Source organism: Pongo pygmaeus, chromosome 4, assembly GCF_028885625.2.
Source record: "Pongo pygmaeus isolate AG05252 chromosome 4, NHGRI_mPonPyg2-v2.0_pri, whole genome shotgun sequence".
Classification (NCBI taxonomy): Eukaryota; Metazoa; Chordata; class Mammalia; order Primates; family Hominidae; genus Pongo; species Pongo pygmaeus.
Window position 1 is genome coordinate 167,878,016 of NC_072377.2, and position 72,089 is coordinate 167,950,104.

Genomic DNA, 72,089 nt, shown 5'->3' on the forward strand with positions numbered 1-72,089 from the left:
GTTTTTTAATGAATTCATCCACTTTATTTATTTAGATTGAGGAGACTTCATGAACATTTAAAATAATTATTAATAAAAATTTACTATTGCTACTTTAGTGTTTTTGTATATCTTGTAGTTCTTTTGTCACTCTCTCTCTCTTGCTTTTTTCCTTTGTGCTTTGTTGATTTTTTGTATTGATGTATTTTGATTCCTATTAGTGTATATTCTATAGATATTTTCTTTGTGATTACCATAGGGCTTATAGAAAATATCTTACAGTTATAACAGTTCTATTTTAAGGTTATAGCATCTTAAATTCAATTGCATACAAAAACCCTACACTGTTACTCTCCCTCATGACACCTTATGTTATTGATGTCACAATGCACTTTTATTTGTATTGTGTATCCATCAACATTTTTGATATAGTGTTTTAATACTTTTGTCTTTTAACTATAACACTAGAATTAAAAGTGATTTACACACCACTATTACAGTAATATAGTATCCTGTATTTGTGTATATATTTAGCTTACCACGTTTCTTATTTTTTATGCTGTTTTATTGCTCTTTAGTATCTTTTTGTTTTGGCTTTAAAAAGAAGTTTCTTTAACATTTTTCCCCTACCCCCCACCACCCTGTCTTCCTGTAACCTTTAACGTTTCTTGTAGGGCAGTTCTAGTAGTGATGAACTTTATTAGCTTTTATTTGCATGAGAAGTCTCTCTTTCTTCATTTTTAAGGGAGAGCATTGCTGAGGATAGTATTCTTGTTGGCAGTTTTCTTGTCTTGGTTTGATTTCTTTTCTTTCAGCATTCAGAATGCATCATTTCATGGCCTTTTGGTCTGCAAGGTTTCTGCTGAACAACTAGCTGATAGTTTTCATGGGGATTCCCTTATATGTGAAAAAAACGATTTTCTCTTGCTGTTTTCAAAATTATTTTTGTCTTCAACATTTGACAATTTGATTACAATCGATTCCACTGTGGACTTTTTTGGGTTATTTGGGATCCTATAGGCTTTCTGGATGTGTGTATTCATTTCCTTCCTCAGAATTGGGAAGTTTGGGGTCATTATTTCTTTCAATATGCTGTCTGGTCATTTCTTTCTCTGTTCCTTCTGCAGTCTTATATGGTGTATTTGGTAAGCTGAATGTTGTTCATAAGTTCCTTGAATTTCTTTACTCTTTTTTATTCTTTTATTTCTCCTCTGAATAATTTCTAATGACTTGTCTTTAAGTTTGCTAATCTTTTCTTCTGCTTCATCTAGTCTGCTTTTGAATTACTCTAGTGATTTCTTTGTTTAGTTAATTGTGTTGTTTATCATGATTTCTGCTTAGTATTTTTTTAAGTTTTCTATTTGTTGAAATTCTAATTTTATTCATGCATTGTCCTCCTGACCTTAGTGACCATCTTTATGATGGTTATTTTTAATTCTCTATCTGCTACATCATATATCTCCATTTCACTAAGGTCAGTTTCTAGAAATTTATATTTGTCCTTTGTTTGGAACATACTTCTTTTGTTTCTTATTTTGTTTGACTCTCTGTGTTGGTGACTGGGCATTAGAAAAACCACCCACCTGTCCTAGTGTTCACAAACTGGCTTCACAGAAGACCCTCCCCTATCAGCCTGGCCAGAGATTCTAGGGGCCCCTCAAACCTTCATGCTAGTCAAGTCTGCTTTCTTTGTTCTTAATGACCCTGTCTAGAGTGCCAGGTCCACCAGCACTCTGAGAAAAGCAATACTGAAGCCAATTCCTCAAGAATCCTCCAGAAAAGTTGAGTGATTTGATGTTTTGTCCAATTTATTACCTCTGCCAGGAGAACCTAGAATCTTGGAGTTTTCATCTACTTTCTCTGTGATAAGCCAAAAACAGGGGCTACGGTAACCACCAACCGACAGCACTGTCACTGCTCTTATTGGTCCTGGGCCACTAGAGAATGCCAGACCTCACCAGTGCTCTTAAGATAGCTGGGACACAACCAGACCCACTCCTACCTGGGTAGCTCCTAGAGGAGTTGGAACACTGGACATATGGTATACCTCCATTCCTCCCCATCAAGAAGCTTGGATGTGGGGAGATTCATCTCAATCATATAGTCCTGTGCCAGTTTAGAAATTATGGAAAGAAGATGTCTCGAACTTCCCAACTATCTTTGATGTGGATGATTTTGCACTCACCTGGGGTATAAGAGCCTCTTAACCAGTTTCTTGGTTTCTCATAAAGGGAATCTGTCCATGAACTGTTGTCAAATCAGTGTGTTTGTGGAGGGAAGGAGGGCCCAGGGCTTCCTATTTCACCATCTTGCGATGTCTCTTTTCTAAATTTGAGAACACTTCTTGAAAATACAAATGCCAATTGGAAAAGTATGTTATGTAAATGAGTAAAGTGGTCAGGTGTTAATGAGTAAAAAAGAGTCCTGGGCTCCAAACAAATGAGACAGCTACTACTTAACTCCAATCTCTTGCAACCAAACCAGAAAGTCTATGCAGAAACATGAATTTCTATGACAGATAACCCAACATTAGTTTTCCCTTGCTGTCATAAATTATCACAAATTTAGAGGTTTAAAATGACACTCCTTTACTATCTCACAGTTCTGTAGGTCAGAAGTCCTGGTACAGCAGGACTGAGTCCTTTGCTGAGAGTCTTTCAGGTCTGAAATCAAGATGTTGGCAAGTTACATTCCTTTTTCGTGGCTCCCAGGATGAATTTTCTTCTAATCTCATTCAAGTTTTACAAAATTCAATTCCTGTTGGTTGTAGGACTAAGTCCCTATTTTCTCTCTAGGGATAGTCTTTGCTACTCAAAGTTACCTTCGATCCTTTCCATGCTTTGCATATGACTTCCCTTGGGCAATGGTAAATTCAATCTCTCTTTAATGCTTTGGATAACTCAGACTTTCCCTGATGCCACATCTGTATGCCTTCAAGGTAAGTAAAATTTTTCATTTTTAAATGTTAATGTTATTAGATTGGGCCCACTTCAACTGGGAAATCTAGGATAATCTCCTTATTTTAAGATCTGGTCTGTAAACTCAACTTTGTGAATAAAGTCCCATTTGCTACACAATGTAGCATATTCATGGGTTTTTGGCTTAGGGCATGGACATCTTTGGGGTGTCACTATTCTGCCTCCCATAATCCCAAATTCAAAATATAGACAAATAATTATTAACACTACTTAGGCCAGAAGAAAAACATATCTGTGGTCTATATCCTGACTTAGGAACAAAATTTGGATCTCTAATTTAGGAGATAAATGTCACCAACAAGATCAATATTGTACTGTATCTTTTAAAGTAGAATGTTATTAAATTAACTGACATTAAGATAAACATATTATTAAGAAGAAAATTGGGCCAGGCACGGTGGCTCACGCCTGTAATCCCAGCACTTTGGGAGGTCGCAATGGGCAGATCACGAGGTCAGGAGATCGAGACCATCCTGGCTAACACAGTGAAACCCAGTCTCTACTAAAAATACAAACAAAATTAGCCAGGCCTGGTGGCAGGCGCCTGTAGTCCCAGCTACTCAGGAGGCTGAGGCCGGAGAATGGCGTGAACCCGGGAGGCGGAGCTTGCAGTGAGCAGAGATGGTGCCACTGCACTCCAGCCTGGGCAACAGAGTGAGACTTCGTCTCAAAAGAAATAAATAAATAAATAAAAGAAGAAAATTGATATTTGTATTAGCCCGTTTTCATGCTGCTGATAAAGACATATGCAAGACTGGGAAGAAAAAGAGGTTAAATTGGACTTACATTTCCACATGGCTGGGGAGGCCTCAGAATCATGCAAGGAGGTGAAAGGCACTTCTTACATGGCGGAGGCAAGACAAAATGAGCAAGAAGCAAAAGTGGAAACCCCGGATAGACCCATCAGATCTCATGAGACTTATTCACTATCATGAGAATAGCACGGGAAAGACCAGCCCCTATGATTCAATTACCTCCCCTGGGTCACTCCCACAACAACGTGGGAATTCTAGGAGATACAATTCAAATTGAGATTTAGGTTGGGACACAGCCAAACAATATCAATATTCAATTTTACTTTCTTTGCTCCTATATGCATTTGTTAATACCACATATAGGTCAAGGTCCTTTAGCATCGAATTACTTAATATTTGAATAATTAATAATCAGTATTTGTTTACAACTTTCCTCACATTTGTAACACTATTAGAGTTTACACTGGGTCAAAGATAGTTAAAACAAGTTGTTTTCTTGCTGAACTCAATTTACATAATATATTAAACATTTTTTATTGGGTCAAAAAACAGAAATAATATTAACCTACAGAGTAATTTGTCATTTGTTTATTCTCATTAGTTCTATAATAACATAATCCATAGAACCACATGAAAATATATTGGCATTAAAAACTTTAACATTTTATTTATTTTTATATCTTTAAACTAACATTAATACAATTTTTAATGCAGATAATTTTAAAAGGAATACAAACAGTGGTATTGGAAAAGGCTGGCAAGAGAATTACAACATCTATTTTACCAATTTGCCCACACTAGAGTCAGTTGCCTTAAAACATCTCTTAACATTAATATAATAGAAGGCAGAGGTGTAGGCTAGACAGACAGACCTTGGTTTGGGGCCAGGATAAGGCACTATCTATTTGGCTAACTCCATACAAAATACTAAACTCTTTGAGCCTCAGTTTTCTGCTGTAAAATAATTTGTAAAATAAGTTTATCTATTTTGCATCGGTTGTTATGAGAAGTGAGATAATTCATATGGAGTGCTTAGACAATGCATGACATGGTACACTGTCAGCAAAATATGAACAGAATTCTAGTTTGGGTTCAAATAATATATTTGGTTCATATAGAGTCTTCTATTCAGCTTACTAATTCTCTTTGAAGCAAATCTTTGTAGATTTATTAATTGTATTTCTAATTTCTGAATTCCTTTTCAAAACTCAACCTGCTATTATTGTACTGTCACATTTTTAGATACAGAGTTAAGAATCTACACTATTGTATTTAAGATTGGTTTAGTTAATTATAGTCATTAATGTTATATTTATAAAAAAATAACCAGGCCAGGCCTGGTGGCTCATGCCTGTAATCCCAGCACTTTGGGAGGCTGAAGTGGGCAGATCACAAGGTCAGGAGATTGAGTCCATCCCGGCTAACACAGTGAAACCCCATCTCTACTAAAAATACAAAAAAGTAGCTGGGTGTGGTGGCACGTGCCTGTAGTCCCAGCTACTCAGGAGGCTGAGGGCAGAGAATTGCTTGAACCCGGGATGTGAAGGTTGCAGCGAGCTGAGATTGCACGACTGCACTCCAGCCTGGGTGACAGAGCGAGACTCCATCTCAAAATAAATGAATAAATAAATAAAATCATTATAAAGACAAAATAGAATTTAAAAGTATTTATAATAAAATATGAAATAAAAATATAAAGTTAGACATAAATGTAATTATATATAAATTTAGACAAGACAAAGGCAAATAAAAATAATTTTGTTGGGAATAAAAACAAATTATTTTATTGTTTTGCTTTTTTGGTAGTCTATGCCATGTTTGTAATTTAAAAGGTTGTTAAAAATCCTCAAGGATTGATAACATGCATTTAACATGTGTATATAGTCTCCTAATACATTTACAGATGGGAGCATTACTTACAAATGGAATTTTTAAAGTTAGAAGTGATCTTTGAGATCATCGGGCTAGGCAGTTTCCACACTGGGTGGTCCATGGCACCTGGGATGTAATCAGATGGCATAGTTGCTATGAAGTATAGGACAAGCAGGCAGGGGCTCAGGGGTCTTCAGATCTACTTCCATTAATACAGTGTCACTATTATGTATAAAATAATGTATTAAACTATAACATTTGTATGTTTATATATTTTATTGTAAGAAATGTTCCTATTGCTTAAGAAAACAAACAACAAAAAGTCACAATTCCTTCATGTGGAAGAAATAGTCATACGCACCAAATGTTTCATTTGCTCCCCTATATTTCTCGGCTCTTTTAAAGTTGCAGGAAGCCAATGGCTGTTTCTCACAAATGAGATGTGAGCAGAAGTGATACATGTCACTTCTGAGATAAGGTAGTCAAAAGCTTATGCTGAGCTCTCCAATCTCTCTTTTCCAATGACGAGGCAAGTGTAGAAGGCTAATATTCACAATGGTTCAACTTCAAGAGAAGCTACCCTCCATCTGCTGGCTTCTGAGTGACAGTGTGAAGCAGAACCCTCTGCCCGCCAACATGGTAGATATAAACTGAGTAAGAAGGAAATCTGATTATATTAAATCACTGAATTAATGGGGTTACTTGTTACTTCTAGATAACCTAACTTATCCTTACTAATGCACCTCATTTTAAAGATGCAAGACAGGGTAGCAGATAGTGGGAGTAAGGTTACTGAGATTTGAACTAAAACTCAGGTGTCCCGACACTTCAGTGCAAAGCTCTCATTATGCCAATCTATTTGGCTTGAATGTCCACAACAGAACAATAAACCATGACGTGGGATGGTCTTAAAGATCACCTGATCCAAACATTTCTAAATTCAAAATAACAGAAGATCATCCGGATGTTGCTGGAAAACAATGATGGACATCTCACCATTTCCAGGGTTGGTCCATTCCTTTTTGAGAGTTGCCATTATAAGCAATTCCTTGTCTAAAGATATGGCATTGTAAACATTGTAGCAAAGAAACGGATGACTCATTCAACAATTAATTTTTGAGCTCTTACTTTGTGATAAGCATTGTAGTTATATAGATACAAAAGCACTGATGAGCAAACACAGATATGATCCCTGCTTTCGTGTAGCTTGCAGGCCAATAAAGTGACAAATATATGTTCATAAAATAGTCATAAACATGAATCTGTGATCACAAAATTTCATAAGTTCTACAAATGAAAAATCTCATAGTATCATGGGAGACAAAACAGTGGCCCAACTTAGTCTGAGGCACTTAAGTAGGAGAAGAGAAATGTGGCAAGGACAACATATACCTTTCTAGTTTTCCCACCTTGATAGATTAGAGCATCATTGGCTGAGATGAAGACACTGGATAAACACCTGGTTTAGAGAAGTGAAGGTAGTGATGTTATAGAAAGAACTGGTTCCATTTCAGAACATCTGAAGTTAGAGATGTGGATATAACATCCATACACAAACATATACATGAGGATGAGAGAACACTTTGAAGGAGTGACTACTATCTCTGCATAAAAACCGAAACAACTAAAAAAGAAAGAGCTAGAAAATGACAGTGTTTCACTTAGCTGAGAGCACAGACCCTCCCTGCCCATTCATTTTTAAGTCACTGGCAACACAGGCAGACTGCTGCAGCTGAGGTCCTGCAGCTGTTGCTCTGGTCTCCTTTACTTTCACACTTGCCAATGGTGCCAGTCTGTAGGGTGATCAACGCCATCAGTGCAGTCCTTAAAGAGCAGCTTGAGTCAGGAAGGAGAGGTGGCTGACCTTCCAATTCACGCCTTCTCCAGCCATCCCTCAGACCAGTTTTCCAGTGCTAAATAAAGTGCTCCCCTCTGAATTTTGGAATTCACCCAAAGGATTACAAAACCTTCTATCTTGTGGCAGCACAAACGTATCCTTTATGAAGATCCCTAGAAAAACTACTCAGCTACCACTACTTGTCAATCAATTATAATTTTCTATTTTTAAGAGATAAAAAAGCCTATAAAATGTTTGCTACTAGAAAATTTAGAAAGCAATCAGTGGGTCCTAAATCTGAATCAAAGAAGTTTCGTAAACATGGGATTTACATCTACCAACAATCAGAGTTTTGGAAGCCAGCTGTCAGTGACTAGCTATATTGCCTCAAACAAGTAATCTAATCATTCTGGGTCTCAGTATTATCATCTATAAAATTAGGCTAATTACCAATTTGGGGTTTTTGTGATTGTGAAGCAGGTTTACTGTGCACTGGTTACCAACTTTTCTGAATCTGATAAGAAAGAACACAATTACTTGAGGTAGATTTATTACTTACAAATAGGCATCAAAGAACAACCGAAGCCTAGGATTTACTGTGAACTGGTCCCCTGAGGCTCAGGAAAGCTGCTTGGGGTTTAGACCACACATTCCCCACTTGCACTATAGCTGAGGGGCCCCCAAAAGCAGCCCACCTTGGGTTTGATCCCCTGGGGGCGACATGACCCCCTGGGCTAAAGCTTTGAAGGATATCTTGTTTCTACAAGGGGACTGGTAATTGGCATGCACTGTTGGGGCCAGTTCCCCCTTACCTCAGGATGTTGTATTCCCAGCACACTCTACAGTTATTCTTGAGAACAAGTACGAAAGTGGGAAGAACTGAGCTGATTCAAGGTCACTCAGAGAATTGTCCTACAGCGATGACTGTAATTAATATAAGGGCTTATGCATGTGTGGCATTTGGAAACTTAATACATTTATAATTCATATTATTTTATATGCTAATTTGTTTCTGCCTAATCATATAAAAAATAATAGTTCCATTTACTAAGTGCATACTGTGTATCAGGCACTTTTCTAAGAGCTTTATGAGTACCAGTTCATTTAGTGTTCACAAAAATCTAGGAGGTACCTACTATTAATAACCTCGTTTTTTCAGACAGTGAAACACAGATTGTTGCTTACTCAATATTACATAGGTTATAAACTAGGGCAGTAGAGTTTGTATGTAAGCAGTCAGGTTTCAGAATCCACACTTATATTCATTAAAGCTACAATGCCAAGGATGAGAGATTGAAATGTCATTAAGAGGCAGGTATGCCTATATATTGCCCACCTCTTTTCTTAGAATCAAGGTTAATGCTTGAAAATGATTTTATTACATTGCAAGTACACCCTTCCTCAGCTCGGCCGGACGAACAGAAATTCATGTTGGAGGGAGAGATGAAAGAGGTAGAGAAAAGATTTGTGGGAGGTTGGTAGGCAGAATGAATATTTTGACTTGTTAAAGACAAGGTGATGGCTTCAAAAGCACATTGAACTGGAAGCCAGGAGAACAGGCTATATAACGTTTCACATCAGATAACCTATCCCTGCCATGGTATTCTCATCTAAAATGAGGACTTGGGTCTAAAATTCAGACTCAATTAAATTAGACGGATAGTCTTTAAAGATTGTCTCAGTTCTAATTTAATTGTATGACAGCATTATATAAAAATACAGAAACATCCATCCTTTACCAAAACTGCCACCAGCAATATCTTTTATTTTTAATGGGATTATTTTCAAATTAAGTGTTTCATTAAGTTTAATTAATGCATATTATTTTACTTAATTCAAGAAAAATTAAATAGACATTATTTTAATCTAGACTGCAGAGTTCAGTACCCATTATCTGTCTGACAGTTTTTGACTGTCAGACTCTTGAAACAGCCTATTTTTTAAAAAAGAAGCATGCTTCAATTTACCTTTTGAAAATTGATACATAATATGTGTACATATTTCTGGAGTATATGTGGTATTATCTAACACGTGTAGGCTGTGTAATGATCATGTTAGGGTATTTGGAGTGTCCATCATCTCAGGTATTTATCATTTCTATGTGTTATGAGCATTTCAAGTCCACTCTTTCAGCTGTTTTGAAATACACGATACATTTTTGCTAACTATAGTCACTCTGCTCTGCTATGAAGCAATAGAAAATTTTTCTTCTATTTAACTATTACATTTGTACACATTAACCAACCTCTCTTCATCCTCCTACCACCACCTACACTCCCTTCCCAGCCACTGGTAGCTCTCATTCTAGTCTACCTCCATGCGACCAACTTTGTTAGCTCCCACATATGAGTGAGAACATTGAATACTTCTCTTTCTGTGCCTGGTTCATTTCCCATAACATAATTACCTCCAGTTCCATTCATGTCACTGTGAATGACACGATTTCATTATTTTTTATGACTGAATTATATTACATTTGTATATATACCACATTTTCTTTATGCATTTATCTATTGATGGACACTTAGATTAATTTTATATTTTTGCTATTATTAATGGTGTTGCAGTAAACGTGAGGGTGCAGGTATCTTTTTGATATATTGATTTCTATTCCTTTGAATAAATACCCAGTAATGGGACTGCTGAATCATGTGGCAGTTCTGTTTTTAGTTTTCTGCGAACTCACTATACTGTTTTTCATAGTGGCTATTCTAATTTACATCTTGCCAACAGTGTGGGAGAGTTTCCTTTTCCCTTCATCTTTGCTAGCACCTGTCGTTTTTTTCTATTTTAAATAATCATATATATAACTGGGGTGAGATATCTCATTGTGGTTTTTATTTGCATTTTCCTAATGATTAGTGATGTTTAGCATTTTCTTGTATAGCTGTTGACCATTTCTTTTGAGAAATGTCTATTCACATCCTTTGCTAACTTTTTAATGGGGTTACTTGTTTTTTTTATTTTTTGAGTTTTTGAGATTCTTGTATATTCTGGATTTTGTATACTCTGGTTCTTGTATATTCTGGATTTTGTATAGTTTGAATTTTGATGTTCTTGTATATTCTCTTGCCAGGGGAATAAGTTTGAAGAGATTTTCTCCCATTCACCAGGTTGTTTCTTCACTCTGTTGTTTCCTTTGCTATTCAGGAGCTTTTCAGTTTAATATACCCCCATTTGTCTATTTTTGGTTTTGTTGCTTGTGCTTTTGATGTCTTAGCCATAAAATCTTTGAATAGACCAATTTCCTTAAGAACTTTCCCTATGTTTTCTTCTAGTAATTTTTAGTTTTGGGTCTAACATTTAAGTATTTAATTCATCTTGAGTTAATTTTTGCACATGATAAAAGATAGGGGTCTAATTTCATTCTTGTGCATATGGTTATCCAGTTTTCCCAGCACCATTTACTAAAGAGGATGTCCTTGGTGCCTTTGTTGAAAATCAGTTGGCTGTAATATATGGATTTATTTCTGGATTCTCCATTCTGTTCTGTTGGTTTATGTATCTGTGTTTATACCAATGCCATGCTTTTTGGTTACTGGAACCTTGTAATATATTTGGAAGTCAGGTAGAATGATGCCTCCAGCTTTGTTCTTTTTGATCAGGACTTAATGTTAGCTAATCATGCTCTTTTTCAGTTCCACACAAATTTTAAGAATTTGTTCTATCTCAGTGAAAAATGACATTGCTATTTTCATAGAGATTGCCTTAAATCTGTAGATTGCTTTGAGTATTGTGGTCATTTTAATGATGTTAAGTCTTCCAGTCCAAAACCATGGGCGGTTTTTCCATTTGTTTGTGTCCTCTTCAATCTATTTCATCAGAGTTGTTTTCCTCATAGAAGTCTTTCACTTCCTTGATTAAACTGATTCCTAGGTACTTTATTTTTTGTAGCTGTTATAAATGAGATTGCTTTATTTATTTCTCAGCTAGTTCACTGTGGTATAGAAATAATAGTGATTTTTTGTAGGTTGATATTGTATCCTGCAACTTTACTGAATTCATTTATCAGATCTAAGAGTTTTTTGGTGAAGTCTTTAGGTTTTTCAGATATAAAACTATGTCATCTGCAAAGGGCAATTTTACTTAGTCTTTCCCAATTTGGATGCTTTTTAGTTTTTCCTCTTGACTGATTGCTCTGGCTAGGATTTCCAGTTCTATGTTGAATAGGACTGGTGAAAGTGAACATCATTGTCTTATTCAGTTCTCAGAGAAAAGACTTTCAACCTTTCTCTATTTCGTATGATATTGGCTGTGAGTTTATAATATATGGCCTTTATTATGTTGAGGTATGTTCTACCTATGCCTGGTTTTTATCATGAATGAATGTTGAATTTTATAAAATGGGTTTTTTTTGCATCTATTGAGATAATCATATGGTTTTTGTCCTTCATTCTGTTTTTATAATATATCCTATTTACTGATTTACATATGTCGAACCATCCTTGCATCCTTGGGATAAATCCTGCTTGATCAACGGTGTATCATCTTTTCTGATGTACTAATGGATTCAAATTGCTGGTAATTTGTCAAGAACTCTTGCATCTGTATTCCTCAGGGATATTGATGTGTGGTTTTTTTGTTGTTGTTGTTGTTTTCTGTGTCTTTGACCATTTTTGGTATCAGTGTAATGCTGGCCTCATAGAATGAGTTGGTGATAATTCCCTCCTATTCCTTTTTATAAATTTTTTTTAGATAATCTAAGGAGAATTGGTGTGTGTCAGTTTTTCTTTGGTAGAATTAGGCAGTGATTATTTGCTCCCAGAGCTTCCTTTGTTGGGAGATTTTTATTGCTAATTCAATCTCCTTACACATTATTGGCATGTTCAGATTTTCTCTTTATGAGTCAATTTTGGTAGGTTGTATGTGTCCAAAAATTTATCCATTTCCTCTAGGCTTTACATTTTGTTATCATAACAGTCTCTGATAATCTTGTGTATGTACGTGGTTATCAATTGTAATGTCTCCTTCACTTGTGATTTATTGGAGCTTTCTCTTTTTGTATTTTGTATTTTGGTCAGTCTAGCTATGTAACTAGTATGTTACATACAACTAACTAAGTAACAAATAGTTGCAAAGATGTAACTATTTGGTAGGCTCATGGTATTCCATATGTCTGTTCTTTTCTCTTTATTTTTTTCTGACTAGGTTATTTTAAAAGTAATTTCTTCAAAATCTGGAATTCATTTTTCTGCTTGATCCAATCTATTGTTGAAGCTTTTGAATGCATTTTCCATTTCATTCAATGAATGTTTAATTTCTAGAATTTGTTTTTTTAAAATATCTTTTAAATTTCTCATCCATATCCTATATTTTATTTCCTAGCATTTTTTATATTCTATTGTATCTCACTAAGATCCTTTAATCTCATCATCTTGAATTCTTTATCTGGGATTTCATAAATTTCTTTTTCACTGGAATCAGTTGCTGGAGAGTTAATTGTGGGTTTTTTGGAGATGTGGTATTTTCTTGCTTTTCCATTTTTCATTTGTCTTTTATATTGATATCTGTGCATCTGGTATAAAAATCACTTCAATTTTTTGAAATTGCTATCATGATGGAGGACTTTTTCCTGAGGATGTACCCATGGTGCTGGTTGGTTAGGGTGCTTTGGCTTTGATTCTGGGGGTATGCAGTGGTGTAGTCTTAGTATGATTTCTTTGTAAACAATATCAGTAATGTCTATTATTTTCTCAGTGGCTTAGGGTGTGGTTGTTAGTGGAGGCTGGGGTGAAATTTTGCTGGGGATGGGGACAACATCTGGGCCAATCCTCAGGCCCCAGTGGTGGCATCGGTGAGCTGAGCATGACTTTCCTTGGTCCCCAGAGGAGCCCAGTATGCTGGTAGTGGTGTTGGCAAGTCCAGGCAGGCCAATTCTTGGATTTCCAGGTGGCTTGCTCAGGTGCTAGAAGTGGCAGCAGTGGGCCAGGTCCTTGAGTCCCCGGACAGCAGATGTGGCATGGGCAATGACAATAACAGTGGTGGACCAATCATCTGCTTCCCAAGCAGTCTGTGGTTGTTTTGGTGATGACTGCAATGGTCTTCATAGGCCAGACCCCAGGCCTGCATGTGGTGTGTGTGCAGGTGGAGGCCAGCTGTGGTGGTAGCAGCAGGTTGGCTGGGCCTCTGCTCAGGCCCCTGGGAGGAGTGCTGAGGTGTTAATGGTTGTTGAAGCGGAGGGCAGTCCATAGGCCACTGGATGGTGTGTTGAGCACTAGGGATAAAGTTAGATTAGGCAGTCTTGTCCTCAGGTCCCTTGTCATGAGTATAGGATGGCTGTGATAGACAGAGGCAGGGTGATTCCCAGACCCCTGGCAGAATGCTCAGGTTGGGGTGGGAGTGGTTATACTGTGGCACAGCTCCTGGGAGGGCAGGGTTGGTTTCAGAGGCAGCAGCCATAAACAGGTGGAGCAAACACTTATAGCCACCCTGTGGTGGCTGTAGGTAGTATAGCCTTTCCTTCAGGTGCTCTTAAATGTGCAGTGGCCCTGCTACTGGGGGTGGCGGGATTGCTGCTAATGGCTCATACTCTGACCTTTGTGGCAGCAGTACCTGGGTACATGTGGGGGATATCAGTGAGGCTCCAAGAATGTGGAGATGCAGGAGCTCTTGGGCCCCAGTATAGGATGCAGTCTAGTGGGGGCTAGGCTCTCAAAATGGTGAGTTACTGTAGCTGCTTAGGCTTGGGGTATGTGTGAGCTCTCTCTCTGGCACAATGTCATTGCCTGTTCTCCAGGTAGCTCCCTATATTAGTCTCAGGACCCGTGAGGATCTTGGGCCTTTCTCTTGGCTTTAATTGCACATACTCACCACATACTCACCAGCATCCATAATTTCCTGACTTTTTGATACAAAACAGTTTAACTGGAGTGACATGATATTTCATTGTAGTCTGGATTTGCATTTCTGTGATGACTAGTGATGGTGAGTATGTTTTTAATATCCCTTTTGTATATCTTCTCTTAAGAAATGTCTATTCAGATCTTTTGCTTATTTTTTGATTGGATTATTGTTTGAGAGTTCCTTACATATTCTGGTTATTAATACCTTGTCATATGAATAATTGAGAAATATCTTCTCCCATTCTGTAGGTTATCTCTTTTATTTTGTTGGTATTCTTTGCTGTGCGGAAGCTTCTTAGCTTGATGTAATCCCTTCTGTCTGTTTTTGAGCTACTCTCCAGATAGCTGCCTGTTAGTCTTAGGGCCCAAGAGAATCGAGAGGCTTCCCCATGGCTGTAATTGCAGGAGTTCACGGTAGGAATGTGGACCACTTGGGGCACTCACCCTTTCCCTGCTCTGGGGAGCCTCTCCAGCTCCCAGTGGGATCCCACCTGAGCAAACCACCTCATTTCCCTCTCTTTCCTTGCATTGGGATTTTTTTCTGTCAATTATCTGTTGAATTCTAGCATTCTCTCTCAGACGATTTATTAGAAATGTGATTATCTCCTTGCTATTTTGGTTCTTCTTTGTGGACAAGGCAAGTATCAGATGACATTGAAACTCAGAGTCCTGACCAAAAGGGATAATTTCTATTTCTTTTCCTGGTATAACATTTTATTCATGGTCCAGTTTTGACTAAGTTAATAAACTTTTGCAAACAAGCTTGTTTTATCTATTTAAGCATTTATGGAAAGTGCCTTAAAATTCCTTGCTTTTATTAGAAGCAAAACTCCAGGGATAAACAGCTGGTAACATTACATAAGACAAATTTACCATTAACGGACAGGAAGCCTCTGGGGAGTGCCTCTTTTCTAAAGGCACATGGCTAACTGATGTTAAAGTTCCTGGGTTTAGCCTCCTAACTTTATGATTTGTCTGTATAGGAAACACTCTACTGCTAGTAATTAGCACTCTCTAGACATCTGTTTCCCTGGGAAAAAAACACATAAGCCACAGAAAGATGAAATCTAATTATTACGATTTCCATTTCTGGAGCAACGCCTTTTCATGAATAATTACGTCTTAGTGCAAAACTGGCAAATTTTATTCACTGGCTCTATCATTCATAATAATGAATAGATTTATAACCCATACGCTCATTAACTACAGAAGGCTAATTAGGACTTTAACCCAAAACACCATTATGTGAACTGCTCACTGAGGTCATCACAGAATTTTGGCTACAAAATCACCGACTTCTTACTCTGTATCCAGAACCCAAGGGCAAGAGTGAAATAGCATCTGCCACATTGGAAAGAGGAGTTTACAGCTGTGTATGAAGTGACCCTCATATAGAGACAGGTTCTTGTATTCCTGAGGCTGTATGCACTCAAAACATGTGAAAATAAAAATTATGGCAGAATAAGATAATCATAAAAAGGTCAGCGGGTAGACATAAGACCAACACCACATTCTCACAGAGGCATAAGATTTTAAAAAAAAATAAAGAAAAAGATTAAAATTGTTAAATATACATGGTGATAAAGAATACTATCACATTTTTGTCTACATTTTTGTATATTTAAAATAGTTTATAGTATTTTAGCAGCTTCCTCATTTCAGGTCGTAGATTTAAGTCTTTAATTCATTTTGAGTTGATTTTTGTACATAGTGAGAGATAGGATCTAGTAAACTGATGAGGTTAATAAACTTTTGCAGTATATTTTGAAATATACTAGTTTTGTAGTATATTTTGAAAAATTCAGGTAGTGTGATGCTGCCAGTTTTTTGCTTTGTTTTGTTTGTTGTTGTTGTTGTTTTCTCCAGATTACTTTGGCTATTTATATGGAACCACAAACAAAAAACACAAGGTCTTTTTTGGTTCCATATAAATTATTTCCATGAAGAATGATATTGATATTTTGATAGAGACTGCACCAAATGTATAATTGCTTTCGGTGGTATGGACATTTTAACAACACTAGGGAAACACTCCAGGACATTAGTTTAGGCAAAACCTCTTGTGTAAGACCTCAAAAGCATAGGCAACAAAAACAAAAGTAGACAAATCGGATTACATAAAGCTAAAAAGCTTTGCACAGCAAATAAAACAATCAACAAAGTGAATAGACAACCCACAGAGTGGAAGAAAATATTTATCAATCAGTCATAGGACAAGGTATTGATAAGCAGAATAAGTAACTCAAACAAGTCAATAGTAAAAAGTAATAATCCATTTAAAAATGGGCAAAAGGTCTAAACAGACATTTCTCAAAAGGGGATATACAAAGCACCAACAAGCGTGTTGGTGATGAACACTCAACGTCACCTATCATAGAAATGTTAATCAAAATTAAAATGAGATATTTTTTCACACCAGTTAAAATGGTTTTCATCAAAAAGTCAGGGAATTATGAATGCTGGCCAGTATGTGACGTGAAAGGAACCCTCATACACTGTTGGTGGGGATGTAAATTAGCACACACACTATGGAAAACAGCGCTGACATTCATCAAGAAACTATAAATAGAACTACCATATGATCCAGCAATTCCGCTACAGGGTATATATCCAAAAAATAAAAAAAGGAAATCAGTATATTAAACAGTTATCTGCACTTCCGTGTTTATTGCAGCTGTAGTCACAATCGCCAAGATATGGAATCAACCTAAGTGTCCATCAAAAGATGAATGGATAATGAAAAATGGGCTATATACACAAATGGAATATTATTCATCCATAAAAAAGAATTAAATACTATTATTTGCAGCAACATGGATAGAAGCGGAGGTCATTATGTTAAGTAAAGACAAATATCTCATGTTCTTAATCATATGTGGGAACTAAAAACATGAATCTCATGAAGATATAGAGCAGAATGATGGTTACCAGAGGTCAGGAAGGGAAGGGGAAATGAGGGACAAAGAGAAGTTGATTAATGAGAGTTAATACTCGCGGATTCGACAGAAGAAATAAGACCTAGTGTTAGATATATCCGTAGGGGGACTATAGTAAACAATAATCTACTGTACATTTCAAAATAGCTAGAAAAGAATAATTTGAATGTTCCTAGCATACAGAAAAGATACAAATTTAATGTGATGGGTATATCAATTACCGTGATTTGATCTTCTCTCAGTATTTGAATATATCAAATTATCAAAAGCACCCCAAAAATATGTACATCTATTATGTAACAATTTAAAAAACAGCAAAAATCTTATAATGGTTTCAAAGATTTTCAAAGCCATACCATTCCAGTTTTTGTTTTAAACACAGCTACTCCCTGGCTTCTTTTCTGATATCTTTTCTGATATCTTGCACTCTACTTTAGAATTCATAAATTCCATAATGGTCTGCTATGTCATTGATTCACTATGGGCCCCTGAATGCAAAATAATAATAATAATAACAGGTTTTTTTTTGGGCTTCTTGCATTCTCCCTCACCAAGCCTAGTTCAGAACTTGACATTCAGAAGCGCTCCACACATACTGCATATTGGCCTTTTATCTGCTTCCACAATTATGCTGAAAAATGTTTGTGCTTATTCTGAATAACATTTGTGAGAGATTCTTCTAGCTCCCTCAAATAACAGCCAGTGCAGTTTAATTTACTAGCTCATAAAGTACTCTGTAAAAACAGAAGAGAAGGACAGAAACAAACAAACGAGGCTCTGGCTGAGGACAGGACAAGATTATAATTTACGATGTGTTCCCAACCAGGATTTACTCCCAGTAGGTAACAAATGGCATGTGCACCAACAAATCACCATTCGCTAGCTGTGTCCTGCCTAGCTCTGAGTAGTCTGTTAATCCACTGCCTTTCACTCCACTCTGCAGTGCAATTTGGTAAATTAGCAATAAGGTCTAGCCTAAAGTGCATTACACATGCAGTTAGCTATTATAATGCATACGCTATGCTTCATTTACACAATCCGTTACATCCACTTCCAGTGGTTGATTTTACCTTTTATGATTGATTCAATGTTATTTCAGGAGCTAAGACAAATTGATACCTTAGCAAATTCATCCACTGCCTCATAAACTTTTTGTGTAGGCTTCCTTGAACTTCCTTTCAATTGCTACACAGAGCCAAAAGAAATAATCTCCATCTCCCAGCATGTCATCTTATACTAACTATGTTTACTATATGTAAGCCTATTAAAAACTTCCAGGGCAATTTTAGCATTTTTAAAGCAGATTTAAAAAACAAAAATAAAAACAAAGGAAGAATGACGTTTTATATATATAATATATCATTATATATATAACATACACTGTACTAATATATAATATATAATATATAATTATATATAACATAGTATACATATATAATTATAATATATAATTATATATATAACATATAGTATACATATATAATATATAATATATAATTATATATACAACATATAGTATACATATATAATATATAATATATAATTATATATAACATATAGTATACATATATACAATATATAATATATAGTTCTATATAACACATACTATACATATATAATATATAATTATATATAACACATAGTATACATATATAATAAATAATATATAATTATATTTAACACATAGTATACATAGATAATATATAATATAATCATATATATAACAGATAATATATTATATATAATATATATAACATAATCATATATAACAGATAGTATACATATATAACATATATAACATAATTATATACAACAGTATTATATATGATATATAACATAATTATATATATAACAGATAGTATACTTATATATAATATCTATAACATATAATTATATATAAAACAGTATACTTATATATAATCTAACATATAATTATACATATAACAGATAGTATACTTATGTATAACATATAATATATAATTATATATATAACATGCAGTATACTTATATATATTATATATAATTATATACATAACATACAGTATACTTATATATAATATATAATTTTATATATAACATATAGTATACTTATATATAATATACAATTATGTATATAACATACAATATACTTATATATAATTATGTATATAACATACACTATACTTATATATAATATATAATTATATATAACATACAGTATACTTATATATAACATAACTATATATAACATATAGTATACTTATATATACTATATAATTAAATAAATAACATATAGTGTACTTATATATAATGTATATAATATATAATTCTATATATAACATATAGTGTACTTATATATAATATATAATATATAATTATATATAACATATAGTGTACTTATACATAATATATAATTATATATATAACATATGGTGTACTTATATATAATATATAACATATATAATTATATATATCAAATATGGTGTACTTATATATAATATATAACATATATAATTATATATATAATGCATGGTGTACTTATATATAATGTATAAAATATATAATTGTATATATAATATATGGTGTACTTATATGTAATATGTAAAATATATAATTATATATAATATATGGTGTACTTACATATAAAATATATTATATAATTATATATAATATATAGTGTACTTATATACTATATTATATAATATATAATTAAATGTATAACAGTGTACTTACATATATACATAATAGTGTACTTATATATAATGTATAATTATATATAATATATAATGTACTTATATATAGAAAATATATAATATATAATTATATATGATATATAGTGTACTTATATAGAGAATATAGAATATATAATTATATATAATATATAGTGTACTAATATATATAAAATATTATATATAATATACAGTGTACTTACAAATATATAATATATCCAATATATAATTATACATATAATATATAGTGCACTTATATGTATAATATATGTAATATATAATTATACATATATATAGTATACATATATAATATATAAATATATAATATATATAATATATATTACACTTACATAAAATATATAATATATAATTTTATATATAATGTACCATACTTATATATAATATAGAATTATATATGATATATATTACACATATATAATACATATATTATATATAATATATTACACTTATATATAATATATTTATATATCATATAAATTACACTTTTATACAATATATAATTATATATAATACATATTATACTGATATATTATATATAATTACATATATATTATACATATATTATATATGTAATTATATATTCTATAATATATAATATATAATTACATGTAGATTATATTTACATATAATATATATTCTATGTAATTATCTATTATATATAATTACATATAATATATAATATAGAAATATATATTATATTATGTATAATTACATAAGAATAAATTATATATTATATATAATTACATAAGTATTATATATTACATATTATAATTACATAACTATTATATATTACATATTATATATAATTACATAAGTATTACATTACATAAGTATTACATAATTATATACATAACATATAATTACATAAGTTGATATATAATTCCATAAGTATTATCTATTACATATTATATATAATTACATAAGTATTATATATTACATATTACATGTAATTACATAAGAATTATATATTACATATTACATATAATTACATAAGAATTATATATTACATATTATATATAATTACATAAGTATTATATAATTACATAAGTATTACATAATTATATACATAATACATAATTACATAAGTATAATAACCTAAGTATTATATATTACATATTATATATAGTTACATAAGTATTATATATTACCTATTATATATAATTACATAAGTATTATATATTGCATATACATAATTACATAAGTAGTTATATATAATTATATATTACATATATAATATGTAATATGTAATAGTTATGTAATTATATATCGTATATCATCTATAATACTTATGTAATTATTTATAATATATAATGCTTATGTATCATATATGTAATATTTATCATATATAATATGTAATATGTATCATATATTATATGTAATATGTATCATATATTATATATCATATATTATATATATTACATATATCATATGTCATCTATAATACTTATTTAATTATATCTCATATATAATACTTATGTAATTATAATATATAATACTTATGTAATCATAATATATCATGCTTATGTAATTATTTATAATATATGCTTATGTAATTATATATAATATATAATGCTTATGTAATTATATATAATATATAATGCTTATGTAATTATATATAATATATAATGCTTATGTATTATATATGATATTAATTATATATATTATATAATCTATATCATATATCATATATTATAAATTATATATATAATTACATATAATTTATATTATTATACTTATATATAATCTATATTATATGTAATTATACATTATATATTACATATAATGTATAATATATAATGTATATAATATATAATATATTATATATAGAAATATTCAATATATAATATATGATAATATATATTATGTAATATATAATATGTAATATAATATACAATATACTATATATAATATAATATATAACATAATACATCATATAAAATATATCATATATATTATCTATAGTATATGATACATATATAATATATAATATATAATATATGAGACATACATTATATATTATAGGTAATATATATTACATATTATATATTATATATAAAATGTATTATATATAATACATATTGTACTTATATATAATATATAATATATAATTGTTTATAATATATACTTATATATAATATAGAATTATATGTATTATATAGTACTTATATATAATACGTATAATATACAATATATATAATATATTACACTTTAATATGTCACACTTTTATATAATATATAATTATATATATTACTATACTTATATACTATATATTATATGTAATTATATTAGATATATATAATTACATTATAGATTATATATAATTACATATGATATATATTATATACAATTACATATAATGTATAATGTAGAAGTATTATATATTATACATTATATATGTATTACATATTATACATTATACATAAGTATCATATATTATATATAAGTATATATTACATATTACATATAAGTACATATTACATATTATATATTATAGATTACATATTATATATTATATACATTATATATTCTACATTATATATTATATATTATACATTATAGTCTATAATATATATTATATATTATATGTAATATATTATATATTATATCCGATATATAAGTATATATTATATGTTATATATAATATGTTATATATTATATGTTATATATAATATGTTATAGATTATATATATTATATGTTATAGATTATATAGATCATATATTATATATTATATATGATATATCATATATTATATGTGATATATAATCTATAATATACATGATATATATGATATGTTATATATCATATATTATATATCATATATAATATATCATATATTAATTATATATTACATATTATATATGATATATTATATATCTATATTATATATGATATATATTATACATATATATTATATGGAAGTATCATATATTATACATCATATATGATATATGATATATACAATATATCATATATAATATATATTATGTTAGATATAATATATCATATATAATATGATACATTATATATCATATATTATATATCATATATATTATATATGTTATATATCTTATATATTATATATGTTATATATCATATATATGTTATATGTTTTATATATTATGTTATATATCATATACATTATATATGTAATACATATTGTACTTATGTATAATACATAATATATATAATATATACTTACATATTATATATATTTATAATTATATACAAATTATACTACATATAATATGTATATTATATGTAGTATATATTATATTTATAATACATAAGATATATAATATATACTATGTATATTGTACATAGTAGATATTATATTTATAATACATAAGACATAATATATATAATATACACTATATATATATAATATATATATTATATATATATATATATAAAAAATGATCTCTAGCCCAGTTTAGTGCTAGTGCAGTGATTTTTACTAAGCTTTCAGCAATCTTACCCACTATTGTTTTTGTACCATTAGGGCAAATTTCAAAAACCAAAATTTGCAAATAATGTCTTACTGTTATTATGAGAATAGCTCTGACCTTGTGGACCTCCTGAAGAGGTGTCAGGGATTCTCAGGTTTCTCTAGGACTTCATGGATCCTACTTTGAGAACCACTGTCTTGGAATTTAGGACACAGAAAAACTCTTATACTGTGTGCTGCTTTAAGATTACATACAAAAATGAAACAGTTAATGGTTTGCACTTTTTCTCTAAAAAAATATTTTTGCTCAACAACATGCTTTTCTGTAGAAACAAAAATGACCCTTTACATCACCCACCTCTTCCATGACTGGTTACCTTATGCTGCCACAAAAATAAAGCTGGTAATAACCAATGGAATTACCTAATCTCGGCCTTTTACACACAAAGAAACAGAGACAATGAGGAAAAAATTGCCTAGAGAAAGGCTACAATTTGAAGTCTTCTGATTACTAGCCAAATCATGTTTTATTTTTGCATATATGACTCTATTCAACCATGTCATTCTTCTGTCTTTACCATGTTGACTCCCCTCCCCGTCCCTGTGTTCCCCTTTTAATCAGACTCACTCCTAATCATTCGTAGCAGTGTCTCATGCTTTTATTTTGCTAGTTCAAGCCACGTTTTTAAAATATTATCTCTAGGTGGTGTGACTACATTTAAACACTGTGTCCTAGCCCAAAGCAATTAAAAATGATTTAGTCTAAATTTCTGAGTGATAAAGTTTAAGGAGAAAACAAAACGAACATAACTTCTAATTATCTTTGCATGAATTTGCAAAGAAATATTGTTTAAACGTAATTGCAGTGGAGGGGAAATGAGTTCACCCTGGAACGCTGTCTCTGAAGATAGCAGTTTACTCCACCCTTCAGTGGCTGTAACCTTGCCTAAATTAAGTATAATGAGTAAGAAATTATTCAGAAAGTAAGAGAGAAGAAAAACGTATTCGATATTTTCAGTCCTAAATTACAGGTTTACTAATCTAGCTGTACCATACTGCAGATGTTGCTTGATTCATTATAAGTGAACCAGAGCAAATTTCCTCCTACTCAGAATAGAATCGTTACCTTAACCCAAAGAAAGATGACGTGAGATGCAGTGACCATTAAGCATTGGATAATAGCTTTAAAAATGTTTCCAACTGAAATCTATGCTGCCTTTACCTATTAAAATGTGGTTAACAATTCCCTTGCCAGTCATTTTAGTGCTATTTAGGTCTTGTTAATTGAATTTAAAGGAGTACTTTTATAATAGAGAGGAAAAAAAAGGACAGACTGGGTTTGAATATCTTTCCCAAAATAAATTTGTTAAAGAGCCTTTTTATGTCCAGCATTTGGAACAGGCTGGTGGCCTATTTAAAATGAAAATATTTAAAAAGTGAGATGTTATGTTGTTTCTAGGATCTCACTGTAATAATCTGAATGCCAAGGACTCTACTAGATCTGGATATTGTAAAGCTGAATTTTTTGGCAGAGCTTAAAAGCTAGGTTTTTTAATGCTTAAGTTTGGGAATTATAACTTAGGTCTTACCAGGTTTTCTATGATACAAATATAAAGATGGCTTCTGGCTTATACCAGCTGAGTTTATCCTTCACCAGACAGTTCTAGTTTAAGGTACAACAAACAAATATGGATAGCTGCACACTTCCTGTCAACCTTTCATGGTCTTTAATGGCTCAGATTTAGTGAGGACAGTACAGTAGATTTCCTCTTGTGGTGTTAGAAAGGCCCGTTAAATAGGCGTCCATGGCTGTAGGTTTAAATATATCATCCAGCATTTAGACTTTAGCCATACTAAGCTATTAGAAATTGGAACTCATTTTTGTATCCTATATTATAAATTGAACGGGATTGTCAAAAATTCCACCCTATTTCTAAAATACTGGCTCAAATACTTCTTGTGGCATTTTTCTCTGACACAGCAATTTTTTTGTCAAACATTCTACAATTTAGGAGAAAAGCTGAAACAGTGAGTACAGCTCAAGGCACTAAAGGCAGACCTGAAATCCTTTCCCCACTACAAGTTTGGAGTAAAAGCTTTTGGACAAATGATAGAAATAGAAGGGCTCCTGCTGATCAATCCTTCCAGGGCAACTTTCATTCCTTTATTGACTATGGATGGGACAGAACCCTAGCAGGAAATTTTCAATGAGCCATGGTAAGAGATAAAGCAATGCCAAATCTGATGACTGAAGATAAACACGAAATACTCCAAGTCCAAATCAAGGGCTGAGTGGAACAAGCATGAATGTTTGGCTATTCACCTTTGCTGAGTACAACCTGAGAGCTTCATACTGGAAAGATGACTCCACTCTCAGCTATAAACTTGGAGTGAAATTAAAACTGGAAAAGAAAACAAGGGGCAATTTACCTCTGTTTTACAAAAAAGCAAATATCTTTAGGTTCAACTCTCACTCAATTATTAAGAGAGACAGAAGTATTTGGAACTGAAACTGGCTCAAAGAAGTAGAAATGTGAGAGAAAGAAGAGGAGTTTAAATTTATGTTTCATGTTCTAGGTACATTCCAGAATATCAAGAGAATGCAAGAGACTGTGAATAATAATAGCAGCCACATTTATTCAGCATTTACTGTAAGAATCACTCTGTCCTTCATGTGCCAAAATGCGAATAAAGCAAGGCATATATTAAGATGCTCTTTTTACAAGTATGGAAAAAGAGTAAATGCAAGAGAGATGACAATCGAATATTAAAAGTCACCAGTAGCAAAATGCACTGCTCAACTCTGCAATAGTCTACACTCAGACTTCACTGCCTGGGCTGCTTAACTAAACTGTCATCCCATGAAGGTTATTGGAATTTTTACTTTTACATACATCCATGTTTTATTTTAAATGTCTGTATATCTATATCTATCTTATTTGCATCTATTAGTACATATATAGATATACATACATATACATATATGCACATTTATTAATGTATGAAGATATACAGACACATACATACATACATGCATATATATATATACACATATATATGTAAGAAGAGACAAACAGAAAGACAGAAAAAATTCTGTATAGCTGTAAATTCATCCCTGTAGTTCAATTCCCTTAGTCAGGGGAAAAGAAATTGGGCTACAGTTCCTTTTCATTAAAATTACATGTGAACTATTACACTTGGCTTAAATATGATTATATTCTTTTCTCAAATAAATTTGTTTCTTGTTATAAAAAAATGCGGATTTTATGCACTGGATCATAACCTTAAGTCTTTCCTGAGCACACTTTATTAATTAAAAAAAAAGTGTTAACAATGTCTGTAGGAATTTTACAGATATAACATGTTTTATGCTTTCACGAGTGTAAAAATAAAAGTTAGATTCTTTGTCATTAAGAAGGGCCAAGAAAAAGAGAGTATGAAGACTTCTGTGTAACACCCAACATTGTGATTCTTCATGATTAATGAATGTACAATAAACAAAATTTAAAAATGGGGCTAGAGGGAGCCAGACTGATCTGAAGCTTCTAGTTGAAGCAAGCTAAACCAGGGCTGAGTTATGGCTGAATCCCATAGGTAAGGTTGTTTAATGACACTTAAAAATAACTTGAACAGATATCAATTATAGGAGAAATGACTAGAAATGAATCAGAACTTATCAAATTGTTGGTGCCTTGGACAATTTTAAAAGAACCTGAAATAGTAAGTGAAGACTATCTGAGACAGGTGTTTGGCTAAAGTGGAGGGAACTTGAAGGCCCACTCAGTTCTCACATCCAGAAAATCTTTCACTACTGATTTGTATCTGTAACCTCAATCAGTCTGATATGGTAAATTCTGATCTTCTTGGTTAATAAAGTGGATATACTGATCCCTGGATTAAATAGAATGAGCTTAAAGTATAGATAATGTAAAACTAAAAATAAGTATAGATGTAACGGCTATTACAGGTGTCATGGTCAACTGTTCTGTTGCAAGTTAGTTGTTGGGGGACTTCTTTTGCTTTACATGTGTTCAAATTCATCAAAAAATAGAATAATATTTTAAATGTTTTAGATAAAATCTACTTATATCCAATAATGTGAATATTTAATTTTAAATAAAATGCATACAAAAATGAAAAAGCCTGGAAAAGATGATATACTGAAATATTTTTCATTTTCTTTTGAAGATAAGGTACTAATAAAAGGAGTCTTCAAAGATATATCTCACCACTTGACAGCAATATTCAAGGACATCAATTATACCTTTATCAAGTAGAGAAATAAGAAATATTCCCAGGTTTATAGAATGAGGCATATTTGATTGTCTAAATTTTACTAAATAAATTCTTAGACAAATAACATTATACATGAGATCTCAGCAACATTAATTGAAAAAAATTTCTTTAAGTAAATCATATTGTGAATTTAAGGGAGTGAAGTTTGGTAAAAATATTTGACCTTGCCTCTAACTTGGGACTCTAGTGTTCATACAGGACTTTCTGAACGCGGATTTTAAACCAAGACTGCTACTATTATAACACCTTAAGCTAAATTTAAAACAATAAAACAAATTAGACTTCAAAGAAAATTCATCTAGCGTTATAGAATAAATATGGACCAAAAATATTGATTTTTGAAATTCAGTTAATTTTCTAGTGACGAAGTGTGAATTATGTTACAGATGTGTTCAAAAACTTAACTTCAGAGAGATATAATCTATAGTTTTGCCTCTGTGTCCATCCTTGGATAAAACAGACTGGAGGAACCATGTGCATGACCCAGTAAACTACTTTGCAATAATTTATTTACACAACACATATTGGAGTGCCAACTATGTGTCTGGAATCTGGGGCTTCCTGCTGAGATTACATAATAGATACAGTTAAATATGCAGTGGTTACTGTATTACTACCACGGTCTTATATTAACATAATGAACACATAACTGCAGTTTATTTATGGGCTAAGTATTATAGTAACAAAATATAGAGGATCAAAACATCTGGGTGTACAAGGACAAATAAATATGCATAACAAGATATTTTAATATATCTCTTTCATTTTTTAACCAAATAAAAAAAATCAAAAGTGACATAAGAAAGCAGAATAAAAGAAATGAATAAGAATTCACATTGAACTCAGTATGCTGGGGGAAAAAGTATATTTTCTCTTCAAGTATCCAAGAAACAATAAAATTTTGAAAGTACGTTTGGCCACAAGGAAAAAATTAATAAATTATTTATATTGGAAAGAGTATAAATCATATTCCGTGACTACAATCTCATTTAAAAAAAACAATAGAAATCAAAAGTTAAAATTATTATACATTCACCCCATTGGATAGTCAAAAGCAGTCTTCTAAACTTCTTTAAGGCAAAAGGTAATTATAAAGCTCAATTGCTGAAAAAAAATCATAATACCTTTCCTTTCAAAATCCATGGGATGCGATCAAAGAAAAACTAATTTTAAAGGAGGAGATGGAACAAACGGAATGACTGTTTGTTCTGTGGTTGTTATCATTTTTAGGATTAGGACAGGGCAGATAATAAAAGTTCAGTCAGTTGGTCATGCTGACTAAACCACACAGTAATGAAGTCAGAGAAGACCCTGGTCATTGTATTGCGTCTATGTGCCAGCTGAATGAGCTTGTACACAGCTCCCCGTCTTTAATAATGGAGATAAGTACTTCCTTCATGAGATTATCATGAAGAGAGTAAAACAGTGCGTGGTACTAACCAGATTTTCAATATTGGAATATTAGCAAAATTCCAACGGGGGAAAATCCGAAGAATAGAAGAGCAAAATATATCAAATGTTAAAAAAGAGAAACAACTTAAGAGTTGAGAAATTATGATTGGATTTGAGCATCAAGATGCCACTTGAAATTTCAAGAAGGCAATTTCAGAAGATTGAGGGAAGGTCAAGATTATAGACTGAAGGAGCTTATAATGTTCCCAAATAAAGTTTTTTGGGGAAAAAGTCATCCAGGATTTCTAACAGCCATTTCTTTTATATCTATAATTTCAACTTTTATTTTAGATTCGGGGGATACGTGATGTGCCTGTTTGTTACATGGGTGTATCACATAATGCTGAAATTTGGAGTACAATTGATCTCATTGCCCAGGTAGTGAGTGTAGTATTCAATAGTTAGTTTTCAACCTTGTAACAGGCATTTCTTAATGACTAGTATATGGAAATCATTTTGCAAAGCTATTTTAAGATGGAAAGAAAAAATATTTCACTCACTTTCCTGTGTTCTCTGTTGGCATCCAAAAGGCTCATCAGCATTATTTACTTAATCACAAGTGCTCTGTATTTTTGTATAGCACAGTCATTCTCTAATGTGTTTAACAAATATTAATTGAGCCACTATGACAGTGTCAGTCTTTTTGTTCAAAGCTGGAAATTATTACATATCAATCTCAGAAGGTAAATCAAATACGATTTTTAAGACTAGCCAAAAATCCGACTATTTATGTACAACATACCGATTTTTAAATGTTGACTCAAAAATATTAAGGCCACACTAAGAAACAAAATAAATAAAATCTTAAGTAGAGTTTATCCTTTATCATCGACCTGACAGTTTAGTCTTGGTCTCCAATTTCACATCTATTCTAATTTTAATCTCTTTCGAAGTTTCCTACAGAACTCATGTCATTTTCTGAAAGAAAAAAAAAAGTCTTCTAATGTACAAGAGATTCAAAATTAAGAAAGACAGAGAAGTATTACATACTCTTAGAGCATTTATTTCATGGCCTGTGTCACCTCATTTTATGGGAAAGTTCCATGCTGACCAGATTTCTGATTAAAGGTGGATTTGACTGAGAAGAAAGCTGACAGCTCTACATCAACTGAACAAAATCCTTTTCAGAAATGAAACAAAAGTACACTTTTCTTTCAGGTATAATTCCTTCATAAAAGTGAGAGACTTTCCTCAGCACTTAGCAATCCCCAACTCTTAACACCAGGAAATCCATAAAATACTAATTATTCTATAATTACATAATATATTTGAATTGAGTAATTATTACCTGTAGGCACTGTGCAGAATACTTGCATTAATTATTTTTCAAAAATAGTATGAATAAAGAACTATGATTATTTTCATTTTCAAATGAGAAATCAGAGATTCACACAAAGTAAATAGTTTGCCATAGGTCACATAGCTGAGATTCAAATTTATGATTTAAGTGATAAGGCTAGAAGGACCAAATGAACTAGGTAAGTTGAAAATAATAAAGGACTGAGGATCAAGGAACAAAAAATAAGAGAAAAGAAGAAAACAGCATAAAGAAAAGGTGGCAGTTGTAATCAGAGATAAAACCCCACATCGAATAGTCTGCCATTACAGAGTTCTATGATTGCATTTTATCCTGTACAGAGAGACAGAGACTGAAGAAAGACTTTTGGACTGCACCTTCTGTTAAAAATGGTCTGTAACTTTCCAAGAACATCTGACAATAGAATCCAGAGAGATACTACAAAATGTGTGATTATTTCTCTTCTTTCCCTAATTACTGAGTAGAAAAAAGCAGCAGCAAGACGAAAATGGGAGAGCGTGTGCTATTTTTTCATCTTTGCTCCAAATGAGGGATTTGGGCAGATATATTCATATTTCACTGCTTAACTTTAAAAACAGTTCTTCTGGGATTCTCTTTCCTGATGGAATTATATAGCACTGAGTGTTATGTTTTTAATAAGATTCAAATCAGAAGTCTTTGACAGAGAAAAATGTACGCCAAAGGTCAAATGTGTCACTGGGAAGACTAGAGGATTCAACAGAGAAATAAGCTACACTGTCATTTATTACAAAGGAGTCAGAAGGGTCTCTCTTCATACTTTGCTTTCTTTGTATTTAGAAGTACATGTATAATCTGTGGATCTTAAAATATTAAAAGATGAATTAATAAGAATATTTCCTTGAAAATAAGATGCCACTTAAATCAATGTCAAAGTTATGTAAAAGTAATGAGAAGACCAGAATTATTCTTCATGATTTTATTAAACCGTAGCTGGTATATCAATCCATCACTTGCCAAGGTTGTCTAGAATGCATACGTAATTGTTCATTGTGAATGGAAACGAGCTGAAGAAAGAGGAAATGTCTGATATCCACAGTGCAGCGTGACAGGTCACTCTGTTGAAGAGCAAAATAATTTAGCCATGGGTCTTCTCCATTGCTAAAAAAATCAGCCTGACAATAGTTACAGGTTTAATTGTAGTTCTAATTTTTGTGCTGTAGAATTCATCTGCTGCTGAGAAACTACTTTGTTGTGTGTTTCTAAATCATTTGACATTTAGAGGTGTTATGAAGGTCGTGAGATTTATAATAAATACCAAACTTCAAAAAGAGACGTATTTTTAGTCATTTCTTAAGGCCAAATGATGTGCAGAAAATTATGTAGGTGGAACAATAATAGGAATAAAGGAAGTGGCTAACCAATTTTGTTACACCTTATTTTCTTTAATATTGGTAATTTTTAAAAGGTTGTGTGTTCTAGTGCTTTTAAATCTAGTTTCTAATGTGTTCTGCTGCCACATGGGTATAATACAGTCTGGTCAAAGGTTGTAAACCCCAATGTTTACAGAGTTTACACAGTGAAATTCAAGAAGTAAAGTGAGTCCATTTGGAGAAAAATCACATTGCCATTTTGCCCTACATTTTTGTCATCCATCTTTTGACAGAGCTCCAATGAGGATAAAACTTATGTGCTATAGAAGTTTGATGATGAATGGCAAATATTGTTTAATATTGGGATCAGAGACAAGGAGGAATGGTGAGGACTTTGATGAAGTGGAGACCCGAGAGATTTCAGCCAATCCCATTTGACTGCTGCCTTTGAAAATGTAGGTCCAGAGCTACCCAATCTTTTAATTTTTTTTACATTTCTGAAAATGTTTCTAAAACATAACACAAACAAAATGCAAGTGTAAATTCCATTTAGGTCACAGGCTCGGTATGATGTATCTTGTAGTCAGAAAGTGTAGAGTACAGATATCACAAAAATCATGCAGTTATGTGTGAATTAGTAACACTTGGAGAACACCTCTACTGTGGGTCTATCTTGGTGTCTGTTTTGTTCTTGAGTTCTTCTAGGTTGTGTGTGCAAGGGGAAGGAAGGGGAAGGAGTGAAGAGGGCCATATAGACCAGACTGCAGGAAGTCACAGAGTTGAAACACACTGCAAGAAACTCTGTATACAGTTATGTGCCACATAACATTTCAGTCAACAATGAATCGCATATACACCAGTGGTCTCATAAGTATTTTTACTGGACCTTTTCTATGTTTAGGTGTGTTTAGATAGACAAATACTTACAATTGTGTTACAGTTGCCAGTAGCATACTATATGGGTTTGTAGCCTAGGACCAACAGGCTATACCATACAGCCTAGGTGTGTAGTAGGTCATGCTATCCAGGTTTGTGTACATTCACTTTGTGATGTTCTCACAACAAGGAAAACTTAATGATGCATTTCTCAGAATACATCCCTGTCACTAAGCGAGGCATGACTGTAGTTAGTGCTGAAATCAAATTTATTGTTAACTAGTTTTATGACACTGTACAAATCATTTAATATCTCTATGCTAATTATTTCCTCTTTTGAATTGATGACCATTAGACTAGATAATGTCTAAAATGTCTTCCACCCCTAAAAGTCTAGAATAGATGTAGACAAAGTATTTCACAGCTTCTCAATGACAACTACCAAAGTTATTAATCATACTGTATCTAGCCTATAATTCCCCATTAAATCTTTTTTCATAATCCTTTTCACTGATATGATTTTCTTATTTAAAATTCCCTTTTTATACACTTTCATACATTTTGGTTCTTTTTATTCTTCCCATGCGTATGCCTTAAGAAGAGGATGAAAAATAGATTTCATCTTCTGTCAGGTCTAATATCAGAGCAGCTTCCCAGAAGACTGTGTTCAAAAGGATTGTGAGCACTTCCGGAGGTGCTGCATGGAGCATGATTGATTAGCAATGTCTGTATGGGCGAGGGAGAACAATTTACACTTTATATCACAGAAATGAGTTTAGAAGTACTGGTTCTGAATTCTAAGATTTCAAAATTCCTAAATCCTAGATTAAACATCCACGATTCATGACTTTCTCCCTACTGTTCTTAAGAGACTTTAGAGAGTTTTTGTTTTGTTTTGTTTTGTTTTTTGCCAAAAACATCAAACTTCTTTTTATTTATTTTTTATTCTTTGGAGGTCATAGAGCAGGTACTTTTTTTCCATCAAATTATAAGAGATCCTATCAAAAAATGCCTTAAGTTGTATTTCAAAATTCTGGAAAATCATAGGCAAAATGTACAAACTATGTTGAACTGAAATTAAGCAAAGTTAATTGTGCTTATATCCGGGGAAAAGAAATTGGGCTACAGTTCCCTTTTCATTAAAATTGCATTTGAATAGTTACATTTGGCCTAAATATGATTGCATTCTAAGGCATTTTCTAAGAAATGAAGCATTCAGTTTTTTTATTCTTCACAACTAAGCATAGGAGTAGTGTGAAATGTACAAGACCTGTCAAGGTCTTATATTAATATATAAGCTTCTTGCTATGTTTTTGTGCCAACTTTCTAAAAATATTTGTCAAGAGAAATTCTTGTAATTTTATGAGATTTTAATTTTTATCAAATAGAGTTTTTAAAAGTTCTGATGTTTAAATGTCCATATGTAAAATTTGTAAGAATAATTATAATTTTATTATTTGTAGTACCTACTACAAACTAAGATAGGGAGGACTGCCTAATAGAAATCTATTTCTTCCTTGGTTAAGAAATAAGATTAACTTGCAAACGATTCTATTAATTATCAGTACACAAATGTGTGCCACTTTAAGGGGTTAAGATGCCTGGACAAAAATATTTTTCAAAATGGAGCACTATCTTAAGTAACCTTCATGAAGAAAGAGTTTTCTACATTTATATACATTGAAATTACCACCACTATAAATTTTTGAATTAGTAAAGAATAAATTAACATGTGGTTATCTACTGTATTAGCCCGATTTCACACTGCTCATAAAGACATACCTGAGACTGGCAATTTACAAAAGAGAGGTTTAATGGACTCACAGTTCCACGTGACTGGGGAGGCCTCACAATCATTGCGGAAAGGTGAAAAGCACGTCTCACATGGCAGCGGACAAGAGAAGAGAATGAGAGCCAAGCAAAAGGGTTTTCCCCTTATAAAACCATCAGATCTTCTGAGGCTTATTCACTACCATGAGAACAGTATGGTGGAAACCACCCCCACGATTTAATTATCTCCCACTGGGTCCCTCCCCTAGCATGAGGGAATTGTGGGAGCTACAATTCAAAATGAGATTGTGAGATTTGGGTGGGGACACAGCCAAATTATATTATCTGCCATTCAAGTTAATACTTCTTAATAAATATATTTAAAAGAAAAGCAGAACTTTTAGGAAAAAGATAGCCACACTCTGAAAATTCAGGTATTGAAAAATGTTTTCTCATGTAGCTTGCTCAGATGAAAATTTTAAATCACACTTAAAGTTCTGCTTGATATTAAAAATCTATCTCTTCTTCTTGCTTTTCCCCCAAGATCCAGAAGTCAAGGCTTTTCCAATTATGGTGGTATGCTTGGAAATCTCCAAGGCTCTAAATAAAAGCTCTGTCTGGATTCCGTGAGAAGAAATTCTGGGTGGGTCACACAATTACAACTTTAACTCTGGCAGAACTGTTAAGCTAAGAGCTGTTGACCCAAAGGGAAAGGAGTCCATTTATTTTTTATGCCTACTAAAGAAAATTAGTCCAGCTATTCTGACAAACAGCAAGAAGAAGCAGCATGTCTTATTTCTCATTCTGAGCTATTCCCCATTCAAAACCATGCCTCTTCTACCTTTAAGAATCTTTTTCATTACAATTTTATGGCCTCTAAAATTCTAAAAATTTTTCAAACCCAAAATCTCTGATAATTGTCACATGATCTGAAATATTGCAATCTCTGAAACTTCACAGTTCTAGGAAGTATCAATTATTACATGTATGCAAGTCTTTTATTATCACAAAGTAATTAATACACATTGATTATGGAAAAGCACCAAAAATGATACTATAGAACTACAGGATTAGTTTTAGCATTAAAGGGAACCACATACCCTGAACTGTGTCCTTAATTATTCAGAAGCAAGTAATCATCTACATGGAATATATCAATAATTAATATGTCTACCTTAATGCACTTTAACGGAACTCTTCTTTTGTATAGTGAATCAACATATTCAACACTAAAATGTTTAAAGTTTTAACAAACTTAGAGGTGATATCAGTAGCGGGAACTCAGGCTTGGGTCTTTGTCTTTATTACATTCTCCTCCTGGGTTCTCTCATCTAGTGCTACATCTATAAATAGCAATTATGTGCTGCTGATGTCTCTAAAGTTTATTTGTCCAGCTCAGTCTGCTCCACTGTATTCCACATCCATTCATTCAACTGCTTATTTGATCTTTCCACTTGGATAGATATCTAGTAAATATATTAAACTTAGTACTCCCAAAAGTCAACTCTATGTTGCAATTTATAAAATCTACTCCTCTACCAATTTTGACCACTGGGGCAAAAAAATGCCACCATCTTCTCTGTAACACGGTTGAAAATACAACGCATCGTCCCAGACTCCTTGCTTACCCTCATTCTCTCCATGCTATCTCCAGCAAGCCCTGTTTTATTCTACCTGTAAAACAGAACTTCAATGTGTCCATTTCTGTCCATCCCTGCTGCTACTACCCTAGTCCAAACCACTGTCATCTCTTCCGAGGAAACTGCAGTAGGCTCCAAAATAGATTACCGCCTATATTCTTCCCTCTTCCACAATTCATTTTCCAACAAAAAGAGCAGCCAGGATAACCTTTTACAACAATACATCAATCTATGCCACTCCCCTGAACAAAACCCTACAGTGACTTTACACTGTATTAAGAATAAAATCCAAACTGTTTTTCTGCAAAGACCATTATCACCTAATCTTTGCCTTATTCTTTGAATCGTCTATTATTTTTTGTTGTTAGTTTCTGCCTGCATGAATTATTAGCTCCAAGACGGCAGAGATTTTTCTGTCCAGTATATCTTTGGCCTAACCCCTAGAGCAGTGTGTGGTGTATAGTAGACTCTGAATAAATGTTTCTAAAAAGAATGACTCAGATTTCCCAAATATGATTACAAATGTATGCCTGCAAAATAGAAGGAGGGGTAATGGTGGTAATTGTACTAATATAAGGTCATATATGACACATTTCTACATCTTTTTAAATTAAACAATAAACTGAGAGGTCCCTGCTATTCAGGTGGAAGAGCTTTAGTTCATTCTTTTAATGGTGCATAATATTACATTAAACAGCTCAAAAATTTTTCAGCCATTGTCCCCATTTTGTGTTGTTTTTTTTTTTGCAACAAAATATGAGAGTATCTTTTTCCCACAACCATTCCATTTTTAAGCTTTAAAGAAGCAGGATTTTTTTTTTAATTTTAGTATTTATTCAGTTCCATCATTTGTTTATGATAATTATTGGTATGCTCTTACTATAACTTTTTTCTATTTTAAATAATTTTTACCTTTTCTCTTGTTGTTCTTTAGTCTTATGTATTTGTTCTTAATTGAGAAGACCCCCACTGCCTTGTGATTGTAGACATAGTCTCCTACATATTTTTCCAAGGCTTTTATTGTTCTGTTTTTTAAATTTAAAATTTTAATGCTTATACCATTTAAAAATGAAACACCACATGTTCTCACTCATAGGTGGGAACTGAACAATGAGAACACATGGACACAGGAAGGGGAACATCACACACCGGGGACTGTTGTGAGGTGGTGGGAGGGGGAGGGATAGCATTAGGAGATATACCTAGTGCTAAATGACAAGTCAATGGGTGCAGCACACCAACATGGCACATGTATACATATGTAACAAACCTGCACGTTGTGCACATGTACCCTAAAACTTAAAGTATAATAATAACAAAATAAAATAAAATAAAAACATAGTAGGAGATGGAGAATCCACTATCATTTTCTTTCAATGCTATTTCAAGGGTGTTACCGCTATCCTATTCCCATACTAAATTAAACTATCAACTGTGAACCCCCAAAATTTGAGAAAGGTCTCAGTTAATTTAGAAAGTTTATTTTGCCAAGGTTGAGGATGTGCCCATGATACAGCCTCAGGAAGTCCTGATGACATGTGCCCAAAGTGGTCAGGGCATACAGCTTGGTTTTATGCATTTTAGGAAGACACAAGACATCAATCAATATATGTAAGAATTACATTGGTTTGGTCTGGAAAGGTGGGGCAACTTGAAGCAAAGACAGGAAGACTCTAAGCAAAGTGTGGAGGGAGCTTCCAGGTCACAGACAGGTGATAAACAAACAGTTACATTCTTTTAAGTTTCTGATTAGCCTTTCCAAAGGAGACAAATCAAATATGCATCTATCTCAGTGAGCAGAGGGGTGACTTAATAGAATGGAAGGCAGGTGTGCCCTAAGCAGTTTCCAGCTTGAGTTTTCCTTAGTGATTTTGGGGGATATTTTCCTTTCACACACCCATCATATGGTTGGTTGTTTATCATATTTATATCATGTATTTCCTTTCTCAAATATTCTGTGATATATTTGTGTCCACCGACTTATTTGCTTCCTCAACATAGTACAACCATATTAAATTGGTTGCAGGTACTTTATAGTACATTCTCTCATTGTTCTTCAGGTATTTGCAAGCATTTATGGTTACTCATAAATTTTAAGACCATGTTATACAACTAAAAATTTATGTGGTATTCTAAATAGAATTGCATTAAATTTATGTTAATTTGGGGACAATTGACCTTTTTATAAGAAGTCTTTCCAGCTAAGAATATTATTTTCCTTTCCACTTAATAAGGTCTTGTTTTACGAGTTTCAAAAAAAAATCTCATGTAAATTGTGTGTGCCTTTTTCCTGAACTCATTACTAAGTACTTTTCAGTATATATTTACTATAGTTAATTATTTCCACAATAAGTTTAGCTATACTTTAACTATTGCTAGAGTTAAAAAAAGTATTAATTTACTTTTCTTATCTCCATTATATTATCCAATTTACTGATAAATTGTATAAGTCTTTATAAATGTATACATAATTTTTCCATTTCAGGCATTTTATAGAAATGTAATTCATCAGCAAAGACAGCGTTTCATTCTAGTTTTTCCAGTGTTTACTCTAGACTTATTGAATGTTTAAGAACTTTTAAGGCATGAATAATGTATAATAGATATATCAGTTATCAATTCAATTCAAATAGCTTCATTTTTAACAAGACTATTAACTTAATGTCATATTTATATATCTTATGAATTTTACCTTTTCAGAATTTCAAATATTTAAGAAATGTAAAAAGTGATTTTATTAAAACACCTCAGATCCACTATGAAATGTACTCCATGACTACTGTGATATAATTGCCTATATATATGGAATTGATTTTTAAAGCCTCTATATCATATCTTATTAGTGCTGTTTTGGATATTTTCTTTATACTGGAACTTGCATCTAGAGCTGTTGAATTTTGTCAAATACATTTTACTATTTATTGAGATGATTTAGTGTGTTAATATAATGTATTAAATTATATATTTCCAGATATTAAACTTCCATTCCTTAAAAAAATCCCGCTTTATTATAGTGTATTATTTTTTTGACACATTCCTGAGCCATTTGTTAATATTTTGTCTATAGTTTCACAACTCCCTTTATCGTTATTAAAGCAATACTGGGTTCACAAAAAAAATGGACTGGAAAACAATCCATCTTTTCATATGTTACTGGATTAGTTCAAAAGCCATTAGAATTACTGTTCTTCAAATCAAAGTGAAACCAAAGCTAAAACTCAGTGGAGAATCTATCAAGTCCTAATTATTGATCAATGGTAAATATCATCCTTCCTATTTATTTGTGGTAATTTATTTATGTTTCCCATTTCTTGTGTAAATTTTGATTATTTATATTTATTTTCCTGAAAAATATTCTGCCTTCTTCTGAGTTTCAATTTTGTTGATACAGAATTGTATATAGTGTTCTAAGTCTTTGTAATTTTCTAATTCTTGGGCACTCTTTGATGTCACTTGGTTGGCTCACTGGAACAATGGTCTGTGCGGGGATACCTAAAGTCCTGTAGGTGGCAGAAGCAAAGTGGTCAGTATCCCTAAATGTCAAGGTTGGCACACTGTTAGTTTCCTGTTGAGACACAGAAAGTTTCTGTGCACTCTGATCCCCAAAACTCATCAAGCTCCACTCATCCGTTCAAGTCCTTGGATACTTTGGGGATTAATGGGGATCTTAACCACTTACATGAGGTCAGTATTGATCTGATCACTGGATGTCACATACTCATCTTGTTCAAGCTCTCCCTAAGTTATCTAACTTCTGGTCCTTACCTCTAGATGCATATGTGATTCTCCAGATACCCCTCAATCCCATGACAGAGAAAACTTCACACCACTTTTCTTAGTCCCTCCCACCATACTCTGCCAAAGCCTGAGGCTTTATGTATACCCATCAACCCCATCAACTCTTTGGCTCAGGAAGTATGAGAAGCCCAGAGCTGAAATAGACACAAGGGAGCTATTATCAGGTTATCATGCTTGCTGAATGGTCCCAATTTTATCATAGACATAATCACTGTTTATGTGCAGTGAGTTTACCCTGGGAGTTAGGATGAAGGTAGAGATTTAATCAGTTGAATGTAATAATTTAAAAAATAATAGTAATTGAATGTAATAACTTAAAAGGTAATAGTAAAATAAAAAGTAATAGTAATCTCCTCCATTAAAAAGTAATAGAGGAGACAATACCTTTGCATATGTTTCCAACTCTATCTAATGTCAAAGTATTATACCATGGTTCAACTAGTCTTAAAATACCCATTCCTCACTTCTCTGATCTGTTAAATGGCAACAATGCTAGTTTACATATCATGGTATTGTTGTGAAGATTAAATGAGTTAATCCATGTAAAACACTAAATAGCATTTATGGTGTGCTCAAACATGTATCAAATATTTTGAGCACCTACTAAGTGCCAGGCATTTAAAGAACAAACAGAACAAAGTCTATATTCTCAAGAAGCTCTCCCCAGTAGCAGCAATCAGATAAAGATGTCTGTTCTTGCTATTTCTTTCCAGCATTATGCTGGAGGCTCTAGTCACTAAAATAAAGCAAGAGAAAAAAAAAATAAAAGGCATCCAGATTAGAAAAACAGTAACTTTTTATCTGTAGGCAACATGATTAGGTATAACAATCCTATTTAACCTATAAAATGTGCTACCAGATTTAATAAGTTAATATAGATACCAAGATTAATATAGAAAAAAATTGTGTTTTTATAGTAGAAATGAACAATTTAAAGTTGAAATTAAAATATTTTTGTTCACATAAAAATAAACACTTATGGATTATATCAGTCAGAATTCTCAAGATAAACAGAAATATATATTAAGAATATATATATTATATATTATATATATGGGCAAACTATGTACATATATGTGCATATATATACACACAGTTACATGTATATGTATATATATACAGTTTTACATATACATGTACGCATTTTCTCTATTACTTTTTAAATTACTGCATTCAACTGATAAAATCTCTACCTTCATCCTAACTCCCAGAGTAAACTCACTGCATATAAACAGTGATTATGTCTACAATAACCTTGGGACCATTCAGCAAGCATGGTAACCTGATAATAGCTCTCTTGTGTCTATTTCAACTCTAGGCTTTTCATACTTCCTGAGCCAAAGAGTTGATGGCGTTGATGGGTATACATAAAGCCTCAGGCTTTGGCAGAGTATGGTGGAGGGACTAAGAAAAGTGGTGTGAAGCTTTCTCTGTTGTGAAATTGAGGGGTATCTGGAGAACAGCATATGCATCTGGAGTTGAGAACCAGAAAATAGATAACCTAGGGAGAGCTTGAACAAGATGAGTATGTGACATCCAGTGATCAGATCAATACTGACCTCATGCATATACACATAGTTGGCCCTTAGTATCAGTGGGTTGCATATCTGTGGATTCAACCAATCACAGATCAATAATATTCAGAAAAAAAATTAAATAATGTGTCTGTACTCAACATACAGACTTTTTTCTTGTCATTATTTCCTAAACAATACAACTACTTACATAGCATTTATATTGTATAAGGTATTATGAGTAATCAAGTATATGAGAGTGTATGTAGGTTATATGCCAACACTACACCATTTTATGTAATGGACTTGAGCATCCACAGATTTTGGTATCTGCAAGGAATGTGGAACCAATCCCCCAGGGATTCAAAAGACACTGTTAAAAGAGGGAAACATCCCAGCACAGTCTAGAACAAAATATTTGCAAATTATGTTTCTCATAAAAACTTATATTCAGAGTATATAAAGAACTCTCAAAATTCAACAAGAAAACAAACAACTTCATTACAAAATTGGTCAAAGATCTCAACAGAATTCCACCAAAAACACATGGATGGTAAATATTACATGTAAAGATACTTAAAATCTTTTGTCATTACAGAAATGACAATTAAAACCATACTGAGATACCACTACAGACATATTAGATTCACTGAAATTAAAAAGACTGACTATATCAAGTGTTGGTAAGGGTTTGGAGCAGTTGGAACTCTCACACACTACTGATAGGAATGTAAAATGTGTCAACAGAGTAGAACTAGTTTGATGGTTTCTGGAAAAGTGAAACATACACCCAAGATATAATCTAGACATTCCAATCCCACCCAACAGCACTGAAAGCATATTCATACAAAGAAAAGTACACAAGTGATCACAGCAGCTTTGTTTGTAATAGCCAAAAAGCAGATACAATCCATTTTCCATTACCAGATGAAAATAAACTGTGATACAGGCATACAATGGAATACTACTTAGCAAAATAAAGGAATTAACTCCTAGTAGTTGCAAAACTGCATGAAATTCAAAATAACTATGCAGAGTAAAAGAACCTAGAAGAAATTACATACTGTATTATTCCATTGTTTATAAAATTATAGAAAATGCAAAGCTATCGCTAAAGGAAATAGATCCGTGGTTACCTGAGGAAAGAGGGTCTGGAAGGAGAAAGGATTATAAAGGTGCACAAAGAAATGTTAGGAGACAATGCTTACGGCATGTGTCTGTTATGTTTAACAGTGATGTTTCCATACATATACATGAAAATTTTCTCAAACTGTCTACCTTAAATATGTTCAATTTATTGTGTGTTAATTATACCTCAGTAAAGTTGTTTTAAAATTCCTAAGGTTTTTTCTTGGTCTGTAAAGTTACACAAGATGAGTAATTTTGTGTCCTCAAGTGAGGTTGTCCACACAAACCGGACACCTCTCATCACATTCTCGGCTACGTATTCATGAACTGTCAAAGGGAGGTATGTCACAGATGACCATATTTTTTGTTAAATCCTAAAATTTTTTTCTGAAATACATTATAAACTACAGGGCAAAACAAGATATATAAAAATATTAAGGCATACATAATACATAAATGTTATATGTGAAATAAACATTATAGCATGCATAATACATACAAATATGAAACAAGTGGCTTGATTGTAGGTATGTACTGAATGTGATAGCAATTATAATGTTCTTGTGCATGTGTACCTTTAAGTAGGCCAAATTAACAAAGAGCATTCATTAATACTCATTACAATCATATTTAACAATATCCTTAAGAATTAAAAGCCCTAATCCCGTCATTAATTGATTAAAGCAGTATATGTGAATTTGATTAATAAGCTCTGTGTGCTCATTAAGCTATCTACTTGTATGCGGATTCATCTACCAAAAACTCATTGCAATTCAGCAACATCATTAACGCATATGGTCATTCTGAAAATGATGGTGGTGTTAATATCGTGGCCATCAGCATGAACACATTAAAGAGAGTGTTCCCCCCAGGCTTCAGTGAATTAGATTTTGTTTTGACAAAATGAAAAAGTATTTAATATGATCTGATTATGATTTACAGCCACAGTGCTGAAACAACAGGAAAACTTTATATTCTCCAATTGAGGAATATTTGAATAAATTTCATACCGTAGGATATAATGCAGATATTAAAAAGATTTTATGTACATAAATATGAAAATATTAAAGTATCTTGAGTGAAAAATGAAATTAAAGAATCCTATTTTAAAAGATGAACAAAAATCATTCTATAATATATACATAAGCATTCTTTTCTTTTTTTTTTTTTTTTTTTTTTTTTTTGAGACAGTGTTTCACAATTTTGCCCAGGCTGGAGTGAAGTGGTATGATCTCGGCTCACTGCCACCTCCGACCTCCGCCACCCCAGATTCAAGGGATTCTCCTGCCTCAGCCTACCAAGTAGCTGGGATTATAGGATCCCACCACCATGCCTGGCTAATTTTTGTGTTTTTTGTAGATTTGGGGTTTCACCATGTTGGCCAGGCTGGTCTCGAACTCCTGACCTCAGGTTATCCATCCGCCTTGGCCTCCCAAAGTTCTAGGATTACAGGCCTGAGCAACCATGCCTGGCCAGCCTTCTTTTTACAAATAGAAAATGTATGAAAAACAATGCTAACAGTAATCAAACTGTTAACATCAGTTACTTTAACCTGTGTGGAAAAAGAACAGATTGTATCTTTTTCTATTATTAAAAAGTATATATTTTACTCATTTAATTATTATAAAACATGAAAGAAATATTATCTCTTGAGAACACAATTTCAAAGTCCCAGAAAAAGACTTCTGAAGATAAAAATATCTATATAGCATTATTCATTCAAGCTAATAAAGTTAGTTCAAAAATTATATGTTGAAGAGACGTAGGTATGCTGTCCAATTATTACAACAACACTACAAAGGAATCATCACTATCTTCATTTTACAGGTAAAGAAATTAAGATTTCTTTCCAAAGTCATATAATTACCAAGTAGCAGAAGCTAATATGAACCCAAGTGCGACTCTAAAGCTTGGGCTTCTGACTATATAATATTACTTTTATATATTCGAATCCTACCTTGATACATTACAGAGCATGTCCAGCACTGCAAATACTGTGCTTTGCCCAGAGTATGCCCATACTTGTGTAAATCCAGGATGGGTTTCTGGGCAAAACACAAATCATAAAACATTTCTCTTCATTTAGAGCATTTATACTACACAACTTATGTGCCTGCTTTTGCCATCTAAAGAAAACAGGTATGAGCTGGCTGTTTGGGGGCTGTGTTATCCATGTTTCTGAAACAAGAACACTCTCTGTGCAAAGCTTGCTGGCATTTTTAGCTGTTTCTGGTCCCAGATTCCCAAAAGCTATATGTTAATTGAACAATGCTAATTGGCCTAGCACTGAAAACGATTTCTGAACATAATGTGTTGGACCTGGAAATGGATTCAAATACAAGAGATAAATTTGCATGCCCCTTAAACAGTCTTTTATTCTCCTTGAAGGAATTGTGCCTCTTTTCTAAGCAGTAAGAATTGGTGTTAGAATGTTCTCATAGGTTAGGCCACTTTCTATGTATGGCTTTTATGCCAGAAACTATGTGTTTTATAGTGCCATGGTCCTTAGAGAAATGATTTTTAAATGTAATGGATTCCCAAGGGAAAGACTCTGCTGACTAGTTGACTAACTGAAATGCACTCAAAAATAAAATATAGAACTATTAGCAATGGCTTTTTTTGAGTAAGCATGATCCTATGCTTCTCCTTTGGTTATTTTCTGTCCAAAAGTGGTAGATGAATCCATACACAAGTAGATAACTTAATCATTACATTGAGTTTTTAAATCAAATTAACATACACTGCCTTAATTAATGACAGGATTAGGGCTTTTAATTCTTAAGGGTATCGTTAAATACGGTTGTTTGTAAGGAGTATTAAGGAATGCACTATGTTAATTCAGCCGACTTAAGAGTACACATGCACAAGCATATTATATAATTACTATCACACTTAGTGACATACATGCAATTAGTGCCAAACATACACACACACACATATATATGCACAAACATATATACCCATTTACTGCTAAATTGCAGCAAATTCAGATATACAACAGGTCAAATGCCTCTTTTATTATATACGACCAGAATAATATAGTTTTAAATTTAATATTTTAACCTAGTCTCCTAATTAATGAATTCTGAATAAGAATTCTATAGTATTTAATTAAAGTATATCAGTTTTTAATGTAAAATTAGGACAGCACCAATTTACTCACTCATTCATTTATTCAAATAAGCATTAAAAGCTTATTATGCATAAAGCAATGGGCTAGGCAGTGAATTTTCATAAATGTTCAATGTTCAGTAATTGTTTTAAATACATGTATTCAAAATATCAACTAAAACAACTATAAGAAGTAGTTGAATAAGTGAATAACAACCTGGGGAATCCATGTTTGTAAGATTTCAGTGTCTTATTTGACATCTATTAAATACCAGTTTTACTGTTTTATCGGTTGAATGTACTACTAAATGTTTTCACATTTCAAAATCATAAATAAATTTTGACAAATGCAAAAGGTCATTAGCTGCTTTAAAATCCTTCAGAACTGCTATAAAATATATTCTCAATGGGATATTAATTGATTTCAAAACTAACATTTCTGTTGATTACCCTTGAGCAACACACAAATGTTACAAGACTATCGCTGCTAAAGAGATGACTGGTTGCTTTTGGAATAAAAAGAAATAGAATGGACTGGCTTTCTTTTTCTTTTTTTTTTTTTTTAAAGACAGCTATTAAGATATTTAATCTACTTTCAATTTTACTTAAAAATAAAAACAGAACCCTTAAATAATTTACTTGCTTTGTTAGGGAAATTTTACTTTCATAAATTTTTTCTGGGATAATTAAGAACTAGCATAAAGAGTTACTTACAAAAGTGTTCTTAAAACATTGATTATAATAAAATAACTGAAGAACTATTCAGTAGAAAAATATATTCATATATATACTTCATATATATGTTCATATATGTACAGATATACACAATTCATAATAATTGCAACTGGGACTAGTAATACATACCATGATGCCAACCACAGTCTAGAATCTATGGTGGTAGATTTCTTTTATTTTTGCTTGCCTGAACATTCAGATTTTATAATTTTCTGTAGCATGTCTTCACTGTTTGGAGAGTGAGAAAAACATTTGTACCAAATTAGAAAACAACAACAACACTGAGGTTTTGTAACTTTTAAGCATAGGATATGATTTTTTTAGTCCCCCCCATTTTATGAGCCTCATAAAATGCAAAGTTAATCTGCATGTCCATAAATTTGTTTCCTGACTCCTATCAATAGGCTTACCCACCCCTCAATATTCATCCCAAAGACTTTGTGTGAATACTCTTGGGAAAGTCACTTTTCTCTGAATCTGAGTTTTTCTTCTCTGTATAATGAAGGCATTAGAGTGGGGTTTTGTACTTTAACATTTAGTATTTTATGATACTCGATGACATTCTAGGAAGTCTTCAGAATATAGTCCTTACAGCTTTAATTAGTTCAATGTATAGCTTTATTCCCATATAGGTGAATTTAGTTTATTTTTCATTAAACAAAAGCATATTCACTAGAACAGGAACGTTTACGTCTTCAGAAGCTGTCTGCTGCCTTTTGCCCTACTATGCCCTGCCCCCAGAGGTGGAATCTATAGAGGCAGTAGACCTTGCTGAGCTGCAGTAGGCTCTGCCCAGTTCATGCTTCCCAGCCTTTGTTTACACTGTGAGCTACTCAAGCCTCAGCAATGGCAGAACCCCAGCCCCCACACCAAGCTGCAGCATGGCAGGTCAAACCCAGACTGCTGTGCTAGCAGTGAGCAAGGCTCCACGAGCGTGGGACCTGCCGAGCCAGGCATGGGAGGGTATCTCCTGGTCTACCAGTTGCTAAGACTGTGGGAAAAGCACAGTATTTGGTCAGGAGTATACCATTTCTCCGGGTACAGTCTGTCACAGCTTCCCTTGGCTAGGAAAGAGAAACTCCCTGACCCCTTGTGCTTCCCAGGTGAGGCGATGCCCCACCCTGCTTCAGCTTACCCTCCATGGGCTGCATCCACTGTCCAACCAGTCCCAGTGAGATGAACCAGGTACCCCAGTTGGAAATGCAGAACTCACCTGTCTTCTGTGTCAATCTCACTGGGAGCTGCAGAACAGAGCTGTTCCTATTCGGCCATCTTGGAAGCACAGTCAATAAAATTAAATTTTTTAATAAAGATACCATTTGGGCTGGGTATGGAGGTACACACCTGTAATCCCAGCACTTTGAGAGGCCAAGGCAGGTGGATCATGAGGTCAGGAGATCGAGATCATCCTGACCAACATGGTGAAACCCTGTCTCTACTAAAAATACAAAAATTAGCTGGGCACGGTGGTGTGTGCCTGTAATCCCAGCTACTCAGGAGGATGAGGCAGGAGAATTGCTTGAACCCAGGAGGTGGAGGTTGCAGTGAGCTGAGATCGCACCACTGCACTCCAGCCTGGTGACATGCACCACCATGCCCAGCTAATTTTTGTATTTTTGGTACAGATGGGGTTTTGCCATGTTGGTCAGGCTGGTCTCAAACTCCTGACCTCATGATCCACCTGCCTCCCAAAGCGCTGGGATTACAGGCATGAGCCACCACACCCGGCCTGTTTTTCTTCCCCCCCCGCCCCCGCTTTAAAGTTCTTTCCAATGCCTACTATAAATTATATTTTTTATGGCATACTCACTATTGATTGATTAAAATACATGAGAAAATTTCAACCATTTAATTTGTACCTCCTAGGCAATAAATAATTTTTTGTTTCATAATATTCAAAAGCTTAGCTAATAACTATTAGCTACCTTTTTGTATTGGTGTCAACAGTTAGCAGAAAGTCAGCCTCACAGTAAATTGACATCAAGCTACAGAAGAAGAAAAACTATGTGTTCTATTCTATAAAATCACTGTAGGATCACAACTGAACATGGCTTGTGCATCATATCAAGTCTTCTTTGCCTTACCTCTTAGTTCAGTCACTCTTGGCAGCCACTGGCCCTTACATCTTGTGTTAGTTTGTTTTTCACACTGCTGTAAAGATATTACTGGAGACTGGGTAATTTATAAACAAAAAAGGTTTGATTGACTCACATTTCTGCATGGCTGGGGAGGGCTCAGGAAACATACAATCATGGTGGAAGATGAAGGGGAAGCAGGCACCTTCTTCACAAGATGGCAGGAGAGAGAGAGCACGCAGGGGAAACTGCTACACTTAAAACATCAGATCTTGTGAGAACTCCCTCATTAACATGAGAACAGCATGGAGAACACTGCCCAAATGATCTAATCACCTACTGCCAGGTCCCTCCCTCAAACCATGGAGATTATGGGGATTACAATTAGAAATGAGATTTGAGTGGGGACACTGAACCAAACCATATCATTCCATCCCTGGCCCCTCCCAAATCTCCCATCTTCATGTTTTGAAACACAATCCTGCCTTCCCAACAAGCCCCCAAGGTCTTAGCTCATTCCAGCCTAACCCAAAAGTCTAGGTTGAAAGTCTCAACTGAGACAAGGCAAATCCCTTACACACATAAGCCTGCAAAATAAAAGCAAGTTAGTTTTTATACTTCCAAGATACAATGGGGATACAGGCATTAGGTAAATGCTTCCATTCCAAATGGCAAAAATTGGCCAAAACAAAAGGGCTACAAGCCCCATGCAAGTCCAAACCCCAACAGGGCATTCATTGAATTTCATAGTTCCAGAATAACCTCATTTGACTCCATGTCTCACATTCAAGGCGTGCTGATACAAGGGGTGTGCTCCCAAAGCCTTGGGCAGCTCCACCTCTGTTGGTCTGCTGGACTCAGCCCCCAGGGCTGCTTTAATTGGCTGGCATTCAGTGCCTGTGGCTTTTCCAGGCACATGGTGATAGCTGTAGATGGATCTACCAGTCTGGGGGCTGGAGGATGCTGGCCTTCTTCTCACAGCTCCACTAGGCAGTGCCACAGTGGGAACTCTGTTTGTGGTTCCAACTTCACATTCCCCTTTGCATTGCCCTAGCAGAGGTTCTCCATGAGAACCCCGCCCCTGCAGCAGACTTCTGCCTGGACATCCAAGCATTTTCATACATCTTCTGAAATCTAGTTAGAGGCTCCTTAAGTTCAATTCATCTTCTGCACATCCACAGGCCCAACACCACATGAAAGAAACAAAGACCTGGAGCGTGCAGCCTCTGAAGCAACACCCTGAGCTGTATATTGGCTCCTTTTAGCCATGACTGAAGTTGGAATGGCTGGGACACAGGGTGCCATGTACCAAGACTGCACAGAGCAACAGGGCCTTGGGCCTGCCCCACAAAACCATTTTTCCACCCTAGACCTCCAGGACTATGAAGGGAGGGGCTGCCATGAAGGTCTCCGAAATGCCCTGGAGACATTTTCCCCATTGCCTTGGCTATTAACATTTGACTTTTCATTACGTATGCAAATTTCTTCAGCCACCTTGAATTTGTCCCCAGAAAATGTTTTTTTTTTTTTTCTTTTCTACTACATGGTCAGGCTGCAAATTTTTCAAACTTTGTGCTCTGCTTCCCTTTTAAACATAAGTTCCAATTTCAGACCATCTCTTTGTTAACGCATATGACTAAATGCTTTCAGAATCAGCCAGGTCACCTCTTGAATGCTGTACTGCTTAGAAATTTCTTCCGCTAGATATGATAAATTATCTCTCTCAAGTTCAAAGTTCCTCAGAACTCTAGGGCAGGGAAAAAATGCCACCAATCTCTTTGCTAAAGTATAGCACAAGTGACCTTTGTTCCAGTTCCCAATAAGTTTACCATCCCCATCTGAGACTTCCTCAGTCTGAACTTCATTGTCCATATCACTATCAGCATTTTGGTCAAAGCCATTTAACAACTCTCTAGGAAGTTCCAAACTTTCCCAATCTTCCTGTCTTCTGGAACAGCCATCCAAACTGTTCCAACCTCTACCTGTTACCCAGTATCAATGTCAATTCCACATATTCAGGTCATCTTTACAGCAGTGCCCCACTCCCAGTACCAATTCTCTATATTAGTTCATTTTCACACTCCTATAAAAATACTAGCTGAGACTGGGTAATTTATAAACAAAAGAAGTTTAATTGACTCACAGTTCCACATGGCTCTGGAGGCCTTAGGAAACTTACAATTATGGCAGAATGTGAAGGAGAGGCAGATACCTTCTTCACAAGGTTGAAGGGAAAGGAGAGAGCACAGGAAAAACTGCCACTTTAAAACCATCAGATCCCGTGAGAACTCCCTATCATGAGAACAACATGCAGGAAGCTGCCCCCATGGTCCAATCACCTTTCACCATGTCCCTCCCCTTAACATTTTAGAATTACAATTCAAAATGAGATTTGTATGGGGACACAGAGCCAAACCATATAACCTCCACATTGAACTGGGCCCTCTTACTTCCTGTGCAAGCTTCTCTGAAGATACTGGTTGCAATGCCTGCAGAAACTGGTTCTTCCCTAGCAGAAACACAATAAAAAGTGCAGGGGACTTAACACCTCTTGACTGCTATGCAGAAACCAATGCTGAATCAGTTCATTTCATAATAATTTCAAAAATATTTACACTCACAATTCCTAATCACAATAAGTTGATAGATGGCTACTGGTATTGCCATCCAGATATCACTAGGAAGTGATCAGTCAACAAGCCGTTTGACCATTTCTACAAATTGCTGATGGATTTTTTTTTTTTCTTTTCCTGAATTCACTGGTTAATAAGATTCTCTGAAAGCAATCCATAACCCAGTGGCTCAATTTAGCCTCTAATGCCTTAATTTTACTTTTATATTACTTTTTATTGTAATCAAAATATTTACTATATTAACTATGGAGGCTAAAAAAAAAGTTCATCTTTGAGAAATTATTACATATGGACTCTGTGTTACATGAGAAACATGTAAGAGACTAATCTTTCTGTAAAATCCTGTTGTGGTTTGGTTCTGCGTCCCCACCCAAATCTCATCATAAATTGTAATCCCAACATGTTAAGGGAGAGATCTGGTGGGAGGTGATTGGATCATGGAGGCAGTTTCCCCCACGCTGTTTCCGTGATGGTGAGTGAGTCCTCACAAGATCTGGTAGTTTAAAAGTATGTGGCAGTTCCCTCTTCCCTCTCCTGCCACCATGTAAAATGTGCCTTCCTTCCCCTTCACCGTCTGCCATGATTGTAATTTTCCTGAGGCCTCCCCAGCCATGTGGAACTGTGAGTCAGTTAAGCCTCTTTTTTTGTTTTTATAAACTACCCAGTCTCAGGTAGCTGTTTATAGCAGTGTGAAAATTGATGAATACAGAAAATTGGTACTGGGGTACTGCTATGAAGACACCTGAAAATGTGGAAGTGACTTTGGAACTAGGTAATGGGCATAGATTGGAACAGTTTGGAGGGCTGAGAAGACAGGGAGATGGGGGAAAGTTTGGAACTTCCTAAAGACTTGTTAAATGGCTTTGACCAAAATGCTGACAGTGATATAGACAACGAAGTCCAAGCTGAGGAGGTCTCAGATGAAAATGAGGAAATTTGCTGGGAACTGGGGTAAAGGTCACTCTTACTGTGCTTTAGCAAAAAGATTGGTGGCATTTTGCCCCTGATTTTGAGATCTGTGTAACTTTGAACTTGAGAGAGATGATTTAGGGTATGTAGCAGAAGAAATTTCTAGGCAGCAAGACATTCAAGATACGGCTTGGGCACTCTTAACAGCATACAGTCATATGTGTTCACAAAGAGATAATCTGAAATTGAACTTTACATTTAAAAGTGAAGCAGAGCATAAAAGTTTGGAATTTTTGCAGTTTGACCATGCAGTAGAAAAGGAAAAACAAACAAACAACAACAACAACAATTATCTGGGGACAAATTCAAGCTGGCTGCAGAAATTTGCATAAGTAATGAAAAGCTAAATGTTAAATGTTAATAGCCAAGACAATAGGGAAAATGTCTCCAGGGTATTTCAGAGATCTTCATGCCAGACTTTCCCAAGACTAGAGGCATAGAAGGAAAAAAATGGTTTTATGGGGGCAGACCCAGGGCCCCACTGCTCTGTGCAGCCTCAGGACATGGCGCCCTGTGTCCCAGCCACTCCAATTTCAGGTGTGACTAAAAGGGGTCAATGTACAGCTCAGGTTGTTGCTTCAGAGGGTGCAAGTTCCAAGCCTTGCTGGTTTCCATGTGGTGTTAGGCTGCCTGTGGGTGCATAGAAGACAAGAGCTGAGCTTTGGGAGCCTCTAACTAGATTTCGGAGGATGTATGAAAATGCTTGGATGTCCAGGCAGAAGTCTGCTGCAGGGGCAGAGTTCTCATGGAGAACCTCTGCTAGGGCAATGCAGAGGGGTATATGGAGTTGGAGCCACAGGCAGAGCTCCCACTGGGGCACTGCCTACTGGAGCTGTGAGAAGAAGGCCAGCATCCTCCAGATCCCAGAATGGTAGATTCATCAACAGCCTGTATCACACACCTGGAAGAGCCACAGGCACTCAATGACAACCCGTGAAAGCAGCCACAGAGGCTGGACCCTGCAAAGCCACAGAGGTGGAACTGTCCAAGGCTTTGGGAGCCCACCCCTTGCATTAACATGCCCTGGATGTGAGACACAGAGTCAAAGGAGACTATTTTGAAGCTATAAGATTCAGTGACTGCCCTGCTGGATTTCCAACTTGCATGGGGTCTGTAGCCCCTTTGTTTTGGCAAATATCTGCCATTTGGAACAGAAGAATTTACCCAATGCCTGTACCTCCATCATATCTTGGAAGTAGCTAACTTGCTTTTTATTTTGCAGGATCATAGGTGGAAGGGACTTTCTTTGTCTCATATGAGACTATGTACTTGGACTTTTGGGTTAATCCTGGAATGAGTTAAAACTTTGGGGAACAGTTGGGGAGACATGATTGTGTTTTGAAATGTGAGAAAGACATGAGATTTGGGAGGGACCCTGGGCGGAAAAATATTATTTGGCTCTGTGTCCCCGCCCAGATCTCAGCTTAAATCCTCACATGACAAGGGACGGACCTGGTGGGAAGTGATTGGATCATAGGTATGGTTTCCCTCATGCTATTCTTGTGATGGTTTAAGTGTGTGGCAATCCCCTCACTCCTGCTTCTAGATAAGATGTGCCTTGCTTCCCCTTCTCTTTCTGCCATAGATTGTAAGTTGCCTGAGGCCTCCCCAGCCATGCAGAAATGTGAGTCAATTCAACTTCTTTTGTTTATAAATTATCCAGTCTCAGGTAGTTCTTTATAGCAGTGTGAAAATGGACTAATACAGATCCTGACAAGTGAAAACAAAAATAGCACCTCTACTGTAGTATAACTTGACCCATTAATGGAGACAACACTTTCTCTTTCGTTACCAGAGTATTTTTCTTTGTCTAATATTGTTGCATAAAAACTCACATATTCATCATTTTTCTGGCTGTAAAATTATTATAAATATGCATCTTAAATTTTTGCTAGATACGTTAAAGCTTTTTTAAATTTACTTGCTCATGCTCTTAAGTGTTAGCATAAGATTTTATATAACTATTCTCAGTATACCTCCACCTCCACTAGGAATATCACTCTATTTGATACTCGTGAGAAAATAATATTGTGTGAAGCATGGCCAATTGATGTGGTCTTTATGACATTTTTTTTCAAAGCTCAAAAGGGCCTCCTTTCTTATACTTTTATAGGTTCAAACTGTAGAGGTGTCATTCACCTAAATGAAAGGGTAATATAGAATATGTAGTAACCTGCCATCCCAGGAGATCCTACTCTAGACCAGGCTGTGCTGATCAACAGCCAAGGAATATTTTGAAATGACATTTGTCTCTTCTTACTCTGCTCAGAAAAAAAAAAGAACAAAAACACTTATTTATTGGAAATAGAAAAAAGTATTTGAACCCTATCTGAGAAATATTCATTTATTGTTTATATCCACTATTTAGTTGAAGAATAGTAATTGCAACTGATTATCTTTCTTTTTCATACAGGGTCTCAGTCTGTCACCCAGGCTGGAGTACAGTGGCACAATCACAGATCATGGTTCACTGCAGCCTCAATCTCCTAAGAGGCTCAGGTGATCCTCCCACCTCAATCTTCCAAGTAGCTGGGACTACAGGCCTGCACCACCATGCCATGATTTTTGTATATTTTATAGAGACAGCTCTTTGCTATGTTGCCCAGGCTGGTCTCAAAATCCTGAACTCAAGTGATCTGCCCACCTTGACCTCCCAAAGTGTTAGGATTACAGGTGTGACCCACCATGCCCAGCCTAGCATAATTTATTATCTACTGTATGCCAGTTTGCCAAGGTCTGTTTTTCATTATTTCACACTGTTGAAATAAGCAGTTATCTTTCTGAAATGCTTAGGACCAGAAGTGTTTTGAATTTCACATTGTTTTGGATTTCGGAATATTTTGTATACACAATTAGATATCTTAGGAATGGCACCCAGGTCTAAATATGAAATTTGTTTATGTTTTGTATACATCTTATTTATATAGACTGAAAGTAATTTTTTACAAGATTTTACATAACTTTCGTTCATGAAACAGTTTTGAATGTGTTTTGACTGTGACTTCTCACATGAAATCAGATATGGAAGTTTTTTTTACTTATGGTGTCATGTCGGTGCTCAACAAGTTTCAAATTTGGGAGCATTTTAGATTTCAGATGCTCAGATAAGGGATTTTCAATCTATATGTTGCAATCCCCATATTGTAGATGAAGAAATTAAGGTTTAGTGAAGGTGTGTATCTTACCTCAGGAGGAATTTGCATTTGAAGAAACATCTTTCTGACCCAAATTCACACTAATATATCCTTGAACCATGGTGTGAATATGTTACATTTATTTATTATTTTTTTATTATACTTTAAATTTTAGGGTACATGTGCACAACGTGCAGGTTTGTTACATATGTATACGTGTGCCATGTTGGTGTGCTGCACCCATTAACTCATCATTTAACATTAGATATATCTCCTAATGCTATCTCCCCCGTCCCCCCACCCCACAACAGGCCACGGGGTGTGATGTTCCCCTTCCTGTGTCCATGTGTTCTCATTGTTCAATTCCCACCTATGAGTGAGAATATGCGGTGTTTAGTTTTTTGGTCCTTGCGATAGCTTGCTGAGAATGGTTTCCAGCTTCATCCATGTCCATACAAAGGACATGAACTCATCCTTTTTTATGGCTGCATAGTATTCCATGGTGTATATGTGCCACATTTTCTTAATCCAGTCTATCATTGTTGGGCATTTGGGTTGGTTCCAAGTCTTTGCTATTGTGAATACTGCTGCAATAAACATACGTGTGCGTGTGTCTTTATAGCAGCATGTTTTATAATCCTTTGGGTATATACCCAGTAATGGGATTGCTGGGTTAAATGGTATTTCTAGTTCTAGATCCCTGAGGAATCGCCACACTGTCTTCCACAATGGTTGAACTAGTTTACAGTCCCACCAACAGTGTAAAAGTGTTCCTATTTCTCCACATCCTCTCCAGCACCTGTTGTTTCCTGACTTTTTAATGATTGCCATTCTAACTGGTGTGAGATGGTATCTCATTGTGGTTTTGATTTGCATTCTCTGATGGCCAGTGATGATGAGCATTGTTTCATGTGTCTTTGGGCTGCATAAATGTCTTCTTTTGAGAAGTGTCTGTTCATATCCTTCGCCCACTTGTTGATGGGGTTGTTTGTTTTTTTCTTGTAGATTTGTTTGAGTTCATTGTAGATTCTGGATATCAGCCCTTTGTCAGATGAGTAGATTGCAAAAATTTTCTCCCATTCTGTAGGTTTCCTGTTCACTCTGATGGTAGTTTCTTTTGCTGTGCAGAAGCTCTTTAGTTTAATTAGATCCCATTTGTCAATTTTGGCTTTTGTTGCCATTGCTTTTGGTGTTCTAGTCATGAAGTCCTTGCCCATGCCTATGTCCTGAATGGTATTGCCTAGGTTTTCTTCTAGGGTTTTTATGGTTTTAGGTCTAACATTTAAGTCTTTAATCCATCTTGAATTAATTTTTGTATAATAAGAGCTATCTATGACAAACCCACAGCCAATATCATACTGAATGTGCAAAAACTGGAAGCATTCCCTTTGAAAACTGGCACAAGACAGGGATATCCTCTCTCACCACTCCTATTCAACATAGTGTTGGAAGTTCTGGCCAGGGCAATTAGGCAGGAGAAGGAAATAAAGGGTACTCAATTAGGAAAGGAGGAAGTCAAATTGTCCCTGTTTGCAGATGACATGATGGTATATCTAGAAAATCCCATCATGTCAGCCCAAAATCTCCTTAAGCTGATAGGCAACTTCAGCAAAGTCTCAGGACACAAAATCAATGTGCAAAAATCACAAGCATTCTCATACACCAATAACAGACAAACAGAGAGCCAAATCATGAGTGAACTCCCATTCACAATTGCTTCAAAGAAAATAAAATACCTAGGAATCCAACTTACAAGGACATGAAGGACCTCTTCAAGGAGAACTGCAAACCACTGCTCAATGAAATAAAAGAGGATACAAACAAATGGAAGAACATTCCACACTCATGGGTAGGAAGAATCAGTATCGTGAAAATGGCCATACTGCCCAAGGTAATTTATACATTCAATGCCATCCCCATCAAGCTACCAATGACTTTCTTCACAGAATTGGAAAAAACTACTTTAAAGTTCATATGGAACCAAAAAAGAGCCCGCATGGCCAAGTCAATCCTAAGCCAAAAGAACAAAGTGGGAGGTATCACGCTATCTGACTTCAAACTATACTACAAGACTACAGTAACCAAAGCAGCATGGTACTGATACCAAAACAGAGATATAGACCAATGGAACAGAACAGAGCCCTCAGAAATAATGCCACATATCTACAACTGTCTGATCTTTGACAAAAACAAGAAATGGGGAAAGGATTCCCTATTTAATAAATGGTGCTGGGAAAACTGGTTAGCCATATGTAGAAAGCTGAAACTGGATCCCTTCCTTAAACCTTATACAAAAATATGTTACATTTATTAATTCAATTTAAAATATGCATTAACTACCTACCCTACTATGTAATAGATTTTTTAAGGAATTAAGGAGTTAGTATAGAAAAAAAAGTAAAAATGATATTTCCTTTCCTTCAAAGGTTAGCTTATAAACAAATCCATAATTACTTAAAATAGCTAAAATGTGACATAAATAAATGTAATGTGATAAGTTTTATGAAGAGAAGATAAAGAGTATATTAGGGGTTTTAAAAAGGAGACATCAGGAAAATATTCCCAGAAAAATATTATTTGAGCAGGCCTAGAGGATGAAATTAAGTTAACTAGGAGAACCAAGGAAAGGTGGAAAAGAGAAAGGATTTCACACATTTGGGAAAATGTGGACAGTTTTGTGTTTGGAGTGGATGTGGAAAGTAGACATGGCTGAAGAAACGTCACCGTAAATGAAGTGAAGCAAGTGAGGAAAAGCCCTTAGCATGTGAGGTCCAGTAGACACCATAAGTAAAAAAATATTGATCTTTATACTGAGAACAGAGGAACGTGATGGAAGATTTTTAAGCAAGAGTGTATTTTTGGTGGAAAGACTTGGGGTTTTGGTAGAAGTTGGTAAGACATTTTGTTGGTTAGACTGTACTTTCATTTTACTAGGATTTTACTTATCAAGAATCTTAATTCCAAGTAATTGCAAGGATAAATATTTTTCTATTTTACTAGGTGCACTGAATAGAATAACTCTTAAACATCAAAGCACTTATATGCACATAGATATCTAAACTTACATGTATTCATACATGATATTTTATGCATGAATAATCTTATCTTTCACCTTTTTTTTTCTTTTTTTGAGACAGAGTTTCACTCTTGTTGCCCAGGCTGGAGTGCAGCAGAGCCATCTTGGCTCACTGCAACCTCCGCCTCCGGGGTTCAAGCGATTCTTGTGCTTCAGCCTCCCAAGTAGCTGGGATTGCAGGCATGCACCACCACACCCAGCTACTTTTTTGTATTTGTAGTAGAGACAGGGTTTCACCATGTTGGTCAGGCTGTTCTTGAACTCCTGACCTCAGGTGATCCACCTGCCTCAGCCTCCCAAAGCCTTTCACCTTCTAATTCACTTTTTATTATGACAGTTGTATTCTCTTAAGATTTTCAAAATTTTACAACAATATTACCTACTTCACAGTCTTAGTATAATAAACAAATGAAAGAAAGCATGTATTATTTAAGGCCTAAAATTAAAGCCCAACATTAAGTGGTGCCTTGACACCTGGGAGAAACCAGGGAATCTCATCTGGCCTAATTGCAAGTATCCTTCTCCACCTTGCTTCTGCTTGTAAGGTTCCCTAGCCACACAGCCTTCCTTATCAAGGAGACCAGGAACAGTTCCTGCTCATCCCTGAGTAACAGGTTACGGTTTCTTGCCAGCCCCTGGAACTTTTAAAACAAGCCAATCCCATCCTCACCCAGGAACTAGAGATAACTCCAGCTTCTTGGTACTGCAAAGCCTGCTTCCCACAGCCCCTGGTTGTTTCCTGTCTTCCTTTGTGTAGCTCTTGTGTAGCCCTGCATGGCACAATGTCCACCTTCCTCTGGCTGTGAATATATGTAACTAGTAAACCACTGCTGCCAAGTTCATCTGTTCCATGTTGGATGCCATGTGTTCAGCCATCCTCATAATCCTAGGGCAGAATTCCTCTATCACAAATGATGTGTGCTATGGCTTAAATGTGTCCTCCAAAAGTTTGTGTGTTGGAAAGCTAATTTCCAAATTCTTATGTAGATTAGAGTTGGGACCTTTGACAGATAATTAGGATTAAATAATGTTACCTGGGCCAGTGTGGGCAGGGCACCCACGATGGGACTGGTAGCTTTATAAGAAGAGAAAGAGAGAACTGAGCTGATATGCATACCCTTACCTTCTCACCATCTGATGCCCTCCCCCAAGTTGTAATGCAGCAAGAAGGCCCTGACCAGATGCCTGCATCATGCTCTTAGGCTTCTCAGCCTGCAAAACTGTGAGTGAAATAAATGTCTTTTTAAAACAAATTATGCAGTATGTGGTATTTTGTTGTAGCAACAAAGAATGAACTAAGACAACATGAATATAAGATGATTAAAATAGTTTGTGGGGGAAAAAAGCAGCCTGTGCCTGTAAAAGTATTTGAAAGCTATTAAGTTCTTTACAAATATAAATCCAACCTCTAAATTAATCTAGGTCTCCATTTTTCTGCTGTTAGAATACTCTGTGCTGTTTTATAGATGAGAAAACTAGGGCTAAAGAAATAAAATTGTTTTTCTGAGTTTATACAATTACTGAATGCTAAAACAGAAATTTCAAACTTTCAGCTGTCTAAATCCAAAGCTCCTACTATTCCTATCATGGCATATTGCAGTCATTTCTCCCACTTAAAATGGGACTAATAAGCAATGATAAAAATTACTTTTTTAAAGAACATAAATAACAAAGGAACTAATTTCTTAAAATAATTTTCATGACTCCCACTACACCCACACTTGATCATAGGCAAACATCTCATAAAAAAGATCTGAGAGATCTCTCAAAAGCCCATCATTATTTTCCTCTGACACACAGGAATGGAAGAAAGCATTTATTGTGTAAGGCTCAACACACACACATACACATCAAAACACATTACCAGCACCAGCGTTTCTATCACACATCTTTGCAAGTAGCGGCAGCATCTCTACAAAGAAGAGAAGATTTAGCTCTGGTCGATCAATACAATCAAAGAGAATGTGCAGTCATAATATTTTAACTGCAAAACAACAGAATATGTTACTACTGTTACAATATTTAAATTTCTACATGACATCATTTATTTGGCACCTTCTAACTTGGCCCAATATCACAGAAAGTTATTTGAAGGAGCACAGTATAGTCTAGTTCCTCGAAAAAGAATTAATAAACAAACATTATCAGTATTTATACTTGCCTGGGCTCTGAAATGTGCACAATAAACACAGATGGAGTATCTAGAGCACAGAGCTGTGCAAACATCTTAGAGAAACAGAAAAGTGCTAAGTGGTATAGTTCAGCAAGTTACAAAGCTGATGATTTCACAAAATTGACTTTTTTTTTTTTTTTTGACACAGAGTCTGGCTCTGTCACCCAGGCTGGAGTGCAATGGCATGATCTTGGCTGAATGCAACCTCCGCCGTCCAGATTCAAGCAATTCTCCTGCCTCGGTTTCCCAAGCAGCTAGGACTACCAGCATGCGCCACCACGCCAGGCTAATTTTTATATTTTTAGAGACGGGGTTTCACCATGTTGGCCAGGCTGGTCTTGAACTCCTGACCTCAAGTGATCCACCCGCCTCAACGTCCCAGAGTGCTGGGATTACAGGCGCGAGCCACCATACCCGGCCCACAAAATTAACTTTTAATAATGACTTAAAAATGTAGAAATTAATAGACTTGCACTTTAGCTATTAGGATTTAAAAGCAAATCTGATGGTACTTTATGTCACCTTCAAAGTGCAATAAATCTTTTACATGTTTAACATTACCAAATACTCATTATTAAGCATTTGTATCTATCTTTGTATTCTATTTATTCTTAGATCAGCTAAATTTTTTAAATATGAACTTACTTACCTGTGATGAGTCAGAAATAACATAAAAATTTTCAAAACCCAAATCAACAAACCAGAGAAGCCTTTTCTTTTCAAAAGCCAACTGAGCCTTTTGTCTCTGGGGGAAACACACACACACACACACACACACACACACACACACACATCCTGTTTAACATATAACCTAGGTGTGCCCTATACATTTTATCATTCTAAATTCAATTCACTCTGCTCATGAAAATTTCAGGGAGGAAAAAGACAGCTGTGGGAAAGGAAGTAGGTACTTGATTTTATTTAAGTCAACAAGTATTCATTGAGTATCTATTCTCTGCCAGAAATCTGTTACATTTTGAAAATAAATTGTAAATCAAAAGCACACAGTTCCTCTCATAGAGTTGATGGTCTGGCAAGAAACACAGATTCTCCTACTACACTGTGTGGTTTTATTCTGTTTGTTTTGCTTGTAGGACTTACTTTTACTTGTAACTATGTATTTGTCTTTTTACTTTTTTACAGTTTGACTCCTCCATCGGGGAATCTATCCTTTAGAGAAAAGGCTACTTTGTTCATCACTGTATATTCTGTCCCTAGTAGATAACTAGCATGTTAGACCAGTACTGTCAGGGTTCCCATACCACCCTTAGGTTCAGTGATTCACTAGAAGTACTCACGGAAGTTAGTAAAGCTGTTATACTCATGGGTATGACTTACTGCAGCAAAATGATACAGATAAATATCAGCAAAGAAAAAAAGGCACATGTAGGAGAGTTCAAGAGAGATCTGGCACAAGTTTCCAGTTGTCCTCTCCCTGGGGAGTCATACAGACAAGCACTTAATTCTCCCAGCAATGACGTGTGACAACATATATTAAGTATTGCCAACCAGAGAAGCACGCCTTGACCTTCTTTTCAAGGGTTTTGGTTGATCAACTCAAAGGCAGTCAATCACATAGTTATGGGACACCCATGGATCCGACCTTGGTTACTTGATCTTTAGCCTCTTTCAAAGTCAAACTCATATAGCATTGCCCAAGGCCCCATCATAAGTCACAGCGTGAGCATAAAGTACCCACCATGGTCCAAGTACCCAGGTACACGAAGATACTTTATCAGGCAGTGTATTTCAAGGAACATTTCAATGTGATCCCTCCGAAGCCAGTCAAGGCCAGTCCTTTTTTTGGAATGTGCAGTGTTGGAATCTCACAAGCCTGATGAATCCAGATTTTTTTGCACTTGGACATTTGTTGAATAGTGAGCGAATGAAATGTGAGAAGTTTTATGAAAAACAATGGACAGATTGCTTTAACATTATATAGTAAAAGGTTTAGCTTAATTTATAAAACCAGAGAAAGTCTTTCTAAGGGTACAGGTTTGGACTGTGAACTGGAAGACAAATGGAAATTACCAAATTAAAAGATCGCGTATGTGAAGAGGGAGTAAATATGGAGCTGCCACTGGTAGAAATAGTGTACCAAACAAAGTGAATAAGCATCATTGAAAAACCTGGAGACACACTTATCATTTTAAAAATACTCTTGAACCACCCATTCTCTGTAAACACACACATTGATGTTTATAGAGAAGAGAAAACGCTGCATAAATTTATTTCAGATGCATCATTTACATTTTATACCAAGAGATAACAATCCCTTCCTTTGGCTACATAGTTTAGATCCACTCTTTCCTTAGTCTTCCTTGGCAGTTCATTCATACAAAAAAAAATTTATTGAGATTTACTATGTGCCAAACCTCAAGCAAAGTATTGCCAATATAGCAGTAAACCTCACTTCTTGCATTTAATGAGGCATGTTTATCTAAAAGAAATCATCACAGTTTTACAAATTGTGAGACTGTAAAAGAAAGAAGAAAGTGTAAATGGGAATAATCTGTGGAATCAAACTTATATCATTTAGATTGGGGTGGCAAGGACATCTTCCTGAAGGAATAACCTTTGCACTAAGATCTAAAAGACACAGAGGAATTAGCCAGATAAATCACAAATGGAATGTGGATTAGGGATTTGGCAGCAGTCCTGGATAAGAGCTCCAGCTCATGGGAAGACCCAGAGCATGCAACGGAGACAAAAGGGAAACCAATATTTCTCAGATGTTGTGTATAGGAGGAAAACTGGTTCAAGACACTGGTGCACTGGAAAATGAGGGCCAAAAGATGGAAGTCCTTCTGGGCCATAATAAGAACATGCCTTTAATTCCAAATGTAGGGTTAGAGTAGAGTTCTAGAACTATTCACTGTTTGGAAAAAGTTAGCTAAGGATTATTGCCAGCTGTGAGTCCCACTCCTGGCCTGGACATGCTGTTGCTCATTCTCCAAAACAACACAACACGCACACACACAATATACAATACAGGCTTTGTGCCCTTTAGAGAAAGAGCAGGTTAAGCAACATTTACAGCCCACACTAGCTTTGGGACAGAGAGAGGTTCTGAGTTTGCACAATGATCATTCTTTAAGCCATATTCCCTGGACCAACAGGGTCAGATCACCAACAATGCTAAATGTATAGCTTCATTTAAGATGAAGACTTCTCATGCAGCATTTTCTAACTCCTAGCCCTGCCTCCCTTGTTGTGCTGAGTTATCCAAATTAGGCCCTGAAAAAAAATATTTAATGGGGCCTCAATACCTATCTATGTCTTTGAGAAATATAAAAAATGTAAAAGAAATATTTCCTGTATTTAAGTGGCTTGGAACATAATAGGGAAGATAAGATATAGACAGAAGTTATCTCAAGTTCAGCACTGGAATACAGCAAAAGTCACAGGATGGGATAGGCATCCTTCAGAGAAGGTAAGAACAGAATGAGATCAGACATTGCTTCCTGAAAAAAAATAATAGAGTCAACTCAAATTTAATAGCTTCCACAAGAGTATGAAGTAGGTAAATAAGGATAATCAGCAGAAGCTCTTAGAAGATATAGACGGCAAGGTAGATAGATTGGTTGACTTTAGCCTCTACTGGTGAAGGCCAAACTCCTGATTCTCTCCACATTTGCTAAGAATAGTTTAAAAGTTCCCCCTTTCTGCCATGGGACACCATCCACAAAATACCCTGTGTCATTAGAATAGTTTGAGCAATAGCTTTAAAGCAAAGCCAGCCAAGGAAACTAAAACTGTATTGAAAAACCTAAATCATATACTGCCAAAAACAATGGAAATGTTTTACATTAGCAAAGCGTTTCAACAAGCCCAAAGGATAAAAGATGCATGAACCTCATTGCAAGAGGGAAAAAGGCTGACTGAAAGTTCTTTGAAAGAAAAAGTAACCAAGGGTGGTGATTGAAAGGTTCAAATTGACCACAAGGTAAGTCTCTCTGTGGTGCTGTTTATATTGTGCTATTAAATTTTTCCTAAAGAAAACAGGAGACAAGACTTGAGTTCCTTGTACTCAAAATGCAAATTCTTTCACAATGACACTGTGATAGGTTAAATTCCTTATTCTGTATTTGAAGAATTATTGAGAGGCCCTTAATAGAGGTGGAAACACTGAAGAAACATTAAAAATTCAGTTTCTCTCATTTTTATTTGCAGCAAGAGAATTTCTTTGTATCTCCCAGACGTTTTTGTTTCATATCGCCCTACATTCTCACCCCTCACTAAGTGTTTGGTTAAAAAAACAGAGCAGAGAGGTACACATATATTTAATAAATATCTCCTGAGCACTTACTAAGACCGGGGAATTCCATAATGAGCTAACAAGGTCCTGCTCACATGGCACATGTATTTTTCACAGTTCTCACATTCTAGATACTTCATCAAAGTTATCTTGTGAAAAACTTATTACCCCAATAAAAGTTTGTTTGCCACCAATGTTTTACCCTAAAGCACATTAAGAACCTAAACTGCTTTCCCAAAACACCTGAGGCTTCTGAGTGCAGGAAGAACCTGTCCAGTACGGAATAATGGGACCTTCAAAGAGGTAAAAGAGGACAAAAGGACTAGGAATTGAAGAAAAGGGAGAACAATCAAAGAAAGAAGGGAATTCTCTGGTACCTCTCCAAGATGGATTCTGAATGAACAAATTACTGAATGGGAAAAATAAAGAATTGGTGTGTACCATATGTGGGGAAGATAGTGAATTGTATCAACACCACACCACACGTTATAAAAATAACCATAGGGTTTGTATTTAAGGGACTCATTTCTTTCCTTCCTCTTGACCCTTTCATGGAGGAACATCTTTACTGGGGAAGAATAAAGGAGGGTTCAGTACTCAAAGAGAAATTCTGTTGTCCATATAGATGCTCCAACCCAAATAATCTAAATCCTTCTCCATTGATATTCAACATCCTGACTCTTCAGAATAGAGGGTTGTCTCACAGAAAGAACAAAGGAAGAAAGGACGTGAGGGAGCAGAACTCTTCTGCTGAGCATCATTCTGTTCATTGTGAAGTAGGCATTGCTTAGGGCACTCAGGGATTTAAACTCAGGCCTTATCACAGAAGGCTGCCACCATGAGGGGATGTGGCATACACCATTGGCCTAGTCCATGGGAGAGAGCCATAAGAGAAACACAAGTTATAAAAGAAGATGTTACCTCTGTTCTTCCCTGGGATACAGCAGGTTTCATGTAAGCAGACTTACATACTTCATGTAAGTTTCATGTAAGCTGGTGTTATCTGAGGTGATAACACCAGCACAAAGGTACAGAAATAGATGATCTCAGACTAGGCTAAAGAGAGCCCTCCATCCCCCCTAGGTTACACGATATTGCAGCAGCCTTATCAATGAACATAGTGTTTGAGTTTTGTTTTCCAAAGTAGGACCTGGAGTTCTTTGTCTCACCACCAAGAAAACTAAGGAGTGTGGCCACAAGGGTAAGGTTGGGGCAAAAGTTTAACAAGAGAAAGGAGAAAGCTCTCAGCAACGGAGAGGGGGCCTGAAAGAGGGTTGCCATTCTAAAGTTTAATACTAGGGATTTTATAAACATGCTAGTAGGCTGAGATTTTTCATTTACATAAGGTGCAAAGAACTGGTTAGGACTAGGTATTTCATTTGCTTAAGGCGTGAATTCCTGACAGCTACTTCCTATCCTTTTAGTGCACATGTGGACTCACCCTAAGTTACTCCATGTTGTTTAATTTCCCTTACTACATATGTGTAAGGGGGTGGGATTCCCCATTGTGGATGTGCTGGGTTCTATGTTACTCCTCTTAGGCATGCTTCAAGCAAGCCTGCCTTCCCCCTCCCCTGCACAAATGCCCATATCTGAGTATGTCCAGAAAAGGAAAGAAATGTGCTTACTGAAGCCTACCATGTATATGTGACCCTTACTAGTTAACTTACACAGAAAGCATCTTATGGTGGACCTTGCCTCCTTATCTATGCTTGCAGCCTGATCTTTCAAGCTGTTCCTTTGTTAGAAAAAAAGGAATTCTACCAAGGACTTGTCCTCGCTTTCTGCCTAACTAATGCCTTTCTCTCTTTTCCCTCAATACCAGTAGCATTTTCTGGAAGTGAGGACTAAAGATATAACTGGATTTCAGTGTTTGGAAGAGAGTGTAAGAAAAGTAAGCATCTTGAATGCTCAGAGGAGGAGCTGAAACTCACTGCAGCAGGAAATGTGAAATTACCCAATGTTTGTCATTAGAACAATGAGGGCATGATCAATAATTTCCCCAGAAAGGAGAATTTACTATTTCTAAACTCATTTATGGTAGGATAGGAAGACTTTAACTAGACAGCCTGTGAAAAACATAACTTTATATGGGTTATCTGAGAAAGGGGAAGTTGACATTCATGGCTCAGTTACTTCCGTTAGGACTAAATTGGATTATGATGGGAAAATGCTACTGTGATGAGAAGAAAAAGCCTTACAGCAAGTCATTTGTGTTTAATAAGAATCTGATGCTATTTATCTAGAATAAAACATTCTCCCAAATTAGATAATATAAAATATAGCAGATCTTTAGCTTCACCATTATTAGATAATTCCAAATGGCATAAGGAATCCCTAATTCTAATCCCAGCAGGGCTCTGAACGTCCCCCTTGAAACTACATATAAAGCTCACTAAGAACAGTCTTTGGAGTAGGACAGCTCTATAGTAGTTGTGTTACTTTAGGCAAGCCACTTAATCTCTGAGTGCCATGTAGTTAGAAAGCCAGGTTAAATATCACCTTTGGATCGGGCATCAGGCAAGCACTGAAGAATAACAGGGAAACAGGCAGATAAAATCCTTGACTTCATATTGTTTACATTATAGTGGGGATTTTTTTTAAGGGAGTGACAAACAACGCCAGTTTTTAAAAAATGCAGATTTTACAAATTCTATGTTATGCATACATTATAGGTTGTTGTGAAGATGATATAAAATCATACAGATAATCCCTTCACCGGCATAGTTACATATGTTGTGTGTCTTAATTATCACTCATATTATTAGTGACAATGTGAGCATCAGAAAGTTATTTTTATAGAAGCCACATGGAAATATAACTTTTGTTCAAGTCTAAAAAAGCCAAGGAAAAAATAGTTTCAAAGCAAAAGGAATTATAGTTTCTAACAAGGATGCCATAAGCACAATGGAACTGTCACAGTGCAAAAAAATGTATTTTATTATTTTTAAATGACACCTACGTGGCAGATATTATTCCTTTTACCTAAGAAAGTGCTTTTGCCATTTAATCACAAAATCAAGATCTAGTTTAATGGTAACTAGCTACTTTGGACAAAAGATAAGACAAGAGGCAGGTTAATTACATTTCATGGGGACTGGAACATTAAAATAACCTAAGGAGCAATTTACCCTCTGGACAAAGATTTAGGGGAGAATAACCATTTCACTAAATAATAAATACATCCATGGGAATGGGGCCGTGTTAAAGAAAATACTGCAGTTCACAAAGACTTCTTTTTTTGAAAGTTTGGAATGTAAAGAAGACAATATTAAGGAAAATAAAGTGGGCAAATGAAAACAAACAAAAAAACCTGTGAGCCTTATAACAATCAAAAAAGTAAGCTGGAAAGATTTAAAAATCAAAGCCTTTATTAAATTGTGGCCTCCTCTAGTCCTCTAGGACTTCTAAGTCAAGAACTAGAATTTTCTCTGTATTCCCTGGTTCATTCTGCACACAGTGGGCCTTCAGGAAACACTTATTGAGTAAACTGAACTTTCTGGCATTTGTAAACTCCACTATACGTGTTAATAGTTCAATAGCATCAACTGAAAACATTGCTTAGTCATTCATTATGTAAAGGCCTCACATGATACACCACAGTTTTATGAATAAGCCAAGTATCTCAGCTTTAATTTCATCTGACATGAAACTGGAATAGATTTGTGCTATTTCCTCATACTTTTTCCTGTTCCCTTCTAACAGTTTTCCATTTTCAGCTGTTAAGAGGTGACCCACCACAGAACTCAGTCTGAGCCTCCACTGCAGCTCACTATATTTCATCTTCAAATAATATTTTAAATAATTTGCTTTGATTTTCTGATGTTGTTAATATCACATGTGGAGGTGGAGGCAGTGGTGCTGTCTGAAAGAGGAAGACTACTGAACGAATAGTCAGTTTGCTGAAGCATGGGCTAAATAGTGTTGTCCCCAAAGGAATTCAACCTGTAATTAATTGCTAGAAGTTTCCATAGAACTCAATATAATAGCGATTTTCTATATTTTATGTATTTTCTTTTTAGAGACATGATCACACTCTGTCCCTCTGGCTGGAGTCAATAGAATAGTTCTTAACACATATTCAGTCACAACATTTTCACACCAAATGCCCAGCATGGTACCGGCAACATAATCCAAGCCACTATCAACATTAACTTAGACCATTGCAATAGTCTTTTATATGATTTTCCTGTTTCTGTTACTATGTCTCTACAATTTATTTGCCACTGAATGGCCAGAATGATCATTGTAAAACATAAATCACATCACACTGCTCTGCTGTGTAAAATGTTCCAATGGTTTAAACTGCATTTGGAATCAGTCCATATTCTAAACTGTGATTTTCAAGGCCCTATAGGATCTGTGTCCTGCTGACTTCTCTAACTCCAAGTTATACTAGGTACTTGAGTTTACTATACTCCAATTGCACTGTCCTCTTTATTGGCTCTATTTCTGTTGGATGCACCAAGTGCCTCTCTTCCTGAGCCTTTGCATCTGTTTTTCCCTTTGCCAGAAATGATCTGCACTAAGATCTTTCTAGTGAATGTCTTCTTATTCATGTCATTTTTCTGCTGCTTGTTCAAAGAGAAGTTCCTTCAGCAACCAGTCTAACAGAGCTGCTATTTCCGGAGGTCCTGGTCACATCTCTGACTTATTATGTTCATACATTTATCACTGTCTACAATGATTGTCTTCAAGTATTTGTTTATCTGTTGATTAAACACCTCTCCAATAAACCTTCTCCTAAGATTTTTAAGGCCCACTAACGTATGTTTAAATATTTAGAAGTTTAGAAATCAAGTGATAAAACTGCTACGTAAAATATATTCTACCTTCCTGCCTTGACAAAAATGGGTTGGTAATGAAAGGTCAAGTTCAAATGTAGAACTGTTGACTGCTTGGTGTTCTATGCCAGAATATAACAGCATGGGAGAAGGAGACTAACCCTTACCCATAGCCCAACCCCTTTTTCTTCCCACCCTTGACATTGTCTCATATAAGAATGGGCCTCACCTTTGTATGTAAGACACACCAGTACATATAACCATGGTTCATCTACAGCATCCATCTCATACCCCAGGCAAACTATAATGCCCCTGGCCACTCCTCAGACATAGAAAGGGGTACAACAGTGGTATACTTTGCCTTGTGCATATGGACCCAGGAAATAGTCCTGTGCACTCCCTAAAAGCATAGGCTTGAAGTTGTTTGGGCAGGAAATTCAAATGCCAGTTGCCTAGATGATGATCTCCAGAGAAGAGCAAGTGGCCATTCAGACTCCTTGGCCAGTAGTGAGAGATGTGCCACATCAGGCCAGAGTGCATTCCTCTTATATGTGAGGGCCAAGGCGTGGGCTGGCTGGGGAATTTTAGGAAGAGATTGAAGTCTCAACCCCACTCCATCCCATCCTAATCAGAGTACAAATACCAAAAGAGCAGATATATTTTGTTTTCGTATATGTTTTCTTTAGTAAACAGTTTCAGGCACTTAATATATGCTTAATAAATATCTGTAGAATAAATAAATATTTGGCATGCAAATATTTATATAAATAAATATAAGGCATGCAAATATTTATATAAATAAATATAATGTTTTAACCTCAGAACATTCTTGAGTATGGAGATACTTCTATCCCCATCATCTTCCTAGTACAACAACTTGAATACAGTCAGGAAAAAGAGGTGAGTTCAAGTTCACACACAAACTGTCAGAACTGCAAATGAGGATTAAAGGGAGTCAGGTATCCAAGAATAGAGACTTCGTCATTGCTATGCACCAGATTGTCAATTCTGTACAATGCAATTGGTTTTGTTTTTTTTGACCCTTCAAGTAACAGGACAAAATGAAAAATTTTAAATCTATACCTCATCACCAAAAAAATGGGGAACCAGGGAACATGGCAAGTTTAGGAGAACAGATGGTTAAGCTGACCATGGGTCTTCTCAGCAGAGTTGCACCATTCCTGTTGGAAACCCCAGAATCCACAAGGAGACTGAAGTGCTCAGTGTAACTTAGGATCTTCTATTGGATCTCTCAGAGTCCACTACAGGGTCTCAACTTACTGGGTGAAGATTTTCCCTTAAAGATGATGATTATCAAAGAATAAATATCTGAAAAAGGGGGTTTCACATAGGCATCAAAGTTTTCTAAGTATATTAGTTCATTTTCACACTGCTATAAAGAACGACCTGAGACTGGGTAATTTATAAGTAAAGGAGATTTAATTGACTTACAGTTCCATAGGCTTAACAGGAAGCATGGCTAGGAAGCCTCAGGAAACATACAATCATGGCAGAAGGCAAAAGGCAAGCGAGCACGTCTCACATGGTGGCAAGCGAGAGAGAATGAAGGGAAAGTGCCACACTTTTAAACCATCAGATCTTATGAGAACTCATTATCACAAGAACAGCATGGGGAAAATCTTCCCCCATGATCCAGTCACCTCCCACCAGGTCCCTCCCTCAACACGTGGGGATTACAATTTGAGATGAGATTTGGGTGGGGACACAGTGTCAAACCATATCACTAAGCATGGAAAAGCAATTGGTTCCAACTCAAAAGGAAGAACGTCAATAGTCTGATCACATGGCATTAAGAACCATAGCAATAACAATAATTATACCTAATATATATATTGATTTTACCTTCTCAGTGCTATTAACTTCTTCCCCTCCTCTCTACTGTCTCCCTAACCCAAGCTGCCCTCAGCCCTCACTTAGCCTATTGTAGGATCCATCCCATCCCCCCATCTTCTTTACGTTGCAACCAGAGTTCAAAATACAACATACTTATGTCACCATCACCAACATTTCATTCTTCTTAAAATTATTCAGGGGCTTCTCAAAAATATTAATTAAAAAAAACGGAATCCATAATATGGTCTAAAAGGCCCTACATGTTCAAACTCCTGCTGGCATCTCCAGTTGCACTACACATTACTCTTCTCTCTCATTCCTGAGGCATCAACCACCCTGGCCTTCACTACATTTCTCTGACACTCTCTGTTGACACAGGGCTTTTGCCTACATTACTCTTCCCTTTCTCTCCCCACCATCCCTTAGTGTCTTAGCTTGTTTGGACTGCTATAACAAAATACCAGAGACCAAGTAGCTTGCTCACAGTTCTGGAAGCAAGAAAATTCAGGATCAAGACCCCAGCAAATTCAATGTCTGGTGAAGGCCCACTTTCTCATTCATAGAGGATGTCTTCATGCTGTGTCCTCGCAGAGTAGAAGGGGCAAAGCAGCTCCCTAAGGCCTCTTTCCTAGAGGCACTAATCCCAACCATGAGAGCACCTTATAATCTAAATCACTTCTCAAATTACCTACCTATGAATACCATCACAATGGTGAATAGATTTTAACCTATGAATTTTGAGGGGGCACAAATATTCAGACCATTGTACTTAGTTTACTTCTATTCATC